Source organism: Arachis hypogaea, chromosome 20 (genome assembly GCF_003086295.3).
Source record: "Arachis hypogaea cultivar Tifrunner chromosome 20, arahy.Tifrunner.gnm2.J5K5, whole genome shotgun sequence".
In the NCBI taxonomy this organism is placed as follows: Eukaryota; Viridiplantae; Streptophyta; class Magnoliopsida; order Fabales; family Fabaceae; genus Arachis; species Arachis hypogaea.
In genome coordinates this window covers 14,045,023-14,117,111 of record NC_092055.1, presented here as the reverse complement: position 1 = coordinate 14,117,111, position 72,089 = coordinate 14,045,023, and the positions used below count along the sequence as shown (strand labels likewise).

The following is a 72,089-nucleotide window of genomic DNA, read 5'->3' as shown; positions in this document are numbered from 1 at the left end:
GTCGATGAAGATGACGATTGTGAATCTATTGGAAAGAATGAGATGCCAGCACGTGATGATTGTTGGGACGAGAGCCAAGATGCTTATGCATGGGAGATAAACTGATATTATTATTAACAACAATGCTAGGGAACCAAGAGGGTATCAGCCAAAAACCAGCTAAATGCCTCTGGGTGAATCCAAAACCTCTACGTGGATGGTGCTTATGCTAGGCATTAGGATGTTTCTTTTCTTTGTAAATTGGATGGTTCTAAATCTATTTTCTGGTTTATCATGTTTTAGGCATTTAGAGAAAGAAGAAGGGTGAAGAGACGGAAGCTAATTGAATTAGTTTCCGTGATTCACGTTGCAATGATACTGAACGTATCTCTTCCTAATTTGAATGTGGTAAAATATTTAATAACCAATATTTTAAATCATAAATAAATAAAATTAATTACTATATCTATAATTAATTAAGTTGTTCCATTCTTCGCTGATTTAGAGTTGGTTTCATATACTTTTCCTATTATTAATTTCTTGAATCAATTTTCTTTCATTTTAGTTTATAATTATTTTGAAGTAGTGCCCCGTAGATTTTTTTTTACTCCTTTCAAAATATTGAGTTTTTAGATTGTAACATTATTTTTGTTGATATTTATGAATAAAAAATTAATTTATCTGGATTTACAATGGTGAATCATGATGAATGGAGTAACCACGATTAATAAAAAGAAGAAAAAGAAAGAAAGAAAGACAGGAGTATGAAGATCAAGATAAGTCAGTAATCCAGGAGGATGAGTACAGGAGGACGGAGAGGTTGACGCAGAAACCGGCTTTGATGGTTGAGAAGCATGAATTTCGGAGTCAACGGAACCCAGAACACACACCAGAGTCAACAGTAAAGATAGCAGAGTTACGGGTAGATGGAGCGCATGGTAGTTACAGCGGCATACTGGTGGTGTCCAACTGAAATGGATGTATTTTGGGTGGGATCTGTGTTTAACCTGGCCCAGGACCCAAAAATATTTACTAATAGTAATATATAATCCAAATATTTTTTTTAATTTCATATAAATCATAGAGCATTAGAACTTCATGCACCACAATATTTTTTCTACCGAAGAAGTCTTTCCAAATATATATATATATGGAAAAGTATAGGTAGACAATAATACTAAACAATGTGAATAATATATATATCGGATGTTTATTTTATTAGGTGTACGAATGGTTATTTTAATATTAAGATTTAGGTGGGTAATTTGGAGGTGTAGTGTGTTTTTATTTGATTGGTAGTTGTTCATGTTGTTCAAGATAGTCATTATTTACCTAACACTCCCTGGGTTTTGCTAGGTGCACAATGACTTTTATAAACAATGTGAACAATAGGTTCTAGAATTGATCCAATAAAATAAAAAAAATACTTCATCCTCAAATTACCTCATAAATTTAAACATTATAATAACCATCTGCACACTTAATAAATTGAACATCCAGCTATTATTAACTGTACATGAGTAAATCGAATCAAAAGAAATAACCATCTAATTAAAAATAATAATACCTATTGAATTAAACATATCTATTATTTACATTGTTTAATATTTTTATTGTCTACCTATACTTTTCCATATATAAAACAAAATTTTGCTTTTGTTAAATACCTAATAGCCACGGAAAATTTGAAGGTCCACAAAGTTTTTTCACCAACATGGATGAATTCTTTTAATTTTACACATTGACCTCCAAATGATTTATCGTATTTATATAAAGCATTACTTTTTTACGTATTTATTTTAGTATAAACATCCTTCGTTACACAGCGTCTTTTTTGTCTTTAAGTTGTTGGATATAATTTTTTTTTAACACAAATGTTAGTTCAGACAGAATTAAACGGGTTCAACCAAAATTAAAAACCAAATGTAATTATTGCAAGCAATATTTAATAAGTTATTTATTTAATTAACGTTTAAGGACAATGACTATATATTTAGTTAGTTAGTTATTTAATTTTTAAAATGTAAGTGCAATTTAATTTTAAATATTTAAGTTGGTATATCTTTAATTTTACTGAAAATAATTTTTATAAAATTTTAATAATAGATTATTACAGATATTCAATTAAGTATTAATAATAAAACCTTTCACTTGACTTATTACGGACTATGAACATATCAATTAAAAATTGTGTATGAAGTCAAAATTATGTTTCAAGAATCAGAAATTGAAAGTTTTTAATATATATAACAATTGTTTGGGGTCAATTCGAAAATCCAAATAATTTCAAAATAAAAGAGAGATAATTTTTTTAAAATGACTTAACCCAATAAACACCGTTAAGATTGTGTACATAAGAAACATTTGTCTGTTTCTTAAGAATTTCACTAATGTTGGTAAAAATTCTCACGTGATCATTGAATCATTCATCTTTAACAACGTGTACTCAAAATGTGAAAAAACCTTTTTTTTTATAAAGATGTTAGTTCGATAATCACCAAAAAAAATGTTAGTTCTATATTAATCTTCTATATTCCAATAACGGAAAAGTTATCCATCCATGTATTTTTTACATGGTTGTTAACCAAGTAATTTCTTCCACACGCGCGTCTCCCACTCCTCACTCGTTTGTCATACACGCGCTACATATAACGTGCTGCAACCTAAAGTTTTGCTCAACGTAAACCTTCTACTGCAATGTAAACCTCCTTCTTCTTCTGCAGTGCCTTCGTCGTTCTCCTCTGGTCGCGTTCATCTTCTAGTTTTTCTTATTTCGATTTGGTTGCATTTATCTTCTTCCTATTCTTCTTCATTTTCTTCTTCGATCTGCACTTCTGAATCGAAACAATAAATGACTCAACTTTAAATCAGGAGAGCGATTTGGATTACTCTTCTGAAACGAATCAAACTGACAAAGTTTGTATTATTCAATTTTGAATCGAATTGAATGGAATGCAATTGCTAATTTGAATTGAATTGAATTGATAATATGTAAATTGTAGGCAGAGTTATTTAAATTTGATTTTATATAATGGATTATGTTTCGTTCACTCAGTACTATACAATTGTTTCACCATGAGTACTGTGTTCGGTTCATTCTGCAGAAAGCTGTTTCAATTTGATTTTATATAATGGATTATGTTTCGTTCACTCAGTACTATACAATTGTATTGTGTTCGGTTCACCATGAGTACTATGTTCGGTTCACCATGAGTACTGTGTTTGGTTCACCATGAGTATTGTATTCGGTTCATTCTGCACTATTCAAAACTCTTCTTCCTCACCTTCTACTGCTTCTTCACTAGAGAGAGAAGGAGAAAAAGACAAAAAAAATACAGCAGCAACAACAACAAAAGAATGACGATGGGGTTTTAGGTTTTAGGGTTTAGTGTTTATGGGTTCAGGGGTTCAGTGTGTTTCAAACTTTCGGTTCATCCCGTGTATTAATTTCGGTTCACTGTGTTCATGGTTGATGGTTTAGGGTTTAGGGGTCTAGGGTTTAAGGTTCAGGGTTCAGGGTTTTTTAGGGTTTACGGTAGGGTTTAGGGTTTAGCATTCAGGGTTCAGAGTTTAGTGTTCAGAGTTCGGGTTCAGGGTTTAGGGTTTAGGGTTTAGGATTTAGCATTCAGGGTTCAGAGTTCAGAGTTCAGGGTTCGGGTTCAAGGTTTAGGGTTTAGGGTTTAGGTTTTAGGTTTTAGGGTGTATGGTTTAGGGTTTAGGATTTAAGTTTTAGAGGTTTAGGGATTTAAGGTTTATGGGTTCAGGATTCAGTGTTCAGGGTTCTGGTTTTAGTGTTTAGGGTTTAGGGTTCAGTGTTTAGGGGTTCATAATTTTTTGGTAAACAGGAGAGCGATTTGGATTACTCTTCTGAAACGAATCAAACTGACAAAGTTTGGATTATTCAATTTTGAATCGAATTGAATGGAATGCAATTGCTAATTTGAATTGAATTAAATGGACGGAGGTGTACCGAATTGAATTAAATTGAATTGATAATATGTAAATTGTAGGTAGAGTTATTTGAATTTGATTTTATATAATGGATTATGTTTCGTTCACTCAGTACTCTACAATTGTTTCACCATGAGTACTGTGTTCGGTTCATTCTGCAGAAAGCTGTTTGAATTTGATTTTATATAATGGATTATGTTTCGTTCACTCAGTACAATACAATTGTATTGTGTTCGGTTCACCATGAGTACTATGTTCGGTTCACCATGAGTATTGTGTTCGGTTTACCATGAGTACTGTGTTCGGTTCATTTTGCACTATTCAAAAGTCTTCTTCCTCACCTTCTACTGCTTCTTCACTAGAGAGAGAAGGAGGAAAAGACAAAAAAATACAGCAGCAACAACAACAAAAGAATGACGATAAGGAGAAAACACGTGAAGAAGAAGGAATGCGAAAAAGGAGGAGAAGGAGGAACGCGAAGAAGAAGGCGAAGAAGCGCGGGAGAAGAAGAAGAAGCGTGGGGGAGAAGAAGCATTGGGCAAGAGCGATTTCGTGTGTGTTGGGTACGTGTATTTCATTTCATTTAATGGTATTGGATTTTTTTGGTGTTGGGCCAACTTGGTTACATGGTTACATGGATGTGTAGCATCCCATTCCAATAATGAAGTAATTTATTAAAATTTTTAATTCATTTTTTAAAAATTATTTTTAAGTCAATTTTTTTATAACAGAAAAAAAAACTAAGAAAAAAAATCCTAATCTAAAAAGAAAGGCATATTTTTATTTTTAATATTAGATTAACAATGATGTTTTTTTGAATTGTAAACTGCTGTAGTATTTTTCTAAAATGTGAAATGATTTAATTTAGAGAATAGAAATCGGACCGTCTAATTTTTAAAAAAGACAGAAAGCTAGCCGTATCTTCGCCACGATTTTGCCCTCTGTTTTGGCCGAGCCTCCTCTGCGGCATTGCCGTGCTTCCTCCGCCGTTCAGCCATCATAGGAGCTCCCTATCCATTGAGTGTTCCAGGATTTGACCTCCGGAAGAAGTGTGTTCGAGTCTCAGAATTTAGTGAAGTGATTTCTTTTCCTTGTTCTCTTATTCTTTCCTGTATTTAGGTTCTTGTCAGGTCTTTATTAATGTTGTTCGTTGGACTTAGCTATTTTAAATGTTGTTGTGGTGATGTTCCGAGTTCATAATATTGTTATTGTTAATTTGGTAATCAATAGAACTTTTGTTGAGGCGCTGTTCTTCGACTGTGTGAGTGTTAGGTTGCTGTATTTTTGTGGAGTTGTTAATCTAAATAATGATTTTGATCTTAGTTCATATGTGTTGATCCTGATGTTTCGGTAATTTGATCAATTGTTCTTGAGGTGCTGTTCTGTGGCCTGTGTGTATTAGGTTGCTGTGTTTTTTTCCAGTTATTAAGTTGAATAATTATTCGGATCCGACTTTACGGTTTTCATCTTGTAAATTTGTTCATATGACCAGTTAATGTTGCTGGGTTGCTCTTTTGATCTGGTGATTGTTAATATGTGGAATTGTTGTGATTTTCTGTTCTATTTTTGACAACGTTGGTGTAATGAGAGAATAGCTGAAAATGTTCCAATTTCTTTTTCTCTGGACTAGTCAATGTTTTGTTGGAGAGCGAGGGAGGTGACGGGGCGAGAGTGTTCCCGTTGAGGCTGCAGTGTGAAGGTGGTTTGGCAATGGTGGGAGATTGAAAAGTTAAGGTTTTGAGGTTTGAGTTTCTGAAGAGAAGGAAGGGATGGGAGGGTCTGTATGGAGAGGTCGCTGAGTAGGGTAGGAGTGGTGCTGCTACTGCTTTCTTGAGAGGTTGTGGAAGAATTGAAAATTTGAAATCATATCTATAATAATGCAAATTTAAGATTATGTATCTAATTATTTTTTGTTTTTTTTTTAATTTGTCTCTCCAAATCCTACATTCTAAATCTTACTATATTTGACTTAGTAAATAAGATTTTAAATCTAAAACAATCTAATAAGATAAGATAGCATAAGATAAACATTTATGATTTTGTTGTATGAAATCATTATATATATAACCATAACATTAGAGTAAAAATAAAAGATCCTAAAGCTGCAATTTTTTTTCATTGTCAACTTAGTTTATTAATTAATAATAAACTTTCATGGCTAAGAGATCAACCTCCTATTCAATAGAATTCACATGTTCTAAAAAATCATCTTTATGGCCTATAACCGAAGAAAATTCATTTTATAATCGCTTCCATATAAACTTTTGTTGTACCAATCAAATGATCCAACATAGAAAATTCACTAAGAAATCAACTTCTAAACCACATATTGATGATGAATTCTCTTCTTTTACTTCCACTACTATCAACCAAACCTTTTTGGTTTCGTGGAATAAAATTCCTAGTTATTTGCAACCCGCCACTGATGATGTCAAAGAGAAATTCAAGTACTTGCAAGAAACCTTTTCTTCAATGTTCTTGTCAACTGAGTTATTAGATGAAATTATGCCTTCCATATGCAAATTTGCCAGGGAGACCATGAAAATGTCTAGGTGTAACCGCTACGCAGGAATTTGGCCATTTGATGTGAAGCTTCGAGTCACCACATCTATTGTTGTCAACGAAGGTGATGATTGTGCATCTGTTGGAGAGAATGAGATGCCAGCACATAATGATTGTTGGGATGAGAGTGAAGATGCTTATGCATGGGAGATAAACTGATACTATTATTAATTTCTTGAATCAATTTTCTTTCGTTTTAGTTTTTAATTATTTTGAAGTAGTGCACTGTAGATTTGTTTTTTTTTACTCCTTTCAAAACATTGAATTTTTAGATTGTAACATTATTTTTGTTGATATTTATGAATAAAAAATTAGTTTGTATAAACCTCTTTTTGACGTATTTATTTTTGTTTAAACCTCCTTCGATGCACAGCGTCTTTTTTGCCTTTGAAGTGTTGGATATAATGTTTTTTTAAAGCAAATGTTAGTTTCAGAATGTAGAAGTGTAATTTTTATTTAACTAAAGATAGGTAGACTCAAACCCGCGACTTTTTTTAGGTGAGTATAGAGAGATTATGGGTGTGTTTAGCAAACACCACAAAAAGCACGTTCAATCTTCTTGGACGCTGTAATATTTGTTTGCCTAATTTTTTTCCTTTCAACGCGAACATGATTCTGGGTTTGAACATCGTTTATCAGAATTGACATTCTACCAATTTTGTCATTCAATCTCAATTATAATAAGAGATACCAAAAACAATAAGAGTCCGTTTGGGAAGTAGCAGAATGTACTTTTTTTTAACTTTTGGATTATGAAAAGTTACAATCTGTGTGTTTGGCATCATTTTAAAAAAAGCTTCGAAAAGTTAATTTATAGCTTTTTGAAGAAGTAGAAATATATGACTTATTTTTCGATAAGTCATTCTACCACTTCCTTAAAAAAAAATAATTTCAAAACAAAAAAATCAACTTTCCTTCTTGACTCTGTGAAAAATACTGACCCTTCACCACCATTTTTACGCAAGTATGCTAGAAGCACTGACCTTCCACCATCATTCCACCATCATTCTCACGCAATGTTTCAAACCTCACCATTTTCACGTAATGATTCATCTTATGGAAGTATTGATCCTCCACCACCATTTTTAGACAATATTGCATTTGAACAACCTACTGCATATATTCCTTCTAAGTATTTTTTTTTTTATCATTTTATCACTCTATTTTTTATTATTAAATTTGTATTTAACTGTAGTATGAAATTTCAGTTTTAATTTTATTTTTTCACATGTGATTTTATAGTTTGCTATTATTTTCATAGTTAATTATAACAAGTTCTTGACCTCAATAAAGGAGAAGGGAGTTCTAATAGGAGTAAAAAAAATAAAAAACAACAACAAAATATACATTGACACACATTTTATATTTATTTTTTATTTTCATCTACCATATCATACACAATATTAGTGATTAGGTTATGTAAAATCAACATTCAATATTGGAAAGTATTTCTTATCATCGTTATTTTAATATTCTTTTTTTCTGTAAAAAAATTTATTTTTTGAGTTTTTATCCAAACACTAGAACTTTAAAATAAGTACTTTTATAACTAAAAATCCAAACACAAAATAACTTATTTATAAACTGCTATTAATAAAAGTCCTTATACTTTAATCTCTTTTTTCAAAAGAACTTATTTAAGTTATTTACCCAAACTGGGCCTAATTAGAGTTCTTGAATTTTTTTTATACCTCTACGAGTATAAAAATATTATGCCATTTGAGTTATAACCATGATTCTAAAAATTGGACTAGACCGGCCGGTCAAACCAGTTCAATCGAAAACTAACAATACAAACGATTCGGTCTGATACTTATAACCGTTGAAGAGAAAACCACTTAAAAACCGTCGAACCGGCAGATTATTGCCCGGTTGGATCGGACTGATAACCGGCCAGTTCGAATAAAACGACGCCGTTTTATTTATTTGGGAAAAAAAAACAAAACAAAAGTAGAACCATTCGTGAACCAAAACCCCCCCTCTTCCCAGCCCTTCATCGCCGCCGCCGTCCCCAGGTCCTCAGCGCCCTGCTGCTTCCTCTTCCCTGTGTCATTTTCATCTTCGCTGGCACGTCGTTTTCATCTTCGCTGGCACGTCGTTTTCATCTTCCTCTTCCCCAGGTAGCTCGGCACGTCGTTTTCATCTTCGCTGGCTTCTCGGCACGGGACCCAGGTTAGTGGCCCTGCTTTCAATTCTTCGCCTCCGCTTCTTTCTTTTAATTTCTGAATGTTCGGTCTTCTTCTTCGTTTGAAGTTCTGAAATTGTTGTTCAATTTTTGTTCCATTTTTCTTTTAATGTTTTGTAAATTGTAATTGTCTGCTGATGGATCTTTCTTGTATTTGCTGGTTGCTGATGGCTGTAAATTTTTTTCCAAATTTACTGATGGCTAGATGGCTCTGTTAGTCTGTTGCTTTCAATTCTTCACTCTGTTACTGATGGCTCGATGGCTCTGTTAGTTGCTGATAGCTCTTAATTTTTTTGTTCAAATTTACTGATGGCTTTGTTTGTAGTTGCTGGTTTTGCTGGGTGAAGGTTTAGTGTTTTGGAATGTTTTATAATGTGCTAATGTTTGTAATTGCTGGCTTTGTTTGTAATTGCTGGGTGAAGGTTTAGTGTTTTGTGATTATTGGTTAATGTTTTAGTTTAGTGTTCTCTCTTTTCTAGATTTCCCTTCTCCCTGTATTTCTGCATATTGCTGAATTGGTAATCAATAAATTTGCCTTTTTGCTGTAAATCGGTACTTTACTAGGATTTTTTAAATTTGTTTCTGTAACTTGAATTTGTTGCTGAATTTGTTACTTCCCAGTCACAGAATCAGAACAGAATGCTCAGTCAGTGCTTGATTGATTGGCTTTGCTCACTGATTGTATTTGATGTTAAATTTTAAATTGATAACTTTTAAATTTTAAATTTGCACTGCCCATGTTACTGATTCACTGTTCTTTCAGTGCTTTTTGTTGTTGTTAATAATTATGATGAGCTTTGTTAAAATTTGCACTGCCTATATTACTGAGTGTTCCTTCAGTGCTCGTTGTTGTTGTTAATCATTGTGGTGAACTTTGTTAAAATTTGCACTGCCTATGTTATTGATTCACGGATTCATCCCTCTCGTCATTATTATCATAGTTTTTGATTGCGGATGGCGGCTCATGGTGGTGAGCCAAAAATCCGCCATAAAACAATGGCGGATGGCATTGCTGAAAATGGCGGAAATGGCGGATTACCTAAAAAATGCAAATATATATATACAAAAAAACATGCAGAAAAATTACAAATATAATAAACTATAAAATCTAATCCATATAATCATTTTTGTAGTCATAAGACATCCAATTAATGCAGCAAATATAATAGAAAATTCAGCAAATAAACATAAGACATAGAACATAAAAACTAAAAACTTAAAAGAAAGAGCAAAGCCATTGTCTCATCATGTCTTTAAACTAAAGAATGATGAAATAAACCATCTAAATTCTAGCTCTCATTAACTTGGTTCCCCCTTTGGAGCTGCAGGTTGTTTTCTTTTTCTATTTTGTTGTCTTCTCCTAGTATTTGCCGTCATTTCCCCCCATTGCTTCAATTCTGCAGGACTAAAAAGCCTTTGAAGAAACAGAGCCAAAATCGGGAAGGGTAAAAAAAAAAAAGAAACTATCAATCAGGGGTCTTGGATTTTTAGTCTGCATAGTGCAGTAGTGGCTACTGTATGGTGTGACTCTTGGTTGTGATTGAAACATGTGATGATACACCTTTAGCATCACAACTTCCCCATGGATGGTGTGCGCATGGCGGCACCATTATTTTCTGTTATTGAATAGAGTCCGTAATTTTGACGATATTAAACATTGAATCAAGGGGAAGCATTTCACTGTTTATGCTTCTATTGTTTGCGGTTACCCTTACTCTTTCTACAAATGTATGATAATATTCACATGTGAATTTACATGTTTGCCTCGGTCAATCACAATTCTTTTAGAATCCTTCACCTAGATATATTATGTTTTGATTCTTTGAATCATTGGATATATCTTTTGAATTTTGCAAATTTGTTTGCTTTCTTCATAGCATATGTTTAGAACTTGCTGAACAAGTGACATTAGTGACAAGTTCTTTTGCAACAGATTTCGTGGGTTCTTTTGGAAGGCGGCAAGAATAGGTAACAGTCTCCTATTTGATTTACTACTGTGTGAAGTTTCATTTTAATCTTGCATGTGCGCTTTCAAATATCTAGTTGTTTTCTTTGTTTATGCTATGGAAATGACTGGAGCAGAACGAAGGGTAGGGAAGAAGCCATATCTGCATTTGGTTTACCATGGAATTTTATCGTTTTACTTTTCCCTTTGGTTCTGTAATTTTTTTTTTTTTGCTTTGCTCCATGTGCTTGATGCTCTAAAGATTTTTCCATTTGTCAATTTATCAATATCATGTACTGCAATTCTTTAAATCAATCAGTTTATTAACCCTAGTCCAATCCTGACTTATCAAACCATAGTTAGTTGTACCGCACCTGCTTACCTTTAAACAAGAAGGATATGGATTCTTAGTGAGTGTTTATGACTTACCTTTCTTGGTTGAAAATCTAGGGATATAATAATTCATTATGATTTTATGATGGATGCAAATAGAGAAGGTTTGGATTTTAGTTGTAATCTCATTTTATTTCTGTGCTAATATTCATCTTTTACAACCTCAACCACTTCTATAGATATTTATGTATCTTTTCTATAAATCCTAGTTATTTTAGAGCATTCCTCCTTCAAAATGCATTTTAATGTCCTGTGATCTTCACAAGCAATGGCGGAACTTGAAACAAAATTTTGAGGGGCCACATAGAAGATAATTGTCAAAATATTTTTGATATGGACCCCATTTAAGATAAGCTCGTCTAATTTCATCTCTCTGGTTTGGGTGATATTATCAAATTTAAAGCCGTTTTTCAGGGTCTCGTTCCAGAAAAATGAAAAATTAAGGTCAAACTCATCAGATGTAACCTTTTGAACTTTTGAAGGTTGTATTTCACTTTTTTGTGATTTATTAAAGTAGAAGAACTATCCACAGGTGTTGATATTGTAAAAATTATATGTTCTCATTCTTAAATATTAGCCTTCCTCTTAAAAAATGCATCAATTCTTTTTTTTTATTATTATTTTATATAAAATTTGAATATATATCCTGTAAAATATGTAAGAAGAAGTTAGAAGGACAAATATTAAAATTTATAATATTTATTGAATTTTTTTTATCAATTTATACAAATACAATAATATTAATACTTATTGAATATTCTATTATTTTTTATCATATAAAAAATTAAATTAAATAAATAGTAAAATATAAAATAATATTAAATTAAATAAATAAAAAATATCTAATTTTTTATATTTGAACTTAAAGATAGAGAGAGTGTTACTTATTGAACTTAATGAGTACTTTAAGTCATAGTAAAGTATTTAAACTAATTGAATTATCTTTTATCTTTTAAACAAGTACTACTAATTTTTTTATAAAAAGTTTGGGAGCATGCCCCCCTTGTCTGAACTAAGCTCCGCCACTGTTCACAAGGCTAAATTATGGTGGAATCCTTGAGTCCTAACTTTACCATTGTGGGGATGTATTAAGGAATATAATTTTATGTTAGATATTTATTTTGCCCAGAAAGCTCTAACATGAGATGCTACAAAGTAAGTGAGCATAAAAATATATTTGATTGGATGATAATCAGTGATTTTATCTTCTTGAGTTATTGCTGAAACAGGGGAACGATTAAGCCTGTGGGTATCCGTAGGTTGCTTTATGATGGGTGTTTCAATAATCTTCTTCTGAGCTATGATGACATGTCATCATGTCATGTTTTTCTATGTTTTTTCATACAAGAAATTGATAATTAGTGTTTAAATATTGCATTCTTTTGTACTTAAATGGTATATTTCCTTGATCTTTTAATTTTATAGGAAATCAGAAGAAAAAGAAGCAAAAAGAGCAAAAAAATAAGCTAAAAAGAAGAAAAGAATTTTAGGGCACACTTTGAAGTTGGAACACACTTTGGAGCCTTAGGCCACGCTTTTTAAAGCGTGGTCCATGACCAAATCAAGGAAGCTTCACAATCAGCACTCACAAAGCTCAGTTCACTAAGTGAACTTAGCTTTGCCGTACAAGAAACTTAGCTTGGAAGCAAGAATTTTCGCTAAGTTAAAACTTGGGCGTTTACAGCATCACCATGCCTCCTTCAAAGGGCTATAACTTGAGCTACAGACGTCCAATTGATGTGCTTTCAGTTGCGTTGGAAAGCTGACATTCAGAGCTTTCCAACAATATATGATAGTTTATATTTGGCATGAAATTAAGGTACAAATGAAAGGCATCTTTAAGGACCAAAAACAAGCAAAAATAGAACAAAGTGGCTTCACCAAGATTCGAAGGGGGAGACACAAGGAAAACAAGGAAAGCAAGAAAAGAGCGCTCAGTTCACTTTCCCAACTGAGCTTTATCGGGCTCCCACTCATGAAAATACAAGAAAAAGGCTCACAAAAGTGCTTCCACCAAGGTTCGAACTTGGAAACATGAACCAACTGAGCACTACTCTTCCCCCATCCCTCACACTTTGGCGCAACAAGAAGCACACCAAGGAGATGCCATGCGCACCTTGACACGGACAAAGGAGCTGTGACACGCACAATGGGGCACACCAAGGCAAGACATAGAGCTCAGTTCAATTTTCCAACTGAGCTCTATTGAAGATCAACTTGAACAAGGCTGGGCGCATCAAATTGGGCAACACAAAAGCACATTGGGCGCTCAGTTTGGTATTTGAACTGAGCCATCCCCTGGGAGTGTGATCCATGGTCCAAAAATCGAATTAATTCAATCCTGCACCAAAATTTAAAAGCCCATGGACATCACTTCAAGGCACAAGAACAAGTTAGCTTAGGAATTTATTTTTAATTGTAATTTGTTTAGAATTTCATTTTTCATTTTCATTTTCATTTTGTGAAAAGCCTATAAAAAGGCTAGCTCTACTAGAGAGCAGAGGGGGGTCAGCTCCATTAGAGAGCTCTCTCTTAGTTTTCATTCTTGTCTTGAATCTTGGGTTGAGAATTGAAGAAATTCTGTTTCAATCTCACCTTGAGAATTCTCTCTGTTTTCTTCTTCTGCAAACTTTCAAGTGAATTATGATTTGAATCAAAGTTCTCTTCATTATTTTCATCTTTAATTTTCCTGCATCTTGTTCTCTGTTGGATCAAGGAAGGGAGTGAGATCTAGACTTGTTTTCTAGTCTCTTTGATCCCCTGAGATCTTCACTTGTCTTTTTAGATTTCACAATTGAATTGAGTTTTCTTGCTGGTTTACTTTTCTGCTACAATTTCCTTCTCTGCAATTTTTACTTTCTGTTCCTAATGCTCTCAATTTATTTCCCTGCACTTTTGTTCATCTACACTTTACATTTGAGTTGCTGTGATTTGAATTTACTTTTCCTGCACTTTAAATTTCCTGTTACTTGTTCTCAAGATATCTTCAATTGCTTGCTTTACTGCTTTCTTTTAATTTCCAGCACCCAACCCCCTTTTACTTTTCATGCAATTTAATTCTTCTGCAATTGTTTTACGTTTTGCTTACTGCTTCCTTTAAATTCCCTGCACCCAATCCCCTTTACATTCACTGCAATTTACATTTCTTGTTGTTTAAGTTTCTGCAATTTACATTTCTTGCTCTTTAAGTTTCTGATTTACTTTCTGCACTTTAATTTTTCTTGTCATTTACTTTCTGCTGCATCAATTATCACTTACCAATGTTAGCTTGACTAAACTAATCACCCACTAAAGTTGCTTGATCCATCAATCCCTGTGGGATCAACCTCACTCATGTGAGTTATTATTACTTGATGCGACCCGGTACACTTGCCGGTGAGTTTTGTGTTGGATCGTTTTCCACACATCAAGTTTTTGGCGCCGTTGCCGGGGATTGATTTAGATTAACAATGATTAAGTGGGTGAAAAGTCTAGATTAAGCATTTTTTTTTGTTTTTGTTCTTGAAACCAAGGTGTTTGTGTTTTCGCCTCACTAAGAAATTCTCATCTCTGATATGAGTAATTTCAATTTTCATTGATGTTTACAAAATACAAATGGAGTTCAACTCATCTTATGGTCAAACAAAATTTTATGGGATATTACCCACCATCATCAATCTCTAATGATGGCTGGGAATGTCACCAAGAGAATACACATTCTGAGCACTCCAATTCATGGAGATTTGCTTCAGAGACACAAGATGAGTAAGAGAATCATATGGGATACTTCCCACCACCACAAAATGATTCAAGTCATTATTCTAATGGTGGCTGGGAGTATCACCAAGGAATGAAAGAGCATCCACCCTCACGTCCTAGTTTCTCATTTGAAAGTTCTTCATCACTTGATTATCCCTCAACACAAAGTTTCCTCCAAAATCCATACATGTCATCCCATCAATCACACAACTCATTCCACACCCCTCAACACAACTTCACCACAACACATCCATGTCAACAAAATTACTCTCAACCTTCATCTCTTGAACCAGCAGATGAGGATTACCTTCAAGCCATTGAAATACATAAAAAACTCGTGGAAAGATACACACAACCCCAATCCTGGAAAGAAATCATCCTCAAGAAGATGAATGGGCCCTTAGAGCAAACAAGGGGGAACTTAGAACCATCAAACAGTGAGGATGAAGACCAATTTGTGAGTGAGGAAGTGGAAAAATAAGAACAAAAGGTCCCTGTTGAAAGTTAAATTACAATAAAGGATGAGGGACATGAGCCAAGGATTTTACAATCACAAAAGCTACTTGAGATGACAATGAAACATAAAGATTCCCTCCAAAAGGAATTAATGAAAAATCATGAAGAAAAAATGGAGGAAGATACTCAAGAGAATTCACACTCAAGTGAAGTAAAGAAGAAAGAGGAAAGGCTCAGGGAACCACCAATACAAGAGGCTCTTGATGAAAAGAAGACTCCAACAATCACACAACCACCAAGACTTGGATTCAAGGAAGTGAAGGCAATTAACAAAAGCACCAAGAAGAGGATTGTGACCAAGCTACCAAGGATAATATTCATGAAGAATAAAGGGTCAACCACAAGCAATCCAACCCCTGGACCATTAGCAAGCAAGCTCAATCAAGCCATGTACAAAAGAAAGCTTGCTGAGAGGAAACCAAGAAAGGGGACAATAGCTGAAACCTCTCCCCCTTGAGGTCATTCCTCTTTACAAATTGGAAGAAGAGGAAGAAAGTGAAGAACAGGTAGACCGTAGGTATAATTTCTCTTCTCTGCTTTGTTTTCTTTCTTTGCTTTGTTTAAATTCAATAAATAGGCATATGGTTACATTCTAAGTTTGGTGTTGCCTTGCAACAAATTGTTTTCAATCTTTTTGGATGATTGCATCAAATCAAAAATGAAAGTGACACACCAAGATTCTAAGTTTGGTGTGCCACTTATTTTCTATGCAATTCATTCAAGCAACACTACTTGTCTGCATAATCATAATGCCTCTACAGTTTTATTTTTCTCTTTTGATTTAACACTTTTTCATTCTACTTGCTTTAGTCATTTTTCTATCTTTAATTGCTTTCATTTAATTTACTGTTTAACTGTTCTTGTTAATACTTCACCAAGACATTCTTATTCATGACAGATTCTTCACTTGGTGATTGTATTTAACATGTAACAGTTTTTCTTTTTTCATTTAGTTTTAATTCAAATAAATTGACATAGGATTGCATTCTAAGTTTGGTGTTACTATGCAACAAAAATTTGGTTCCCATATCTACTAGATACTTGCATCAATTTCAAGTGAAAGTGTCAAACTAAGTTTGGTGTGCCACTTATCTTTTATGCAATGTATTGTGCACACCTTCTTATCTATGCAATCAAAATGTCTTTGTCTCTTGTGCCTTGATTGTTATCTTTAATTCTGCTTGCTTAAAACACATGTGCTACTAACATTTCATTGTATAAGACATTCATGATCCATCTTAGCCCCATAGCCATTGTTCTAATTGTTGCTTGAGGATGAACAAGCATTCTGAGTTTGGCAAGGGAAAGGGAAGAATGGGAGGAAAATGACAACAATAGAGAAGATGAATTACAAGGTTGTAAAGTTCCTTTTCCTCTCCTTTGTTTCTAGCGCTTTAAATTGCATGATTGTCTTTATATTCTCTGTTTACATGTGTGTATGAAATAAGCATAGCTTGAATATTAATTTGTAACATGTTGCCATGCCATTATGACTACCAACTTGAGTTTTATGAGTTCAAAAGCAATAAAGCATCATGATCATAAACAAACAAGGAATTAAAGAAGAGTTTAGCATGTGCATATAAGTTTTGGAAAGCTAGTATGATTAATTGTTTCTCAATTGCACTGGATTTTATTTCATTGAAGTTTTCATCTAGTACATTTTGTGAAATCTTTTGAAATCATGAAAACCTTGAAAAAGCAAATACAAATAAAGCAAGAAAGAAAAAGGGAAAGAATGAGAAAGCTGAAGGCTCTGAGTACCAATGACAATTTCATTATTAAGTACTTGTGGTGTTTATGTATCAAGCCAAATGCTTAAAAACAAAATACTTAGAAGTAAAGGCTAGGCTCAAGTGCAAAAGTACTCCCTCAAAGCTCAAGGTTCTGAGCATCAATGATTAGAGAGTCAAGAAAAGAAAAGAAAAATGAGCTTAATGAAGTCCTCTAATTCAAATGCTTGTGGTGCTTATGTATCAAGTGGTAATACTTGAAAACAAAGCATTTAGAATCGTAGCTTTGTTATCAACTCATGGGGCAAAGCACCCAAAAGGAGAAGCTAATAAGAAAATCAAAAGCTTGTTTCAAGGAAGAAATATAAGAAAAGATTTCATAAAATAAGCTAGATAGAAGCATCAATCATTTACATTTCTTTTGTGATTGTAGCATGCATAGAAAACTAGCCTACCATGAACATTGAGTTGCTATTCTTCTTACCTTGGATTGTCAATCTTTATTGCATGATTCTTTTCTTGCTTGGGGACAAGCAAGATTTAAGTTTGGTGTTGTGATGACATGTCATCATGTCATGTTTTTCTATACTTTTTCATACAAGAAATTGATAATTAGTGCTTAAATATTGCATTCTTTTGTGCTTAAATGGTATATTTCCTTGATCTTTTGATTTTATAAATTTTGTAGGAAATCAGAAGAAAAAGAAGCAAAAAGAGCAAAAAAATAAGCTAAAAAGAAGAAAAGAGTTTTGGGGCACACTTTGAAGTTGGAACACACTTTGGAGCCTTAGGCCACGCTTTTAAAAGCGTGGCCCATGACCAAATCAAGGAAGCTTCACAATCAGCACTCACAAAGCTCAGTTCACTAAGTGAACTTAGCTTTGCCGTACAAGAAACTTAGCTTGGAAGCAAGAATTTTCGCTAAGTTAAAACTTGGGCGTTTACAGCATGACCATGCCTCCTTCAAAGGGCTATAACTTGAGCTACAGACGTTTAATTGATGTGCTTCCAGTTGCGTTGGAAAGATGACATTCAGAGCTTTCCAACGATATATGATAGTCCATATTTGGCATGAAATTGAGGCACAAATGAAAGGCATCTTTAAGGACAAAAAACAAGCAAAAATAGAACAAAGTGGCTTCACCAAGATTCGAAGGGGGAGACATAAGGAAAACAAGGAAAGCAAGGAAAGAGCGCTCAGTTCACTTTCCCAACTGAGCTTTATCGGGCTCCCACTCATGAAAATGCAAGAAAAAGGCTCACAAAAGTGCTTCCACTAAGGTTCGAACTTGGAAACATGAAGTCCAAAGCAAGGCGCTACAAATGGGGAGCTCAGTTGGTTTTCCCAACTGAGCACTACTCTTCCCCCATCCCTCACACTTTGGCGCAACAAGAAGCACACCAAGGAGATGCCATGCGCACCTTGACACGGACAAAGGAGCTGTGACACGCACAATGGGGCACACCAAGGCAAGATATAGAGCTCAGTTCAATTTTCCAACTGAGCTCTATTGAAGATCAACTTGAACAAGGCTGGGCGCATCAAATTGGGCAACACAAAAGCACATTGGGCGCTCAGTTTGGTATTTGAACTGAGCCATCCCCTGGGAGTGTGACCCATGGTCCAAAAATCAAATTAATTCAATCCTGTACCAAAATTTAAAAGCCCATGGACATCACTTCAAGGCACAAGAACAAGTTGGCTTAGGAATTTATTTTTAATTGTAATTTGTTTAGAATTTCATTTTTCATTTTCATTTTCATTTTGTGAAAAGCCTATAAAAAGGCTGGCTCTACTAGAGAGCAGAGGGAGGTCAGCTCCATTAGAGAGCTCTCTCTTAGTTTTCATTCTTGTCTTGAATCTTGGGTTGAGAATTGAAGAAATTCTGTTTCAATCTCACCTTGAGAATTCTCTCTGTTTTCTTCTTCTGCAAACTTTCAAGTGAATTGTGATTTGAATCAAAGTTCTCTTCATTGTTTTCATCTTTAATTTTCCTGCATCTTGTTCTCTATTGGATCAAGGAAGGGAGTGGGATCTAGACTTGTTTTCTAGTCTCTTTGATCCCCTGAGATCTTCACTTGTCTTTTTAGATTTCACAATTGAATTGAGTTTTCTTGCTGTTTTACTTTTCTGCTACAATTTCCTTCTCTGCAATTTTTACTTTCTGTTCCTAATGCTCTCAATTTATTTTCCTGCACTTTTGTTCATCTACACTTTACATTTGAGTTGCTGTGATTTGAATTTACTTTTCCTGCACTTTAAATTTCCTGTTACTTGTTCTCAAGATATCTTCAATTGCTTGCTTTACTGCTTTCTTTTAATTTCCAGCACCTAGCCCCCTTTTTACTTTTCATGCAATTTAATTCTTCTGCAATTGTTTTACGTTTTGCTTACTGCTTCCTTTAAATTCCCTGCACTCAATCCCCTTTACATTCACTACAATTTACATTTCTTGTTGTTTAAGTTTCTGCAATTTACATTTCTTGCTCTTTAAGTTTCTAATTTACTTTCTGCACTTTAATTTTTCTTGTCATTTACTTTCTGCTGCATCAATTATCACTTACCAATGTTAGCTTGACTAAATTAATCACCCACTAAAGTTGCTTGATCCATCAATCCCTGTGGGATCGACCTCACTCATGTGAGTTATTATTATTTGATGCGACCCGGTACACTTGCCGGTGAGTTTTATGTTGGATCGTTTTCCACACATTAAGCTACATTGTACCTCTAGTCAGTGGTGGGTTTTCTCTTTTAAACATACAAATATCGGTGGTCACGAAATTGATATTATTGCTTAATGTGTAATTTTATTCCCCATAAAAGTTTTTAAGAGTTCCCTAAACCATATAGTGACTTGTAAGGCTGTGTTGTTTTCTGTATAATAATCATAATTCGACCGCGGTAATCTTTTTGTAACTCTGATTGGCGTATTCCCTGACATGTTAATTGTTCAATGTTTAACTTGTTAAAGAAATTGAATCTTAATCTGATGGATGCTGACTTCGTGATCATTGATATTTTACCATTATCTTTGTATTTCTCTATATATAGCTTCTCAAGAACACCCTTATGTGTTGTAGACTTTTTGCTTTCTATTTTAGGGAAATTATAGATTTGTAATCTTTTGCTAAAATTACATGTTTTGATTTTTTCCTTCTTCCATGCCTTCACACCCTCCTTTCATATAAATATTATTGATCATGTTAGCATTTATGAAAATGTGTGTGTGGATTATGGGGTTGATGTTGAGGAAAGAAGCAGACACAATAGACATAATTTAGTTAATTAATACTTTATTAGAATCTAGCGTAATATTGGGCATCGGTTCTTTATTAAGTTGAATATTTCTAATAATATTTCATGAATTTGCAGGGTCATCCATTCTATGCTCTAATGCTGTTCTATATGCTAAATGATTTGCAGGACCTGGAATTAGTTTGTACTTACATATTTTTACATGAGAGCCCTATGAACTTATTCCTTGTTTCAAGCTCATTTATTAATGTACCCAATTCATTTATTAATATCTTTGTCTGTTTTCTCCAGAGCCATAAATTTATCATTGTGGAATGTCCATTTTATTTTTCTCCTAAACCTAGTTGAACTTCTTTCTTCCACTGGTTTTCTATAAACTTCGATATGTGAAAAACTAAGCCAACAGCATTTCAATTACTCTCTCTCTCTGATAATATCAGTGGTTTTCGTAATATGGTACATTTTGCGGGATGATCATTTAAGTTGGTTGGAAAGAAGGAAGAAAGTGAAAAGTTAGAGAAACGTAGGGAAAGACAAGTGAATCTTTATTCTTCCAAGATACGTGGGACGAAAGGGAAATTTTGGAATTTTTTAATAAATAAAAAAATATTTTCAAAAACAAAAGATAACAATTTTATTATTTAAAACTCAAAAAGTTAGAATTTTAAAATCTTATCAATGTTATAAAATTGTTGTTGTGAAATAATGGAGGTATTTGGATAACTTTTTCTAAAAATAAAAACTAAATATAAAAAACAAAGCATGATCAGGAGTAGCTTCTAGCCTGCTTTTGTCTTGTTAAAAGGCAAAATTAATTATTTTCTTTGTAAAAAATTTACATTTTAAGACTGAAATTTTCTTAATATGCAACTAAAATATTTAACATTTAAGAGCATGTGAAAGTAATTCTAAAATTGATATTAGGATGCATCAGTATTTAGTAATAATGTAAAAATAAGTTAATTATAGGACATTTTACTTCAATCATTTGCTTCTTCACAAAAACCAAATCTTCTGAACATAACTATATTGCAAATTTGTGTTTCATTTCATATATAGTCTTTTTATTTTTATTTATTTATTTTTCTGCACCATCAGTTTTTGATATATTATGTAGTTGATCAGTAATAATCCTGTAAAACAACGAATAAAGTTTGTGTTATGTTCAAACTGATATATTTTTAAGGAGTTCTTAAAATGAGCTAGTTCTCTATTCCATTTAAAACATTAAATTTTTAGATTGCAACATTATTTTTGTTGATATTTATGAATAAAAAATTAATTTATATAAACCTCTTTATTTCGTTTTTTAATTTGAATATGGAAGCAAAGGAAGTGTTGGACTCGCGTATGGGGAGTAGGGGTGTTTCACCTTGTTGTGGGATTAGAGGAAGTAGATTACCCAGAACAAGAAAAATGGAGGGTCCGAATTCCACGTTTCAGATTTCAAATTCCATCAGCTGCAAATCGGATCATGTCATTTGTGAAACAAAATTTCATGACCAAAGAATTCGCATAGTCCGAGTTATGTACTCTGGGTTTTTTTCAATTGTGTACTGAATTTTTTTCAACTTTTTGAACACAAATCGAAATTGTGTACTCCCACAATTTTAAAAAACACAAAAAATTACCATGTTAAAGTATATTACTCATTTTGCTTCCATATTAAAATTTTTTAGTCTCTTTATTTTGATTGGTATATCTTTAATTTCACGGAAAATTAGTAAAACCTAACCCTAAATTAAAACACTCAGATCACACCACACACACTCTCCACTCTCCAGAGGACTGCACTCACCCACGCTCACGCCCGTAACCTCAAAACTCTCCACTCTTCGCCGGTGACGGACAACTTCACAGTCGCAACGCCGTTCAGCATCATAGTTCGCAGCCACACACTTCCCCTGCTCCTCGGTTTTGTCGTCGCCCTCGTGCTCCGTTCGTCTCCATCGTCCCTCCATTTCCAACTTCGTGTCTCACTGTCGTGTCTGGTGTTCGGATTTTTCGTCCTCCCTTAGTCTCGAGTCTCAGGTAATTCTTCTAATTATTTGTTGATTTTGATTTCTTTTTGTTCTGACCTTGACTTTTTTTATTTTGGTTTTGTCTTGTTGATTCTAAATTTCTAATTTTTGTGTTCCGATTATGATTTATGGCTGTTATTCTAATTTTGGTGTTCTGATTTATGATTTTTAATTTGTTATTGATTGTTGTTTGGAACATTTTTATTTTAATATTTGACATCTCAGGTTTATAGGCAAATCTTTATCTCCTACTTTTAATGCATTACAAGTGAAAATTATTAACTTAAATAATATCTATAATAATGCAAATTTAAGATGATGTATCTAATCTTTTTTTTTTTAATTTGTCTTTTCAAATCCTAAATTCTAAATCTTACCATATTTGACTTAGTAAATAAGATTTTAAATCTAAAATAATTTAATAAGATAAGATAATAAGATAAGATAAATGCTTATGATTATGCTGTATAAAATCATTATATATTACCATAAGTCCATAACATTAGAGTAAAAATAAAAGATCCTAAAGCTGCAATTTTTCTTCACCTCAATTTAGTTTATTAGTTAATAGTAAGTTTTCATGGCTAAGAGATCAACTTCCTATTCAATAGAATTCACATGTTCTGAAAAACCATCTTTATGGCTTATAACTGAAGAAAAATCATTCCATAATAGCTTCCGTATTAATTTTTCTTGTACCAATCAAATGATCCAACAAAAAAAAATTGTCACGAAACCAACCTCTAAGCCACATATTGATGATGAATTCTCTTCTTTTACTGTCACTACTGTCAACCAAACTTTTTTTGTTCCTTGGTATAAAGTTCCTAGTCATTTGCAACCCACCACTGATGATGATAAAGAAAAATTCAAATACTTGCAAGAAACCTTCTCTTCAATGTTCTTATCATCAGAGCTATTAGATAAAATTATGCCTTCCATATGTGAATTTGCGAGGGAGATCATGAAAATGTCTAAATCTGACCGTTATGCAGGAATTTGGCCATTTGAAGTGAACCTTCGCGTCACCACATCCATTGTTGATGTCACCACATCCATTGTTGATGAAGATGACGATTGTGAATCTGTTGGAGAGAATGAGATGCCAAAAGATGATGATTGTTCGGATGAGAGCCAAGATGCATGCATATGCATGGGAGAGATAAACTGATACTATTATTAATTTTTTGAATTAATTTTTCGTTCGTTTTAGTTTATAACTATTTTGAAGTAGTGCTCCAAAGATTTTTTTTTCACTCTTTTCAAAACATTGAGTTTTTAGATTGTAACATTATTTTTGTTGATATTTATGAATAAAAAAATAATTTGTCTGAATTTACAATAGTGAATATGATAAATAGAATAATCACAATTAATAAAAAGAAAGAAAGAAAGAAAGAAAGAAAGGAATATGAAAATCAAAACAAGCCAGCAACCCGGAAAGATGAATGCTGGAGCACGGAGAGGATCGCGGCTATGGAAACCGAATTTGATGGCTGAAATGCGCGAATTTCAATAAAACAAAGTCGGAAGCATTGGATGGCAGCAGAACCGCAAAGAAACAGAAGCAAATAAAACTCTTTGCTATGATAGATGTTTTGATAATTAAATCCAATGGTTGCTAAATCTTTTTAGAAGGCGATTTAGACCTAAAAAAGCCTTTGAAGAAAACAAGAAACTATACAGTCCATAGGAAACAGGGGTCTTGTATTTAAGTCTGCATAGTGCAGTAGTGGCTCCTATATGATGTGACTTCTTTTGTGATTGAAACATGAGATGATACACCTTTAGCATCACAGCTTCCCCATGGATGGTGTGCACATGACGGCACCGTTCCAATCAAGGGAAAGCATTTCACTGTTTATGCTTCTATTATCTGCAGTTAGCCTTACTCTTTCTATAAATGTTTCATAATATTCACATGTGAATTTACATGTTTGGCCAATCACAATTCTTTTAGGATGCTTCACCTAGTTATATTTATTATGTGTTGTAGACTTTTGCCTTATAGGGGTAAAAATGTAAATAAATTGAATGTTCTTAATGAATATTTTTATATAAATGAAAACAGCTAGTATCAATTTACATATGTTGGTGGTAAATCGAATCACTCTCACTCGATTTAGTAGAATTTCATGCGAATCGAATGGGTGTTATGCATATAGTTTGTCAATTCTAATTAATCAAATGTGCTCAATTCGATCTACTTAGTAATGCGAACTACACTATAAATCGAACATGATTGCTTCGATTTACTACCATTCTACCAAAAGATATAAATGGATGTAGGCTAATTCGATTTACTAGGGTGTAAATATAAGTTAGAATGTGAATTCCATAGCATAAATCAAATCCATACAATTATTTTGATACACCAACAATTATATCTATATGGAGCCAATGCTAAATCGAATTCAATTAATTCGATAATACTAGTCTATGAAAAAAAAATTTGCATTTTATAAAATTTAAAATTTTTTATTATGTAATTGATTAGTAACAAGTACATTACAAATTTTTATAGTACTCATCATAACAATGTTTAATTTAAAAATTATTATTAAAATTTTAGTTGTACTTATTACAAAATAAATAATTACAATAATTTTTTTATAAAATTTCTTTAAAAGATGTCACGAGTACAAAAAAAATTTTCTTGAACCAATTTACATAGATTGGACTCACAAATTTTTATAGTACTCATAAAATTTTCTAAGAAATGTTCACATTTTACAAAATTATTTACAACAACAATAATAATAATAATAAGGAGGTTTAAAGATATTTTATTATATTAGGTTAAAAAATTAAATTATTTAAATAAATAATTCAGTGTTTAGAAGTCCAGCATTAGAATAATTTTTTGAAAAGTATTTATCATATCATAAATTTATAATTATATAAATATGTGAAGGATTTATTTTTTAAATTACGTTTCTAAATTGACTGGCTTTTAATATTATTAGATTGTCTTATTTTTAAATCGGTCAATTCATTTTATATTTATATATTGTTATAATTTTTAAAAGTTTTATTATAATTATTCATATTTTGTAACGAGTACAACTAAAATTTTAATAACAATTTTTAAATTAAACATTGTTATCATGTAACTATATAAAAATTTATAATGTATTCGTTACTAACCTATTACATAATAAAATTTTTTAGATTTTATAAAATTCAATTTTTTTCATAGACTCGTATTATCGAACTAATTGAATTTGATTTAGCATTAACTCCATATAGATATAATTGTTGGTGTATCAAAATAATTGCATGGATTCGATTTATGCTATAGAATTTACGTTCAACTGGTATTTATATACGCTTTGCACCCTAATAAATCGAATTAGCCTACATCTATTTATATTTTTTGGTAAAATAGTAGTAAATCGAAATAGCCAAATTCAATTTATAGTGTAATTCGTATTACTAAGTAAATCGAATTGAGTTACTAAGATAGACAAAATACATGCATAAATCGAATGAAATCTATTCCATTTGTATGAAATCTTTTGATTTATATAAAAATCTTTATAAGGGACATTTACGTAACATTTTTTTATTTGGGGGATCTAGGTAATATCAAGCTTCAATTGGTTTATTTACATTTCTTTCTATTTGTATTGCTAAAATTACATATTTGAATTTTTTTCCTTCTTCCATGCCTTCACACCCTCCTTTCATATAAATATTATTGATCATTGTTAGCATTTATGAAAATGTGTGTGTGGATTATGGGGTTGATGTTGAGGAGAGAAGCAGACACAATAGACATAATTTAGTTTATTAATATTTTAATAGAATCTAGCATAATATTGTGCATCGGTTCTTTATTAAGTTGAATATTTCTAGTAATATTTTATGAATTTGCAGCGTCATCCATTCTATGCTCTAATGCTGTTTTATATGCGAAATGATTTGCAGGACCTGGAATTAGTTTGTACTTACATATTTTTATGACAGCCCTATGGACTTGTTCCCTATCAACTTGTTCTTAGTTTCAAGCTCATTTATTAATGTACCCGATTCATTTATTAATATTTTTGTCTATTTTTTCCAGAGCCATACATTTTTCATTGTGGAATGGGCATTTTATTTTTCTCCTAAACCTAGTTGAACGTCCTTCCCCCACTTATTCTATAAACTTCGATAGTTTGATATGTGAAAAACTAAGCCAACAATGTTTCAATTATTCTTTCTTTCTGATAATATTTGAAAACTAAGGAAAATTTTGGAATTTTTTAATAAATAAAAAAATATTTTTAAAAACAAAATATAACAACTTTATTATTTAAAACTAAAAAAGTTAGAATTTCAAAACTATATTTAATTTAAAATAGCTTATCAATGTTCTAGAATTGTTGTTGTGAAATAATATTGGTATTTGGATAAATCTTTCTAAAAATAAAAATTAAATATAAAAAGCAAAAGCATGATCTGAAGTAGTTTCTAACCTGCTTTTGTCCTATTGAAAGAAAAAATTAATTATTTTCTTTGCAAAAAATTTATATTTTAAGATTAAAATTTTCTTAGTATGCAACCAAGATATTTAACATTTAAAAGCGTGTGAAAGTAATTCTAAAATTGATATTAGGGACTTAAGGTGCATCAGTATTCAATAATAATGCAAAGATAAGTTAATTATAGGACATTTTACTTCAATCATTTGCTTCTTCACAAAAATTAGATCTTCTTAGCACAACTATATTGCAAGTTTGTGTTTCATATAGTCTTTTTTTTATTTATTTATTTTTCTGCACCATTAGTTTTTGATATATTATACGGTTGATCACTAGTAATCCAAGAATACACCAAATAAACTGTGTTCTAGTCAATCTGAAACATTTTACGGAGCTCCTAAAATGGGTTAACTCTCTGTTCCATTTAATATTTGACATCTCAGGAGCAAATCTTTATCTCCAACTTTTAATAAATTACAAAGTGAAAATTATTAACCGAAACCATACGTATAATAATGCAAATTTAAGATTATGTATCTAATTTTTATTTTTAAATTTGTTCCTCCAAATTCTAGATTCTAAATATTACCATATTTGACTTAATAAATAAGATTTTCAATTTAATACAATCTAATAAGATAAAGATAAGATAAATGCTTATGATTTTGCGGTATAAATCAAGGGCGCGCTACACATCCATGTAACCATGTAATGTAATCAAGTTGGCCCAAGTCCAAATAGAGTCACGCGCATTAATGACGAGTGAAAATACGCGCCCGAAAACCTTTCATTACTTCGCGCTCATTATGAAAAAATGTTACTTCTTCCTCAACACGAAACCGCTCATTCTCTTCGAATCTCTCTCAAAATCACTCAAACTTCAGTGACGTTCTTTGCGAAAACCACTACTGAAGAAGAATTGCGAGAAGATTTGGCAAGGAACAACCAGAAACGAATGAAAACAGCAACAGAGATTCGCCTTCCTCCTCCTCCTCATTCTCCCCCTTCTTTTTCGTGTTCCTTCTTCTTCACGTGTTTTTTCCATATCTTCATTCTTTTAGTGTTATTGCTGCTATATTTTTTTTGTCTTTTCCTCTTTCTCTCCCTAGTGAAGAAGCAGTAGAAGGTGAGGAGGAAGAGTTTTGAATTGTGCAAAATAGAAATGAACTGAAATGTCCAACTCCACTGAACCAAACATCATTCATGTGCTGAATAAAATGTCATAAATATTTAATCATCAAGAAAAATATTTCTACATGCACAAGGACTCAATTGAACACACAAACAATCAAGTAAATCAAAATGAGCAACTCCACTTAATCAAGCAACATTCATGTGCTGAATAAAACGTCATAAACATTCAATCATCAAGAATAACATTTTTCCATGCAAAAGAAGTTAACTAAACACATAACAATCAGGTGATCCGAAATGGTCAACACCACTGAACCAAACACCAATCATGTGCTGAATAAACGTGATAAGCATTCAATCAGTAAGAAAAATATTTCTGCATGCACAAGGACTCAACTGAACACATTAACAATTAAGTGAATCAAAATGAGTAACTCCACTTAACCGAGCAAAATGTTGGTGTTGTTGGTGATGATTATAACGAAAGAAGAAGAAAAACCTACGTGTGCGAATTTAAAAGAAGAAGGAGTAGGAGGAAGAGGAGGAGAAATACTATTCTTGTTTATTGAAAGTTGATCACAATTTATTCACCATATGAATATTGTTCGGTTCGGTAGTCTTTGTGATTTTGATTCACCAGATGAATATTGTTCGGTTCGATGGCCTCCTTTTACTTTGTTTAGTGTTTAAGATTATTGTGATAGTATGCAACAATCATTTTCTAGCTGTCTCAACATAATAACTTCATTCAACTGATTTGAAGTTGAATCATTTATTGTTTCCATTATTATTACGTTGAATTCAATGCAGATCAATAATGAAGAATGCAAGCAGAGAAGAAAAATGCAAACAGAAGAGAACGACGAATTTTATTAGGTTGAAGAAGAAGAACGTGAGAAGAGAACAAGGTTTACGTTGAGAAAGGTTTATCATGCAGGAGAAGGTTTACGTTATATACGTTATATGAGGCGCGTGTATAACAAACGCGTAAGGGGATTGGGGAGGTGCGCTTGATTGAAGTTACTTGGATAGCTTGAATAAAAAAATTACATGGATGTAGAGCTTTTCCCATAAAATCATTATATATATAACCATAACATTAGAGTAAAAATAAAAGATCCTAAAGCTGCAATTTTTCTTCACGTCAACTTAGTTTATTCATTACTAGTAAGCTTTCATGGTTAGAAGATCAACCTCCTATTCAATAGAACTCACATGTTCTAAAAAACCATCTTTATGGCCTATAACAGAAGAAAATTCATTTTATAATCACTTCCATATAAACTTTTGTTGTACCAATTAAATGATCCAACATAGAAAATTCACCAAGAAATCAATCTCTAAACCACATTGATGATGAATTCTCTTCTTTTACTTCCATTACTGTCAACCAAACCTTTTTGGTTCCTTGGTATAAAATTCCTAGTCATTTGCAACCTGTCACTGATGATGATAAAGAAAAATTCAAATACTTGCAAGAAATCTTCTCTTCAATGTTCTTGTCAAGTGAGCTATTAGATGAAATTATGCCTTTTATATGCCAATTTGCCAAGGAGATCATGAAAATGTCTAAATCTGTTTAACCTGACCTAGGACCCAAAAATATTTACTAATAGTAATACGTAATCAAAATAATTTTTTTTAAATTTCATATAAATCATAGAGCATTAGAACTTCATGCACCACAATATTTTTTCTACCGAAGAAGTCTCTCCATATATATATATATATATATATATATATGGTTTTGCTAGGTACACAATGAATTTTGTAAATAATGTAAACAATGAATTTTAAAATTGACTTAATAAAATTAAAAAAAAAATGTTTCATCCCCAAATTACCTCATAAATCTTAACATTAGGATAACCATAGGCATACTTAGTAAATTGAACATCTAACTATTATTAACTGTACATGAGTAAATTGAATCAAAAGAAATAACAATCTAATTAAAAATAATGAACATAATCATTTGCATACCTATTGAATTAAACATCCGACATATTTATTATTCACATTGTTTACTATTTTCATTGTTTACCTATACTTTTCCATATATAAAACAAAACTTTGCTTTTGTTAAATACGTATCTGAATAGCAAAAAATTTGAAGGTCCACAAAGTTTTTTCACCAACATGGATGAAATCTTTTAATTTTACACATTGACCCAAATGGTTTATTGTATTTGTATAAAGCATTACTTTTTTACGTATTCATTTTAGTATAAACATCCTTCGTTACACAGCGTCTTTTTTGCCTTTAAGGTGTTGGATTGTTAGCTGATATAGGTGCCAGCTCAGCTTAGATATTTATAATAAAGAAGTTAGTTAAAGACTAGTTTAGTTACTAGAGTTAGAATTCTAATAGGACTAACCGTGGTTGACTTAGTGGTTTAGCAAAATATTACTAATTGTATATAAACTACACTGTAGCTTCATTACAAGTTTTTGTGACTCTTCATTATCTTCAGCAAGAAATCTTTTATTTCGTGAACTTCTTCTCTCTGCCACTCTTCTCTCACAACATTGATCCTCCTTGCAACCTCCTCTCTGCTTCACACTTTATCATGGTGCGGTGAGTGTGGAGGTTGCGAAAGTGACGAGAATCCGAGTTAGCAAAGAGAGAAGAAAGAGATTGTTGTTGAAGCTTCCCGATTCGGCCCAACTATGGCGAATGAGGAAAGTTTGGAGAATCCAAGTTCGAACATGGAAGACGTGTTCTCTTTGAGTGAAATTCAGAATCTTGCAAGACTTCTGAATCAATTTTCCAATTTTCAAAGTTTCCAGAACAGATCTGATCATTCATCCTCAAGCAATGCGAACGTGATGTTGGATCCAAGCAGCCCTTATTATCTACATCCAGGTGAGAATCCTGGAATCTCAATTGTGAATGTGACTCTTAATGCTTCGAATTATCATTCTTGGACTAGAGCAATGAGACTTGCACTCAAGTCAAAGAATAAATTATCGTTTATTGACGAATCTCTCCCCAAACCTGAAGAATCAGACATGAACTTTCTTACTTGGGAAAAATGTAATACATATGTGATAGCTTGGCTAAACTTGTCATTAAGTAGTGAAATCTCTCAAAGTGTGATTTGGAATGAGAATGCATGTGATATGTGGAATGACTTAGAGCATAGGTATCACCAAGGAGATATTTTTAGGGTTGCCGAATTAGAAGAAGAAATGTATGCTGCTAGGTAAGGGGACCTTTCTGTGACTGCCTATTTTACAAAATTAAGAACTATTTGGGAGGAATTAGAAACATTTCAACCGATTCCGAAGTGTCTATGTGGTCCAGAATGCATTTGTGGTCTGTGAATAGTAAGAAAATACAGGAAAGTGAGGTAATTGGTGAGATTGTTGAGAGTTCTTAATGAAGAATATAGCAATGTCAGATCTCAATTGATGCTTATGAAGCCTTTACCTGACATCAACACAACATTTTCACTCTTAAACCAACAAGAGAGGCAGTTGCACTCGCCTGAGATCAATGATGCAAGAGCCCTAATGAGTTCCTCGGATTAAATTGAGAGTGAACGAGGACAACAACAATACTCAAATGCAAATAGCTTTAGAGGAGGTAGATGTCGTTTTGGAAGAGGTAGATCTGGTAGAAGAGGAAGAGGACCTCCTAAACTCTGCTCATATTGTCATAAAACTGGACACTTAGTGGACAGCTGCTACAAGAAGTATGGACCTCCTCCACACATGAGGCAGATGCAGAGGACAATAAACTGTGCAGCCACCTTATCTAGAAAGGACAGTGAAAAATCCAGTGAGGCACTGCAAACTTTAACTCAGAAAGGAGATAGTAAGACATCACATCTTCTTTTATCTCAAGAGCAAAAAGACACACTGCTTGCACTTCTCCAACAAGACAATACTCTACAGCCTAATCAAATCACCAACCCAAATCCCTCACTACAACCAGGTTTTCCAACATACACTTTAACAATGAGCTCTCAAATTTCACATATTTTGTTCACTAAAACTTTTTCACCACATACTTGGGTCATTGACAGTGGTGCAACCGATCATGTGTCATTCTCTTTAGCTAATTTTTACAGTTACCAACATATTAAACCTATTCTTGTTAAACTGCCAAATGGACATCAAACAATTACTAATATTGCTGGGACAGTAATATTTTCAAATAAGTTGTATCTCACAGGAGTGTTGTACATTCCATGCTTTACTTTCAATTTGTTATCAGTTTCTAAAGCTGCTAAACAATTGAAATGTCATTTTTCAATTTCTGACACTACTTGTGAGGTACAGGACAGGAGTACTTGGAAGATAATTGGGTATGCTAATGAGAATGGAGGCTTATACACATTGACTATTCCTGCATTAACACCACAGTCATCAAATAGCACTGCATTAACATCATCTCATCCTAAGCACACAAGCACAGTTGCTGGACACATCACTCACACTACTAGCGGCTCATCCACATTGCATATAGCTGATAGTGTAAAAGACATTACAACTTTATGGCATTTCAGACTTGGACATATTCCTATAGATAGAATGCATGTAATAAAGAGGAATTACCCTCTCATAGAATATACAAAAAATATGAAACCATGTGATTTTTGCCACTTTGCCAAGCAAAAGAATCTGCCTTTTGTAAATAGTAGAGGTAAGTATGGTTTTGGTCCCAAAAGTTTAGCGCCAGAATTGAAATCGTCCCTCTTGTAATTTTTTATTTAAAATCGTCCTTAATGTTGCATTTCATTTTAAAATCGTTCTTTCTAATAAAATTTTTTTAAATGACAAAAATACCCTTTTTTTTCCACCATTTCATTCTTCTTGTTCTTCTTCTTCCATTAACAAATTCTTCAATTCTAGATTCAAAACAATTTCAGAATAAAAATTCTTCTTCCATTAACAAAACTCAAAATTTCAAAATTTTAGATATAGTTAACAAAATTCTATTACAAGAATTAAAAATACCCAAATTTATCTTCAATTACAAAAATGAGAAACAGATTAGGAAACAAGAACAGATTAGGAAAATAAGAAACAAGAACAAAATAGGAAACAAGAACAGATTAGAAAAATCCAGAACAAGAACAAGAACAAATTAGGAAAATCCAGACCAACATCAAATTCAATAGCAACAACCAGATGCAGAAGAACAACAACCATGGATCTTGTATACAATTAACCATTAACAAAAATTCAATAACCTAAGCTAATTCAATAACAACAACAACAATTCAGCAGCAACTTTCAGCAATTCAATAACCTAAAATCAACTAACAGAAAATTAAAATCCAGCTAAACTAACCCAGAATCAAATCAAGGGGCTGGAGGGAGGGTAACAGGTAGTGGTGGCTCTGATTCCTTCTGCGACAGGGACTGAGGGAGGGAAAGCAGGGAGGCTCGCTGGCGGTGGTGAAACAGAGGAGACTCCACGTTGCTGCGTGGTGGTGAAGCAGGGGAGGCTCCACGTTGCTGCGCCATGGTGAAGCAGGAGAGGCTCACCGGTAGTGAGCTCTGGTTCGAGGAGATCTGAGACAGGGAAGAAGAGAAGGAGGGGAGAGGGTCTCGGTTGATCTGGACAAGAGAGAGGCAGCGGCTGTAGCGGTGGGACGGCGAGACTGCGGCTTCCCTTTCCCCTTCATCGTCATCATCATCAGAGTTCTGGAGGAGGCGGCGGCGACGACGAGGTCACGGCGTTCGAGGAGATCTGAGGCAGGGAAGAAGAGAAGGAGGGGAGAGGGTCGCGGTTGATCTGGACAAGAGAGAGGCAACGATTGCAGCGGCGAGACGGCGAGACTGTGGCGGCGGGACGGCGGTTTCCCTTCCCCCTTCATCGTCATCATCATCAGAGTTCTGGAGGAGGCGGCGACGATGGAGGCTCGCCGACGCCGTCCCCCTCCCCCCTTCCCTTCTCCTCCCCTCCCCTCCCCCTTCGTATACCCTTTTCTTCCACCCCCCAACACGTTTTCTTCCCCTTCCCCCCAACACGCGTTTTCTCTTTTTTTTTTAATTTTATAATTTTTATTATTAAAATAGGAATAGTGGTAGTTTAGGAATAAAACAAAAAAATTTATTAAAAAGGACGATTTTAATACGAAAAAAATATTAAGGACAATTTTATATCGAAAATTAGATGAGGGACGGTTTCGATTCTGGCACTAAACTTTTGGGACCAAAATCATACTTACCCCTAAATAGTACTACAAAATCTAATAAAATTTTTGATTTAGTGCACCTTGATGTTTGGGGCCCAATGACCACTCCTTTAACTGTTGGACATAAATATTTTCTAACTGTCGTTGATGATAAGAGCAAGTTCACTTGGCTCTATTTTATGAAACTCAAGTCTGAAGTCCAAACCTTGATAAAACAATTTGTGGCCTATGTGAAAACCCAATTTATCACAACAGTAAAGTGTTTTAGAACAGATAACGGGACTGAATTTAACTTGCACGAATTTTTCAATGATAATGGCATCATACATCAAAAATCATGTGTGGAAACACCCCAACAAAATGGGGTGGTTGAGAGAAAGCATCAGCACCTCTTGGGCATGGCTAGAGCTTTATTATTTCACTCTTCAATTCCAAAATGCTTCTGGACATATGCAGTTGGGCACGCTGCCCATCTCATAAATAGAATACCCAGCTCAAATCTAATGAACAAATCTCCTTATGAAATTTTATTTGAAAAATCTCCAAGTATAATGGAAATGAAGGTCTTCAGGTGTCTAGCCTATGCCACTACACTAACCACTTATAGAAAGAAATTTGACAAAAGAGGAAGAAAATGTGTTTTCTTAGGCTATAAGCATAACACATAAGGTTTTGTTTTGCATGACTTACATACACGGGAATTGTTTATATCTAGACATGTTCAATTCTATGAGAATGTATTTCCTTTTCATATTAATGCTACTCCTGATTATTGTCAAGCATTGAACTCATCTAATGACAATGACACAAATAAGAAAATTTTTAATATGCATCAATATGATGATTCTTTGAATTGTGAACTGTATCATGCATCCAAGTATCATGGTGATCCCTTACACATCACACCATCTCATGAGCATTTTGAGGAAGTCATCCCTCACCCTCCAAAATTGCATAATACCCCTGCATCATTTAATGATAACAATGCATCCCTTGATCATCAAAACACTGCATCATCATCTTCCATGACTCAACATCTAGCTCCTAGAAAATCATCTAGAATTAAGAACCCCCTGCATACTTACAGGATTACAAATGCTCTACCATTCTAGCTACATTAGCATATTCATCTGCCAATAAGTATCCTTTTTCAAAATATGTTTCTTACAATAGGCTATTCCCAAAATTTAAAAATTTCTCACTAGCCATAGCAGCCATCTCAGAACCCAAAACCTTTGATGAAGCTGTGAAACTGAATTGTTGGCAAAATGCAATCAATGACGAGCTTCGAGCTCTTGAGAATAATAGAACATGGACTATTAGTAGCTTACCTCCTAGGAAGAATATTATCGATTCAAAATGGGTCTTTAAGGTGAAGTTTAATGCCGATGGAACTGTAGAAAGACACAAAGCACGATTGGTTGCAAAGAGGTTTACCCAAACAGCCGGTTTTGACTATTTCCACACATTTAGTCCAGTGGTATGCATGACTACTCTGAGAGTTCTATTGTCCATTGCTGTCCCAAAGAGATAGTTTCTACAACAATTGGACATTAATACTGCTTTTCTCCATGAGGATCTACCTGAAGAGGTCTACATGAAGGTTCCTCAGGGTTTGCAAGCACCTCGTGGTTCGGTTTGTAAACTGAACAAGTCGCTATATGGTTTGAAGCAAGCGAGCCGACAGTGGAACACCAAGCTTGTTTCAGTCCTTGCAGAATCTGGGTACACACAATCAAAGTCTGACTATTCATTGTTCACCAAGTGAACAACTTCAGGTTTTACTACGATTCTAGCATATGTAGACGATCTCGTGTTGGCAGGGGATGATGCTAAAGAAATTGAGAGCATCAAATCTGTTCTGGATGCCAGATTCAGTATCAAAGATTTAGGAAAGCTCAAATATTTCCTAGGTATGGAGGTTGCTTATAACAAACATGGACTTGCCTTATATCAAAAGAAGTACACTACGGATCTCTTGGAGGAATTTGGGTTACTAGAGGCAAAACCAGCTTCGACGCCGATGGACTATTCCATTCACCTTTCTAAGACTTCAGGGGAATCCCTATCTGAACCTACTTTGTATAGAAAACTCATTGGTAAGTTGCAATACCATACCAACACAAGACTCGACATAGCCTTTGCGGTTGGAAAATTAAGTCAATATTTGGAGTCTCCCACCAATGAAAACTACAAAGCAACTCTACGAATTTTGAGATACTTAAAAAATACTCCTTCTACTGGTCTATTCTTCCCTATTGCTACAGATTTTAAACTCTTAGGTTTTGCAGACGCTGATTGGGCAACATGCCCCGATACCCGACGGTCAGTTTCTGGATACTGTTTCTTTTTGGGCACAACATTGATTTCATGGAAGAGTAGTAAGCAACTGACAGTATCAAGGTCCTCATCTGAAGCCGAATACCGAGCCTTAGCAAATGCAACATGTGAAGGCTTCTGGTTACTTCGACTACTGCAAGTGTTTGGAGTTAATCATGAAGAACCTCTCACCCTCTATAGTGATAGCCAATCTGCCTTGGCTATGGCAGCCAACCCTGTTCTGCACGAGCGTACGAAACACATAAAAGTGGACTGCCATATAGTTCGTGACAAAGCTCATGAGGGTATCATCAAACTGTCTTCCTGTGACCTCTAACAATCAAACAACTGATCTATTTACTAAAACACTAGCTCCGGGGCCTTTCAATTCATGCTGTTCCAAACTAGGATTGTTGGACATTCACACTCCTAACACTCCTAGTTTGAGGGGGATGTTAGCTGATATAGGTGCCAGCTCAGCTTAGATATAATAAAGAAGTTAGTTAGAGACTAGTTTAGTTACTAGAGTTAGAATTCTAATAGGACTAACCGTGGTTGACTTAGTGGTTTAGCAAAATATTACTAATTGTATATAAACTACTCTGTAGCTTCATTACAAGTTTTTGTGACTCTCCATTATCTTCAGCAAGAAATCTTTTACTTCGTGAACTTCTTCTCTCTGCCACTCTTCTCTCACAACATTAATCCTCCTTGCAACCTCCTCTCTACTTCATACTTTATCATGGATATAATTTTTTTTAACGCAAATATTAGTTCAGGTAGAATCAAACAGGTTCAACGAGAATTAAAAACCAAATGTAATTATTGCAAGCAATATTTAGTAAATTATTTATTTAATTAACTTTTAAGTACAATGACTATATATTTAGTTAGTTAGTTATTTAATTTTTAGAATGTAAAAAGTGCAATTTAATTTTAGATATTTAAATTGGTATATCTTTAATTTTACTGAAAATAATTTTTATTAAATTTTAATAATAAATTATTAAAGATATTTAATTAAATATTAATAATAAAACCTTTCACTTGACTTATTACGGACTATGAACATATTAATTAAAGATTATGTATGAAGTCAAAATTATGTTTCAAGAATCAGAAATTGAAAGTTTTTAATATATATAACAATTGTTTGGGGTCAATTCGAAAATCCAAATAATTTCAAAATAAAAGAGATAATTTTTTTTAAATGACTTAACCCAATAAACACCGTTAAGATTGCGTACATAAGAAACATTTGTCCGTTTCTTAAGAATTTAACTAATATTGATAAAAAATCTCACGTCATCATTGAATCACTCATCTTTAACAACATGTACTCAAAATGTGAAAAACTTTTTTTTGTCAAGATGTTAGTTCTATAATCACTAAAAAAATGTTAGTTCTATATTCATCTTCTATATTCCATTATTCCAATAATAAAGTAATTTATTAAAATTTTTAATTCATTTTTTTAATTATTTTTAAGTCAATTTTTTTATAACAAAAAAATCAAAGAAAAAAAATCCTAATCTAAAAAGAAAGACATATTTTTATTTTTAATATTAAATTAACAATAATATTTATAAATTTCTATGATATTTTTTTAAGACGTAAAATAATTTAATTTAAAAAATAAAAATCCAAACGCATGATTTTTGTAGTCGAATTTTTTAATTTATGTTTAAAATATTAAAAAAAATTGGAGTACCTCTTTTCATATCTAAATGTTTTAGTCAAAGAGGAGAGGCAAGAAGGGATACCTTCCATCACAAAAAAAAAAAAACCTAGCCTCTATTGAGGTTTTCTTCCTCGTGCTGTGACACTGCGGCCGTCTAACTGCCGTCGTCGAAGCTGAACCAGCCCTCTTCATCCACTGCCATAACATCAGTGTTGTTGAATGTCGTCTCTGTCGTCACGTGGCGTTCGATGTGTTCGGCGGCCGTCGGTGCTTCTGGTTCCCTGGCATGGGACTTCGTATGTGTTCGCAGCCGTCACGGTCTGTAGCGTTACCGCCGTTCCCGTCGCCGTTGCACCGTGTCTGGTCGCCAAGTTTTCCCTTCAGTTTTGAGCTTCGTCGTATCTTCCCCTTATTTGCGCCAGCTAGCCGTATCTTCGCCACGATTTTGCCCTCTGTTTTGGTTGAGCCTCCTCTGCGGCATTGCCGTACTTCCTCCGCCGTTCAGCCATGATAGGAGCTCCCTATCCATTGATTGTTCCAGGATTTGACCTCCAGAAGAAGTGTGTTCGAGTCTCAGAATTTAGTGAAGTGATTTCTTTTCCTTGTTCTCTTGTTCTTTCCTGTATTTAGGTTCTTGTCAGGTCTTTATTGATGTTGTTCGTTGGACTTAGCTATTTTAAATGTTGTTGTGGTGATGTTCTGAGTTCATGATATTGTTATTGTTAATTTGGTAATTCAAAGACAGAACACTAAAAGTGCAGAAGAATAGAGAGAGCAAAAGACAATGACCAATGAGTGAAAAGAATGTTATATTCTTCTTGCATTACAAATAAAAATGGTAGCTATATATATACAATAGGACTGAAACTACAGCTCATTATTGAGTGGTAAAACTTGGGTAATTCTATGATTGGCAACATCTTTTACAGCAAGGCAAAAAAGATGTTTCTGGAATTATGGTGGTACAGTTTCTGATAAGGTTGAAATTGTGCTGTTGAGTTGTAGGTTGGTTTTGGGTGATTCTTTCTTTTTGTCTTGTACTGGCTTTGTGGTGTGGTTTGTTAGCCCCCCGCAAGCTGATGATTGAAAGATATCTTTCAATCCCAGCTTGGATATGTTGACAGTGAAAAGGCGGGGTGGTAGTGCTTTGGTGAAGACATCCACAAGTTGGTTGGAGGAGGAAACGGGAAGGAGGTGCAAAAGTCCAGCTTGAACTTTTTCGCGAACTAAGTGGCAATCCACTTCGAGATGTTTAGTTCTCTCATGGAAGACAGGGTTGGCAGCGATGTGGAGGGCGCTTTGATTATCACAGTATAGCGCGGGTGGGCGGATGCAGTTGATGTTGAGAGCCTGAAACAAGTTGAGTAGCCATAGTAATTCCTTGGTAGTTGTAGAGAGAGCTCGATACTCAGCTTCGGCTGAGGAACAAGATATTGTGTCCTGTTTCTTGATTTTTCAGGATATGAGAGATTTTCCAAGGAAGAAACAATATCCAGTGGTAGATCGGCGAGTGTCGGGGCAGCGTCCCAAATCGGCATCACTAAAACCAGAGATTTGGAGCGGGGAGTCCCTTGGAAAAAAGATGCCTTTGCCTGGCAATCCTTTTAAGTATTTGAGAATGCGGATGGCTGCATTAAAGTGAATTTTGCTTGGGTTATGGACAAATTGGCTCAATTGTTGAGTAGCAAAGGTAATGTCAGGCCTGGTTGTGGTGAGGTAAATGAGGCGGCCAATGAGCCGTCGGTAGGCAGTGATATCATCAAGGGGTTCTCCGGTGTTTTGGCTGAGGCGAATGGAGTCATCCATTGGGGTAGACGAGGATTTGGCAACGGTAAGGCCAGCATCAATGATAATGTCCAAACAGTATTTTCGTTGGCAAAGGTAGAGGCCAGCAGCTGAATGCGCTACCTCAATGCCAAGAAAATATTTAAGTGTGCCAAGATCCTTAATTTTGAACTTAGAATCTAAGGCAGCCTTAATGGATTCAATCTCAGAAACAGAGCTACCAGTGACGACTATATCATCGACATAGACAAGGAGGGCAGTAAATGCTTTACCAGATTCTTTGAAAAACAGGCTGTAATCCGTCAGGGTCTGCTGGTATCCACACGAGAGTAAAAAGGAGCTGAGCTTCTCATACCATTGTCTTCCTGATTGTTTAAGGCCATACAAAGACTTCCTTAAATGACAACACTGACCAGGCTTGGAAGGTGTTAAACCAGGTGGCAAGCTCATGTACACAGTTTCAAGGAGGTCACCATGGAGGTAGGCGTTGTGGACGTCTAACTGGTGCAGTGTCCAATTATTGATGGAGGCCAGAGCAAGGAGGACTCGAATGGTGGTGATCTTTACCACCGGAGAAAAGATTTCGAGGTAATCCACCCCTTCAATTTGTGCATATCCTTTTGCCACCAGTCGCACTTTGTGGCATTCAATGCTGCCATCGGGCTGGCGTTTGATGCGATAGACCTAGCGACAACCTATGGGCTTCACATCAGCGGGAGTGTCGACAATGTCCCAAGTCTGATTTTGTTCTAGGGCCAAAATTTCAGCTCGCATGGCGTCACGCCAACATGGCTGAGTTTTGGCATCTGCAAATGTTCGTGGCTCGGCTTCTGTGGAGACAGAGAAGAGGAAGCGTCGGTGATGGGGTGAGACTCGTGTATACGAGAGTGAGTGTGAGATTGGATGCTGGCATCTTGAAGATGGTTGGTGCGGCGTTGTGAGAGAGAGATTGCAATAGTAGTCTGCCAAGTTGCGCGGTGGGGCATGGGTTCTATTGGAGCGGCGGGGTGCAACAGAAATGGGTAGTGTGGTTGGGGTTGTGGGAAGAGTGGACGAGGTGGTTTGGGCTGAGAAAGTGATAGAAGAAGGAATTAGACTTGTGTTTGTGTGGGGGAGGGGAGTTCCATCGTTGTTGGTTTGAGCCGTTGTGGGTGTTTGAATTGTGCTTGATGAAGGTTGGGATGTTGCTAAGTGTGGTGGTTGTGGATTGGGTTCTTCAAAGATGGTGGGTGATTGGGGAAGGATGTTGGGAGGGTTGGAGGGGTTTTGGTCAGGTTTAGTTTGTTTGTGAAAAGGGAGGCATGACTCAATGAATTGGACATTTCTAGAGATAAAAATCTCACGGGTGTCTAAGTCTAGTATGATGAAGCCTTTTGTGCCGGTTTTGAAACCTATGAAAACACCTCTTCTAGCACGGGGATCAAACTTTGAACGGTGGTTGGTGAGGGTGGAGGCATAGCATAAGCATCCAAAAACTTTGAGTGAGTGAAAATCAGGTGGTTTGTGGAAGAGAAGTTGAAATGGAGTTTTGTTTTGAATGATTGGTGAGGGAACTCTGTTTATTAAGAAGACAGCATGGTTTACAGCATAGGACCAAAAGGATGGGGGGAGGTTTGATTGGAACATTAAAGCTCTAGCGACATTGAGTATGTGTTGGTGTTTGCGTTCTACCCTTCCGTTTTGTTGTGGTGTTTCGACACAAGACTTTTGGTGGTGAATGCCTTTTTTGGCATAAAAATCATTAAGGAATTCAGGGCCATTGTCGGATCTAATGGTTTTGACATTGGTGTCAAATTGATTTTTGACTAAGGCGATGAAGTTCTGAATTTTTGTGCCAACTTCTCCTTTTGATTTTAGTAAGATTATCCAAGTAAATATACTAAAATCATCAATAATAGTTAAAAAATATTTGTGCCCATGTATTGATATTTTGGAAAAAGGCCCCCAAATGTCTAAATGTATTAATTCAAAAGGTTTGGATGCATTATTTGTACTCAAAGGAAAAGACAATCGCTTTTGTTTTGCCATATGACAGACATCACAAGATTCATTGACATGTGGATTAATAAAAGGAAATTGATGGTGGAGTTCTCTTAATCTTTGGTCCGAGAGGTGGCCTAGCCTACAATGCCATACATTGCTATCTGTGATTGGGGTTGGGATGAAGTTGTTAACATTGGCTAAGTTGGTGGAACTATTGGTCCTAATGGGTTTTTGTGGTTGCAACTTTTCGGCTAGGTAGTACAATCCATCTCTCAATTCAGCCGAACCAATCATCTTCAAGGATTTCGCATCCTGTATTTGGCAGAAAAATTCAGAGAAGAGTAATTGACATGAGAGAGTTGTGATTAGTTTAGAGATAGATAAAATATTGAAGGTGAAACTAGGAATATATAAAACGTTGTGCAAAGTTAGGTGTGGTGAGAAATTTATTAACCCACAATAGTGTGTAGTGATAATGGAATTATTTGGAAGGTAAACATGTATCGGTTTGATCTTGTGGTGCATTTGAAAATATGATAATGAAGAACAGATATGGTCAGTAGCTCCTGAATCTAGTATCCATTTGCCATTGTTGTGTGAGCTTATAGAAGGTGTGTTAGGTGATAAATGGGATGAGAAATGAAAAGAACAATATGCAGTGTTTGTATGTGTAACAGTGATACCAGACTTGGCCTCAGATGGCCTATGTTGACTTTGTGGTGTGGGTTTGTCTGCAAACTGCTGCCCATGAACATTGTGGAGAATAGCTAAGAGAGATTGGTATTGGGCTTGTGACAAACTAGGCCCAGAAGTTGGGTAGGTCTCTTCTTTGCTTCATCCGGTTTTGCTGAGTTGTTGTTGATATGAGGAATTAGGGTTGGCGGCAGCGGCATTGGTGTAGGAGGCGGTGGAGTTGCTGCGATCATTGAACCGAGGACGGCCGGGGTAGCGTGGGTGGCCAGGTGGATAGCCGTGCTTGCCGTAGCACTCGTCGACGGTGTGGCCGGTTCCCCCACAGTAGACGTATACTTTTTCGGCTCCACTGCATCCACCATTGGTGATGCGTCCGCGGCCGCGCCCGGGATTTAGGCGTCGTTGTGGCGTGATAACGGCGTTGGTGAGGAAGATCGGCTCGTCGAGAACACTACCGCCTCCTTGGAGTTGGCGCTCGTGTTGAATCACCATGTTGAAGACTTTGCTTTCTGGTGGAAGGGGGTCAATGAGCAAGATTTGGGATCGAACGACAGTGAAGTGGTCGTCTAGGCCTTTGAGGAACCGAATGATGAAGTTTTGGTCGTGGTAAGACCGAGCCGGGCATATGCAGGGTTTGACGGGGCGGTACGTGTCGTGCTCTTCCCATAGTGCTCGGAGGGCGGTGTGGTATTGAGTGACGGAGAGAGATCCTTGCTTGAGGCCATAAATTTGTTCTTATAGCTCAGCAACACGGAGCAAGTCTCCTTGTGAGAATCTGTTGCGAAGATCTTCCCAAATTGCTTCTGCATAGTCGAAATAAATGACGCTCTGAGCAATGGGCGCTGAGAGGGAATTGAAAATCCAGGAGGAGACCAATGTGTTGCATCTACGGCAGGAAGGGAAGAGCGGGTCATCGGTGGTTGGAGTTGGGATGGTTCCATCCAAAAAACCTATCTTGTTCTTTGAGATAAGTGCAATGGAGAAAGCACGAGACCATTGATGGTAGTTGTCGCCGGTGAGTGGCGGAGAGACGAGGACAGTAGAGGGTGTTTCACTTGGGTGAATATAGTATGGACTGGATGGTGATTGGGTAACATCAATTTTTTCTTGGTTGTTCTGAGACATGGTGTGGATGTGCAGCAGGCCCCTATTGGAGCTCTGATACCATCAAAGACGGAACACTAAAAGTGCAGAAAAATAGAGAGAGCAAAAGACAATGACCAATGAGTGAAAAGAATGTTATATTCTTCTTGCATTACAAATAAAAATGGTAGCTATATATATACAATAGGGCTGAAACTACAGCTCATTATTGAGTGGTGAAACTTGGGTAATTCTATGATTGGCAACATCTTTTACAGCAAGGCAAAAAAGATGTTTCTAGAATTATGGTGGTACAGTTTCTGATAAGGTTGGAATTGTGCTGCTGAGTTGTAGGTTGATTTTGGGTGATTCTTTCTTTTTTTCTTGTACTGGCTTTGTGGTGTGGTTTGTTAGTAATCAATAGAATTTTTGTTGAGGCGCTGTTATTCGACTGTGTGAGTGTTAGGTTGCTATATTTTTGTGGAGTTGTTAATCTAAATAATGATTTTGATCTTAGTTCATGTGTGTATCACCTAATGATTCGGTAATTTGATCAATTGTTCTTGAGGTGCTGTTCTGTGGCCTGTGTTTATTAGGTTGCTGTGTTTTTTACCAGTTATTAAGTTGAATAATTATTCGGATCCGACTTTACTTTTCATCTTGTTAATTTGTTCATATGACCAGATAATGTTGTTGGGTTGCTCTTTTTGATCTGGTGATTGTTAATATGTGGAATTGTTGTGATTTTCTGTTCTATTTTTGACAACGTTGGTGTAATGAGAGAATAGCTGAAAATGTTCCAATTTCTTTCCCTCTGGGCTAGTCAATGTTTCGTTGGAGAGCGAGGGAGGTGACGGGGCGAGAGTGTTCCCGTTGAGGCTGCAGTGTGAAGGTGGGGTTTGGCAATGGTGGGAGACTGAAAAGTTAAGGTTTTGAGGTGTGAGTTTCTGAAGAGAAGGAAGGGATGGGAGGGTCTGTATGGAGAGGTCGCTGAGTAGGGTAGGAGTGGTGCTGTTACTGCTTTCTTGAGAGGTTGTGGAAGAATTGAAAATTTGAAATCATATCTATAATAATGCAAATTTAAGATTATGTATCTAATCTGTTTTTTTTTTTTTTAATTTGTCTCTCCAAATCCTAGATTCTAAATCTTACCATATTTGACTTAGTAAATAAGATTTTAAATCTAAAACAATCTAATAAGATAAGATAACATAAGATAAACATTTATGATTTTGTTGTATGAAATCATTATATATATAACCATAATATTAGAGTAAAAACAAAAGATCCTAAAGCTACAATTTTTCTTCATTGTCAACTTAGTTTATTAATTAATAGTAAGCTTTCATGGCTAAGGTATCAACCTCCTATTGTAACACCCTACCATACAGAGTCTTATGCTTAAGTCATAATTCAGAGATGGCAAGGTATTACGACCTCTATAACATAAATTTAGTACGTATAGTAGTATGAATGATTGATTATAACTAGGAGCCTTTGTAGAAAAAGGGGTAAACAAAAACCGTAACTCGAAAGCGCAACACTCTGATCGATAAACGTAACGAACCGGGATAAGCTAACGCGAGGTTATATATATATACAAAGGAGTGTCAAAAACAGGAATATCAAGACTCGAAATCCGGCTGCGAAGATAACCGGTCCGAGCATAGCAATATATACATGTAATAAAATAAGGAAACCCAAAGGGGCATAAATACAGAAACATATTCTCCAAAACCTCCTATAAGAGGAGTCATCACAGTTTGTAGTATTTAATGGAGATAAAAGTATCTAAACAAGATATATAAACCAAAACAGAGCCCCGAGAATAAGGATCTTCGCTAATCCAGAAGTCTCCAGCATGCCTCAACGAGAAGCCTCGCGTCCTGCATCTGAAAACCACAAAATCCGCATGGGTGAGAACCAGAGGTCCCAGCACGGTAATAGCTTCCACATATATAATACATAATAATAGAGGAAAGCCGAAGGCAATCCTAGAACTTCCTCCAGATAATATCAAAGCTTATAAACGAGCTAAACCATAAGTGGCAACTGACTAAAGATTCTTCAGTCTAACTAATACTTTCCTTTCCAATTCCTTCAGACCTCCCAACCACCAGCAGGAGTATAATATATCAAACACAGTTATATCAGATAAGAGATTTACAAATAGGAACAGGTAAGGCATTTAGACAATTAGCAAGTAATATGCAGTCAAATAGGCAATCTCAAACAATTCATATAGTATGCATATGATGAATGCCTGTCCCTAGTGGCTGATGATATCATCTGTCGGTTATAGAGCCAACCCGACAAGTCTTGGTAGCTAACCATTGGACTGTCCCTCTGTCGCGCATCCCCAACTCGAGTTATACTCATCATAAACTTGATCATAATCATGATCCATATCCATCACCCTCACTGGTGAATATTTACGGGGGCGAGCTCATCCGGGTCTTTCACAGTGCCCGACCACACTTACGACCTAGGGTTAACAGAGCTTCGAGTCTCAACCTAGAGCACGTGGTGGCTAGCCACTGCTTCCTCCCAGGGAAACCCTCATCTCTGATGGTAGAAGTGCAAACATTCACAATTCATTCAACAGCATATATGCATTTATACTTAGCCATAAACATGGCTCCACCGTCACACGGCATAATCCAGCCATCCGGCTCACGGTTAAATCCATAACCAGCCAATTCATTAACAATTATGGCCCTTCGGCCCATGGCATAACAAGCATTTCCACCGCCATCCTCCGCATCTCACATAATCATTTTTTATCCTCATTGATCATTCATTTTTCCCTTGCTTCACTCGCAAGTTACCATATTCGCTAGCCCCTCTTCTCATGCTAGGCACATCATAATGATTTAAGACATAAATGGTGAGATCGGAGGTTTAGAAGTATGAAATTTGGCTTTTAAAACTCAAAAATCAAGTTTGGGATGAAAACAGGGCCACGCGTACGCGCACTCCATGCGCACGCGTGGATGGCCTTAAAACTCATCGACGCGCAAGCGTTATACGCGCGGACGCGCGGATTGAAAATTAGCCAACGACGCGCACGCGTCAGCCACGCGTACGCGTGGGTGTTCTTGCGCCCCAGGCACAAAACTGGCACAACTCTGGCACAACTCTCGGGAAAATGGCTGGGCATTTAGTACAGCGCATCGACGCGCCCGCGCACACCACGCGCACGCGTGGATGGTACTTTCTCGAAGAACAGCGCGTACGCGCCAAGTGCGCCTACGCGCGGAGGGTCACTCTGCTAAAAATTTTCTAAGTTAAAAGCTGCAGAATTTACAGATTCAACCCCCAATCTTCCGACGGACATAACTTTCTCATTTTAAATCGTTTTTCACCCGTTCTTCGAACGGCATGGACATCCCAGATCCAATTTCATTTTAAATAGATTTGGCACAAATCAGAGATTCGTAGTCCAAGTTATGTCCCGTCAAAGTATGCCCAAAAACCATGTTTTTATACAAAACCATAAAGTGCCATTTTCAAAACAAGCCACTTTCAACTCTTTTCAAAATCAATCAAAACATGCCAATTTCATCCCTTTTCTTTGAAATCAATCAAAATATACCAAAAATCAATATCAAGCCATCCTCAACTCACACATTGACACTTTACCAAGGTTCCCAAAACCACATCCAACCATTTTAACACTTCTCAATCAAATGGCTAAAGGACAAACACAATATCATGTCATACATCCTTCCTCATCCCAATTTCCAATAATACCATTTCCAATCAACCATCATTATACATAATCAACATCATACTCGCCATCAATATGGTACCACCCATCAATTCAACCTCATTCATTCATCAAGCATATATCACAACATGCATTTTCTCATATATCACACAATCAAGGCATCAATATTCATAATCACATATATGATCACATCATATATCTCAACCATTTAACAACATCAACCATTCAATGCCTATCTTAGGGCCTCTAGCCTAAGTATTTCCTACCACATTACATATTAGATACGGGAAACCGAAACCATACCTTAGCCGATTTTCCAAGCTCAACCGGAGCATTTCCGAACCACTTGTCTACAAGCTCTCAAGGTCTCAACACCTCCAAGAACAGATTTTATCACACAAAACCCTCTCCCAAGCTTTCCAAACTCACCAATCAAGCTCCAATATTCACATATACACAACCTAAGCCACAATCATCATACCCATACACAACATCTCAATACCCAAACATCATAGAACAACAAATTACACTAGGGTTAAGAATCTTACCACACCCAAGGTCCAAGGAGACAAGATTAACCTTCTCGTTCAAGAGAGTTGGGTCCTATAACATCAAAGAGCCCAAAATCTCAACATTTTTGCTCATGAAACTCGAAATCAAGGCTGGAAATTCGAAGAGTAAAACGTGGCTTACCTCAAGATTGATTGTATAGGTTTTGTAGAGCTCTCCGCGGTGAACGCGTGGCCGCAAACGGTGCGACAATCGGAGCTCTAGATCAAAAGTTATGGTGGTTTGAAGATCAACCAAGGGAGAGAACTTGAGAGAGTGTTCTTCCCTCCATGACATCCATTTCAGCGTGTGTTTGTGTGTTGTGAGGAGAGAAAGTGCTGAAAACTAGGGTTTTGGTTTAGTTTAGTTAGGCCAAGGGCCCACTTTGTGTCCGGTTGGACCAGTTTGGCCCGTTCGGTCCAATCTTGGTCCGATTTCTATAAAATTGGTACCGAAATTCTCGTCTCAATCTCCTCTATCATATTAAGCCATAAAAATAACATTTTTGGCTTTCTAGAATAAATTCTCATTTATGGGTTAATTAGCCGTTAATTAACCGGGTCTTACATCCTACCCACCTAATTGGAAATTTTGCCCACAAAATTCAAATCCAATTACCTGAGAATAGGTGCGGATAATCCGTTCGCATCTCCGACTCAAGTTCCCAGGTGTGTTCCTCAACACCGCCTCGACTCCAAGCCACTTTGACTAATGAAACCTCTTTTCCACGCAACCGTTTGATACTAGTATCGTCAATTCTAACTGGAGCCGCTGGAAGCGTCAAATCTTCTCTTAACTGAACCGACTCAGGTTCTAATACATGGCTAGCATCAGGAGTGTACTTCTGAAGCTGTCACACGTTAAACACATCGTGCAGGTTCGAAAGATGAGGTGGTAGAGCCATCTGATACGCTACCGGTCCAATCCTCTCCAAGATCTGAAATGGACCAATGTATCGAGGATTCAACTTCTTCGCTTTAATCGCCCTACCTACTCCTATGGTTGGAGTAACCTTCAGGAAACATGATCTCCTTCTTCAAATTCCAAGGGCTTCCGCCTCTGATCGGCGTAACTCTTCTGGCGACTCTGCGCCGTAAGCATCCTATCTCGGATTTTCTTAACTTGTTCAGTGGTCTCAGCTATCATTTCCGGCCCCAACAAGCCTTTCTCCCCAGCTTCATACCAACATAGCGGAGATTGACATTTCCTCCTATACAATGCCTCATACGGAGCCATTTCGATGCTCGCATGGTAACTATTATTGTATGCAAACTCCTCTAACGGCATATACCGATCCCAACTCGCCGGTTGATCCAAAACACAAGCTCTCAACATATCCTCTAGTGTTTGGATCGTCCTCTCGGATTGACCATCTGTTTGAGGATGGTACGCTGTACTCAAGCTTAATCGGGTTCCAAAAGCTTTCTGAAATGCACCCCAGAACCTCGAAGTGAAACGAGGATCTCTATTAGAGATTATAGTAGCAGGTACACCATGGAGTCTCACAATCTCCTTTATGTATAACCGAGCTAGCTCCTCAAGGGTGTAAGTCATCCGAATGGGCAAAAAGTGAGCTGACTTCGTCAGTCGGTCCACAATCACCCAGATAGCATCAAAACTAGTCCTAGTCCTTGGCAATCCCGACACAAAGTCCATTGCAATACTTTCCCACTTCCATTGCGGAACCTCTAAAGGTTGCAACATCCTAGATGGTCCTTGATGTTCAATCTTTACCTTTTGGCAAGTTAAGCACTTTGAAACATATTCCGCCACATCATTCTTCATACCCGGCCACCAAAACATCGCCTTTAAATCATGGTACATCTTAGTACTTCCCGGGTGAATGGAGAATCCGCTTTTGTGTGCCTCCTTTAAGATATCTTGCCTCAAAGTGCCAACATCCGGCACAATGATCCTACCCTTGAATCTCCATAACCCATCTTTTTCTTCCGACACTCTCCACTGTTTTCCTTGCTCGATAGCCGGTAACACCTTCCATAATGCTTCATCATTTTCATGAGCCTTTAGGAGCTCGGACTTAAAATCACTCGAGATTTCTAATCGGCTCAAACACAAGGTTCCAGATACTTCTCGAGCACCAATTTTTAGACTCTCGAATCACTTGAGCAACTTCTCCTCCTGAAGCATCATCCAAGTCGCATATAACGACTTCCGACTTAACGCATCCGCCACTACATTTGCCTTTCCCGGATGGTAATTCAACTAAAAGTCGTAGTCCTTCAATAATTTCATCCACCTCATTTGCCTCATATTAAGCTCTTTCTGATCAAAGAGATATTTCAAGCTCTTGTGATCGGAGAAGACTTGGAACTTAATCCCATAGAGATAATGCCTCCACGCCTTCAAGGCAAACACGACCGCAGCGAGTTCTAAATCGTGCGTAGGGTAACTAACTTCATGAGGTCTCAATTGTCGTGAGGCATACGCCACCACATTATGATGCTGCATCAGCACGCATCCTAGACCCTTTAGTGAGGCATCACAGTACACCTCAAATGGTTCGTTCGGCTCAGGTAACACCAACACAGGTGCAGTGGTCAACTTTTTCTTCAATATCTGAAAGCTCTCCTCGCACTCAGGAGTCCAAACAAACGGAGTCTCTTTGCGGGTTAACTTTGTCAACGGCAAAGCTAATTGCGAAAAGTCCTTGATGAACCTTCGATAATAGCCAGCTAAACCCAGAAAACTCCTTATCTCAGTTACTGTGGTTGGTTGCCTCCAATCCATCACAGCTTCCACCTTAGTTGGATCTATGGCTATTCCCTTCTTACTCACCACGTGACCCAAAAACTTTACCTCATCCTTCCAAAACTCACACTTAGACAGTTTCGCATAGAGTTTCTTCTCCTTTAGAATTTGCAACACGGTCCTCAACTGTTCCGCATGCTCTTCTTCTTGGAGTAAATTAGTATGTCGTCAATGAAGACAACAACGAATTTATCCAAAAATGGACGGAACACTCTATTCATGTAATCCATGAATACTGCAGGAGCGTTCGTCAACCCAAAGGACACCACAGTGTACTCGTAATGACCATAACGAGTCCTGAAAGCGGTCTTAGGGATATCTTCACCCCTCACCCTTATCTGGTGATAACCGGATCGCAAATCGATCTTGGAGAAAACCCCAGCTCTTTGTAACTGATCCATGAGATCATCAATCCTTGGCAATGGGTACTTATTCTTTATGGTGACCTTGTTTAGCTGCCTGTAATCCACACAGAGTCGCATACTCCCATCCTTCTTCTTTACCAGTAACACTGGAGCACCCCACGGGGAAACACTTGGTCGGATAAAGTTCTTACCCAACAATTCCTCTAGCTAAGACTTTAGCTCGGCCATCTCTAACGGTGACATTCTATAAGGAGCGCTTGAGATTGGTCCCACCCCAGGCACCAATTCAATAGCAAACTCGACCTCTCGATTAGGTGAAAATTCCTCAATATCATCGGGAAACACTTCCGGAAACTCACACACTACCGGAATCTGATCCAACATTTGGTCATCACCCGAAACACCCGCGGTTAACAACAGGATACCCTGACATTCGATTCCGGAACAGTTCACCATCATCGAATTAAGTAGTAACTATTCACCACAACCGGCCCGTCTGTATCTTCCGGCATAAAGTACACCGACTTTGTAGAACAATCAAGCAGGACATGGTTCTCAGATAACCAGTCCAATCCCAAGATAAGATCAAGACCGATCATCGGTAAGCAGATTAAATTATGGACAAAATCACGCTGCTTGAACCTAAACGAAACTTTCGGGCATCCTAACCTAGTTACCATGGCTTCATGGGTAGCATTATATACTTTTAGGTCATAACCTAAGGTTACGATCTTCAATCCTAACTCATGGGCTTTCTCAAATGCAATGAATGAATGCGATGCTCCCGAATCAAATAAAGTATTTAAAGTTTGACCAGCCATTTCACAGTTACCTCGAATGAGTATCTCGGATCCCTCTGCACCCCTAGCTAAGGTGGTGAACACCCGACCGGTATGTTGTGCTTTCCCAGCAGCTTGCTTCTGCTGCTCTGGACAACTTGCGGCTCTATGCCCCGCCTTTCTACAATTGTAGAACAAACCCCATCCGGCCTTGCATGGTACTCCCGGATGGTGACTTCCATACCTAGTACAAGCTTGATCATTCTGAGGTTGCTTCCCAAACCTTTTTCCTTGGGAGTAGTTGTTGTTGGGCCTCCCCTCTTGAAAGGCGGACCTCTAGGTGCAAAACTCTTCCCTCGGTTATGTAGAAATGATCCTTTATGACTTCCTTTCTCAATGGCTGCCATCTTCACACACTCTTCAGCAACCCTACACTTGTTCACCAACTCGGAGAAAGTCCTAATCTCCATTGGCCCCACCGAACTGAAAATATCGCTCCAGAGTCCTCCTTCGTACTTAACACACTTCCATTCCTCATATTCCACCGGACTCCCTTGACACATACGAGAGAATCTGAACAGCTCCTCAAACTTGTCAGTATACTCAGATACGAACATAGTACCCTGCTTCAGCTGCAACAATTCAAGCTCCTTGGCCGTCCTGGCAGAAGTCGGAAAGTACTTCTTATAGAACTTCTCTTGGAAGACATCCCAGGTGATATAATCATCACCCTGCTGCAGGAAGCGTCGGATTCCTTGCCACCAATGCGACGCTTCCCCAGTGAGCAAATAGGTAACAAACTCTACACGCTGCCCTTCAGGTACCACCTGCGCTTGCAGTGCTCGTTCCATGGCCTGAAACCATGTATCGGCCTCAGTCAGGCTAGTGGTTCCCTTGAACTTAAGTGGATTAACCTTCAAAAAGTTTGCCAGTGTCATCGGGTCCTGAACTCCACCTCCGTCATTATCATGGTTGTTCATCTGTTGACCAAGAGCCTCAACAATGGCTTGCATAGCAGCAGCCACGTTCTCCAATGCAGTCATAAAGTTTACCGGGTCATTAGGGTTAATCTTCGGTGCACGAGCATTCGTATGACCGCTCCTACGACCTCTACCGCGTCCACGAGGCGCCATCTAGTTTCTATACACACCAAACAATCGATATTAAGTTGATCAGTCTCAATATCGGAAGTCTAGTGCTTCAAAGTCCCAAATGCATGCTCATGAATGTTTATGCCAATTATATCAAGCAGATATACTAATAGCACATAACACACATACAGAGAATGCACAGAAGCATAGTCAGTCCATCCCTCAGGCTCTACAGGAACGAACTGCTCTGATACCATAATGTAACACCCTACCATACAGAGTCTTATGCTTAAGTCATAATTCAGAGATGGCAAGGTATTACGACCTCTATAACATAAATTTAGTACGTATAGTAGTATGAATAATTGATTATAACTAGGAGCCTTTGTAGAAAAAAGGGGTAAACAAAAACCGTAACTCGAAAGCGCAACACTCCGATCGATAAACATAACAAACCGGGATAAGCTAACGCGAGGTTATATATATATATACAAAGGAGTGTCAAAAACAGGAATATCAAGACTCAAAATCCGGCTGCGAAGATAACCGGTCCGAGCATAGCAATATATACATGTAATAAAATAAGGAAACCCCAAAGGAAACCCAAAGGGGCACAAATACAGAAACCTATTCTCCAAAACCTCCTATAAGAGGAGTCATCACAGTTTGTATTATTTAATGGATATAAAAGTATCTAAACAAGATATATAAACCAAAACAGAGCCCCGAGAACAAGGATCTTCGCTAATCCAGAAGTCTCCAGCATGCCTCAACGAGAAGCCTCGCGTCCTGCATCTGAAAACCACAAAATCCGCACGGGTGAGAACCAGAGGTCCCAGCACGGTAACAGCTTCCACATATATAATACATAATAATAGAGGAAAGCCGAAGGCAATCCTAGAACTTCCTCCAGATAATATCAAAGCTTATAAACGAGCTAAACCATAAGTGGCAACTGACTAAAGATTCTTCAGTCTAACTAATACTTTCCTTTCCAATTTCTTCAGACCTCCCAACCACCAGCAGGAGTATAATATAGCAAACACAGTTATATTAGACAAGAGATTTACAAATAGGAACAGGTAAGGCATTTAGACAATTAGCAAGTAATATGCAGTCAAATAGGCAATCTCAAACAATTCATATAGTATGCATATGATGAATGCCTGTCCCTAGTGGCTGATGATATCATCTGTCGGTTATAGAGCCAACCCGACAAGTCTTGGTAGCTAACCATTGGACTGTCCCTCTGTCGCGCATCCCCAACTCGAGTTATACTCATCATAAACTTGATCATAATCATGATCCATATCCATCACCCTCACTGGTGAATATTTACGGGGGCGAGCTCATCCGGGCCTTTCACAGTGCCCGACCACACTTACGACCTAGGGTTAACAGAGCTTCGAGTCTCAACCTGGAGCACGTGGTGGCTAGCCACTGCTTCCTCCCAGGGAAACCCTCATCTCTGATGGTGGAAGTGCAAATATTCACAATTCATTCAACAGCATATATGCATTTATACTTAGCCATAAACATGGCTCCACCGTCACACGGCATAATCCAGCCATCCGGCTCACGGTTAAATCCATAACCAGCCAATTCATTAACAATTATGGCTCTTCGGCCCATGGCATAACAAGCATTTCCACCGCCATCCTCCGCATCTCACATAATCATTTTTGATCCTCATTGATCATTCATTTTTCCCTTACTTCACTCACAAGTTACCATATTCGCTAGCCCCTCTTCTCATGCTAGGAACATCATAATGATTTAAGACATAAATGGTGAGATCGGAGGCTTAGAAGTATGAAATTTGGCTTTTAAAACTCAAAAATCAAGTTTGGGATGAAAACAAGGCCACGCGTACACGCACTCCACGCGCACGCGTGGATGGCCTTAAAACCCATCGACGCGCAAGCGTCATACGCGCGGACGCGGGGATTGAAAATTAGCCAACGACGCACACGCGTCAGCCACGCGTACGCGTGGGTGTTCTTGCGCCCCAGGCACAAAACTGGCACAACTCTGGCACAACTCTCGGGAAAATGGTTGGGCATTTGGTACAGCGCATCGACGCGCCCGCGCACACCACGCGCACACGTGGATGGTACTTTCTCAAAGAACGGCGCGTACGCGCCAAGTGCGCCTACGCGCGGAGGGTCATTCTGCTAAAAATTTTCTAAGTTAAAAGCTGCAGAATTTACAGATTCAACCCCCAATCTTCCGACGGACATAACTTTCTCATTTTAAATCGTTTTTCACCCGTTCTTCGAACGGCATAGACATCCCGGATCCAATTTCATTTCTAAATAGATTTGGCACAAATCAGAGATCCGTAGTCCAAGTTATGTCCCGTCAAAGTATGCCCAAAAACCATGTTTTTATACAAAACCATAAAGTGCCATTTTCAAAACAAGCCACTTTCAACTCTTTTCAAAATCAATCAAAACATGCCAATTTAATCACTTTTCTTTGAAATCAATCAAAATGTACCAAAAATCAATATCAAGCCATCCTCAACTCACACATTGACACTTTACCAAGGTTCCCAAAACCACATCCAACCATTTTAACACTTCTCAATCAAATGGCTAAAGGACAAACACAATATCATGTCATACATCCTTCCTCATCCCAATTTCCAATAATACCATTTTCAATCAACCATCATTATACATAATCAACATCATACTCACCATCAACATGGTACCACCCATCAATTCAACCTCATTCATTCATCAAGCATATATCACAACATGCATTTTCTCATATATCACACAATCAAGGCATCAATATTCATAATCACATATATGATCACATCATATATCTCAACCATTTAACAATATCAACCATTCAATGCCTATCTTAGGGCCTCTAGCCTAAGTATTTCCTACCACATTACATATTAGATACGGGAAACCGAAACCATACCTTAGCCGATTTTCCAAGCTCAACCGGAGCACTTCCAAACCACTTGTCCACAAGCTCTCAAGGTCTCAACACCTCCAAGAATAGATTTTATCACACAAAATCCTCTCCCAAGCTTTCCAAAATCACCAATCAAGCTCCAATATTCACATATACACAACCTAAGCCACAATCATCATACCCATACACAATATCTCAATACCCAAACATCATAGAACAACAAATTACAGTAGAGTTGAGAATCTTACCACACCCAAGGTCCAAGGAGACAAGATTAACCTTCTCCTTCAAGAGAGTTGGGCCCTATAACATCAAAGAGCCCAAAATCTCAACATTTTTGCTCATGAAACTCGAAATCAAGGCTGAAAATTAGAAGAGAAAAACGTGGCTTACCTCAAGATTGATTGTATGGGTTTTGTAGAGCTCTCCGCAGTGAACGCGTGGCCACAAACGGTGCGACAATCGGAGCTCTAGATCAAAAGTTATGGTGGTTTGAAGATCAACCAAGGGAGAGAACTTGAGAGAGTGTTCTTCCCTCCATGGCCTCCATTTTCAGCGTGTGTTTGTGTGTTGTGAGGAGAGAGAGTGCTAAAAACTAGGGTTTTGGTTTAGTTTAGTTGGGCCAAGGGCCCACTTTGGGTCCGGTTGGATCGGTTTGGCCCGTTCGGTCCAATCTTGGTCCGATTTCTATAAAATTGGTACCGAAATTCTCGTCTCAATCTCCTCTATCATATTAAGCCATAAAAATAACATTTTTGGCTTTCTAGAATAAATTCTCATTTATGGGTTAATTAGCCGATAATTAACCGGATCTTACACCTATTCAATAGAATTCACATGTTCTAAAAAACTATCTTTATGGCCTATAGCCGAAGAAAATTCATTTTATAATCGCTTCCATATAAACTTTTGTTGTATCAATTAAATGATCTAACATAGAAAATTCACTAAGAAATCAAGTTCTAAACCACATATTGATGATGAATTCTCTTCTTTTACTTCCACTACTATCAACCAAACCTTTTTGGTTTCCTGGAATAAAATTCTTAGTTATTTGCAACCCACCAATGATGATGTCAAAGAGAAATTCAAATACTTGCAAGAAACCTTCTTTTCAATGTTTTTGTCAACTGAGTTATTAGATGAAATTATGCCTTCCATATGCGAATTTGCCAGGGAGATCATGAAAATGTCTAGATGTAACCGCTATGCAGGAATTTGGCCATTTGATGTGAAGCTTCGAGTCACCACATCTATTGTTGTCGATGAAGGTGACGACTGTAAATTTGTTGGAGAGAATGAGATGCCAGCACATAATGATTGTTGGGATGAGAGTGAAGATGCTTATGCATAGGAAATAAACTGATACTATTATTAATTTCTTGAATCAATTTTCTTTCGTTTTAGTTTTTAATTATTTTGAAGTAGTGCCCGTAGATTTTTTTTTTACTCCTTTTAAAACATTGATTTTTTAGATTGTAACATTATTTTTGTTGATATTTATGAATAAAGAATTAGTTTGTATAAACCTCTTTTTTACATATTTATTTTAGTATAAATCTCCTTCACTGCACAGCGTCTTTTTTGCCTTTGAGGTGTTGGATATAATGTTTTTTTAACGCAAACGTTAGTTTCATAATGTAGAAGTGTAATTTTTATTTAACTAAAGATAGGTAGACTCGAACCTGCGATTTTTTTAGGTGAGTATAGAGAGATTATGTGTGTGTTTAGCAAACACGTTGAAAGCACAAAAAATACGTTCAATCTTCTTGAACGCTGTAATTTTTGTTTGCCTAATTTTTTTCCTTTAAACGCAAACATGATTCTGGGTTTGAACTTCCATTCATTAGAATGGACATTCTACTAATTTTGCCATTCAATCTCAATTATAATAAGAGATACCAAAAACAATAATTAGAGTTCTTGATTTTTTTTATACCTCTTAAATGAGTATGAAAATATTAAGCCATTTGAACTATAACCATGGTTTTAAAAATCGGACCAGACTGGCTAGTCGAACCGGTTTAACCAGGAACCAGTATTAAAAACGATCTGGTCCGATATTTATAACCGTTGGAGAAAAAACCGCTTGAAAACCGTCAAACCGGCCGATTATTGGCCGGTTGGATCGGATTGATAATCGGCCGGTTCGAATAAAACGGCGCCGTTTTGTTTATTTGGGAAAAAAAAAAAAAAAAGCAGAACTGCAGAACCATTCGTGAACCCAAACTCCCCCCTCCCCCCTCTTCTTCCCCCAATCATTCGGGCACTCCCTGGAGACCTCTGAAGCCAAGGAAAACCCTAGCCCTTCATCGCCGCCGCCGTCCCCAGGTCCTCAGCGCCGCCGCTGCTTTCTCTTCCCCGTGTCGTTTTTATCTTCGCTGGCACGTAGTTTTCATCTTCCTCTTCCCCCAGGTTGCTCGGCACGTCGTTTTCATCTTCGCTGGCTTCTCGGCACGGAATCCAGGTTAGTGGCCCTGCTTTCAATTCTTCGCCTTCGCTTCTTCCTTTTAATTTCTGAATGTTCGGTCTTCTTCTTCGTTTGAAGTTCTGAAATTGGTGTTCAATTTTTGTTCCATTTTTCTTGTAATGTTTTGTAAATTGTAATTGTCTGTGCTGATGGATCTGTCTTGTATTTGCTGGTTGCTGATGGCTGTAAATTTTTTTTTTCAAATTTATTGATGGCTCGATGGCTCTGTTAGTCTGTTGCTTTCAATTCTTTGCTCTGTTACTGATGGCTCTGTTACTGATGGCTCGATGGCTCTGTTAGTTGCTGATGGCTCTTAATTTTTTTGTTCAAATTTACTGATGGCTTTGTTTGTAGTTGCTGGTTTTGCTGGGTGAAGGTTTAGTGTTTTGGAATGTTTTATAATGTGCTAATGTTTGTAATTGCGGGCTTTGTTTGTAATTGCTGGGTGAAGGTTTAGTGTTTTGTGACTATTGGTTAATGTTTTGGTTTAGTGTTCTCTCTTTTCCAGATTTCCCTTTGCTGAATTGGTAATCAATAAATTTGTCTTTTTGCTGTGTAAATCGGGACTTTACTAGGATTTGTTAAATTTGTTGCTGAATTTGTTACTTCCCAGTCACAGAATCAGAACAGAATGCTCAGTCAGTGCTTGATTGCTTGGCTTTGCTCACTGATTGTATTTGATGATAAATTTTAAATTGATAACTTTTAAATTTTAAATTTGCACTGCCCATGTTAATGATTCACTGTTCTTTCAGTGCTTTTTGTTGTTAATCATTGTGATGAGCTTTGTTAAAATTTGCACTGCCTATATTACTGAGTGTTCCTTCATTGCTTTTTGTTGTTGTTAATCATTGTGGTGAACTTTGTTAAAATTTGCACTGCCTATGTTATTGATTCACGGATTCATCCCTCTCGTCATTATCATTGGCATGAACTCCGAACCAAAACCCCAACTCTCTGGATAAAATTGTAACGAAAGCTTATTGGGACTTTTTCTTCTACTTAAGGTATGAATCAGAATGATGAGGCCAAGTTGTGAATACACAAGTGTCAACAGACTATAATATATATTGAGTTTGTGACATTAGAAGGGTGTAATAATAACAATAATGGAGTCATGTTATTTGAATATTGAGGTTTAACATTTAAACTCTCAGCTTCTCAGCCCTGTTTGATTCTTCATCTCAGGCAATTGAATCGAATCAACCAGGCCATCCTTTTCTTTTTCTTTTAGTTGATTCTTAATTTTTCTAATATATGTAGCTTTTTGAATCAAGTGGATCAGATTATGTAGTTTTCTTGATTTGGGATATTTTCAGAGACGCATTAGAAGAGCTATTTTATTATTATGTTTGCTATAATAATATTCACATGTTCTGTATGCTTGTGATTGTTTCGGTGTTTACATTTTCTTTCCAAGTCACTTGCTGTGGTTGTTCTTTGAGTTAAGGCTTTGTATGTGTGTGTGAAAATATGTGATAATGTTGAATGCTGTTGCATCTAATAGGAGTTCTTGGAGTACCCTCATCTTTGGTCCTTTATAATTTATTTATTATTTTATTCTAAAACGGTTTTTTCGGTTGAATCACTGGTTGGACTAGTTGGACCAATGAACCAGTGAACCAGTGACTAAAGAGGTTTGATGACCGGTTCGGTTTTCATAACCTTGGCTATAACTCATTGGCATGTAAAAGTATAATTTAATTTTAGGTATTTAGGTTGGTATACCTTTAATTCCACAGAAAATCAGTAAAACCTAACCCCAAACTAAATCACTCGCATCACACCACACACTCTCTCCACTCTCCAAAGGGCCGCACTCACCCACCCTCATGCCCGTAACCTCAAAACTCTCCACTCTTTGCCGGCGACGGACAACTTCACAGTCGCATCGCCGTCCAGCATCATAGTTCTCAGCCACACACTTCCTCTGCTCCTCGGTTTTGTCGTCGCCGTCGTGCTCCGTTCGTCTCCATCCAACCTCTATCCGTAGTCCCTCCGTTTCCAGCTTCGTGTCTCACCGTCATGTCTGTTGTTCGGTTTTTTCGTCCTGCTCTAGTCTCGAGTCTCAGGTAATTCTTCTAATTATTTATTGATTTTGATTTCTTTTTGTTCTGACCTTATTTTTTTTATTTTGGTTTTGTCTTGTTAATTCTAAATTTCTAATTTTTGTGTTCGGATTCTGATTTATGGCTGTTATTCTAATTTTTGTGTTCTGATTTATGATTTTTAATTTGTTACTGATTGTTGGTTGGGACATTTTTAATTTGTTCTTGATTTTTTTTTTGTTCGGATTCTTGATTTTTAATTCTGATTTTCTTGGTCGTTGTTCTTGATTCTTGATTTGTTATGCATTTGAATTGTGGTCGTGAACATAATGAATATTTCATCGATCTCTTGGATAACTGCATAAGCAAAGTGACATGATCTGTTTTGATCACATGGTAGTATCTCGTTGCAAACTATGTAGAATAGTTGGTGATTACTTTGTTGGACCACCTTAAATTAAGTGTGCTGGGTAATGGGAAGGTTTGGCAAATTGAGAATTTATGAATAGGAATTAGCAAATAGTAGTTGTGTTGTATTTTTAAACATTCTAGAAACAAAATTGTCAAATTGTTGACCAAATATTTGTCTTTTCATATTTTTTACTCTCTGATGTTTAATTGATGTTTGTGGTGGCTTTCATGCAGGGAAGAACAAAAGAAACTTAATGCGTCTTTGGTGAATTAGAAGGTGGAATTGGTAATTTTTATTATTGTGCTGTGTAACCTTTTATTACTTCATGAAATTGAACTTGTTATTTTGTTAATTATATGTTGGTACTTGGTATTATTTTGCATATTATTAGTTGAAAATAGCTTAGGACAAGTTTTTAGTATACTAGATATGATTAGAAATTTAGGACATGTTATTTTTTTTTAATTAGCGGCAAAAACCGAAAAATCAAACCAAACAAGTTGGCTTCACAAAAACAAATCGAATATTTTATATATAATTAGTTCGAATGATTTTTTTTCTCAAAAAACCGAACCTAACCGCAAACTGAACACCTCTAATCTACACCTGGTTTTCACCCGGATCAGGGTTTAGGGTTTTAGGTTATACTTATATGCCTCAATGCCACCATTCTTCTTTTCTCACTCTTTCCTCTCACCACCGTGAAGCAGCTCCATCGAGAAAGATGCTGTGGAGGGCATTGTCCTTGCGGAAACCCTCTGCCACTTGTTTCTTCCAATTGAATCAGCAGAGAGGAATGCATGATAGGAACAAGAAGGCGATGGCGTTCATCGCAAAAGGTTGGAACGCGTTGAAGGAGGTCGATAGGGTAATTGATTACTGCGAGCTCAATGATACACGCCTCATCCCTCTGCTTCTTAGAGCAAAGGAGAATTTTGAGCTTGCTTTGGAGGCTGACAACACCAACACGCATGCTAGGTATTGGTTATCCAGATTGCACATGAAGTATCATGTTCCTGGCGCTAATAAAGCCGTTGGAGCTGCTTTATTGGTCGAAGCTGCTGACATGGGTGATGCTGATGCACAATTTGCATTGGGTTGTCAATTGAGAATTGAGGTGCGTCACTGACTCACTGAAATGCTAGGTTATTAATTTGTATTGTATCATTTGTGGATTCAAGTTTTCTATTATGTGATTTTTATTTTTTTGTTAGCTAGTGAGGTTTAGGGAATGGGATCACTGGTTTCTTGTTTATTTTACTTGCCTGGTTTTGATGTTAAGAATTAGATTGACACATAATGATGATTGCTGATATATTACTTTTCTGTCGCAGAATGACTACGTCCAATCAGATCAACAAGCTTTTTATTATTTGCAGAAAGCTGTTGATCAGGTATGTTTCCCTTACCTATATTGAAGGTTTTTGGTTTCCCTGTTTTATGAATTCCTGACAAAACCTTACTTGTGCTTATTGTGTTGTGTTCTAGTTGCATCCAGGTGCTCTTTACCTTTTGGGTGCTGTATATTTGACGGGCGATTGCGTGAAGCAAGATATTGCTTCAGCATTGTGGTGTTTTCATAGGGCTTCAGAGAAGGTAATATGAGATACTAGACTTGTATTGCTTGTTAAACTATCTTGATTTTAGTTTCCTTATATGTCTGGTTAGTCCCGGTTTTGGTCAGCGCAACATTGTCTACACCCTTTGTAATCTAGAAGAGTCTAAGCATAACCTAATTGATTTATTTCATTATTGTTTCATTCAGGAGTCTGAGAAGTTCAGATTTTTTAGTTTCTTGATTATAGAATATTTTGTGCTGGTTTCTTATTTTTAATCTTTATGTGTACACAGGGCCATGCCGGAGCAGCTATAGCATTTGGATCTCTTCTTCTTAAAGGTCAGTGTGCCTGCTTGTGTTCCTTTCCTTATTTTGTTGTATTATATTGTTGGGTGTTTCAGTTCTTTTCATCCCCATCCCAATCATTTGGTTATGCCTTGCTTACCAAGATCTTTTTATGGTTAAAAATCGAGCAGTTTTAAAAGTAGGTTTCTCTATTGCGCATGATTGCAGAAAGCAAAGGGGATGGTCTAAACATAAATTAGATTGGATTTGATATGGTGGCTTGCTTACGCTTTTTTATCACGTAGTTTTTCACTATGATACTAATAAAGTATTCTGCCTCAGGTGTTAAGGTTCCAGAAACAATAACAAAATTCAGTTCGAAGAGAGGTTCTGCTACTCGCAAAGCTGGGAAGGGGAAAGAAAGTCTTGCAATTGATCCGGTAGAGATGGCACGAGAAAAGTTCCAGATAGCGGCAAAGGCAGGATGTGATCTTGGATTCAAATGGCTTGCTAGGTTAGAGGAGGAAGAGAGGCGATTACTTACTGAAGGGTATTCGGATTCAAATAATGTGTCCAGTTAGTTTTTTGCAGCTGAGCTGATCCAATGTGATTTATTATAGAGATTGAGTATTCTCAAAGAAAGAAATGGAAAATAATTGGATGTACTTGTGTTTTCTCTTTGTATATATTCATAATCTTATTTTAAGACTAAGACTAACCGAACAATTTTGGAGTTCACTTGTACTTTTTTTTAATATTTCTTGTAAATTGTAACTATGGAAATAAAACACGATGAGTCTCTAAGATATCTACATTACACTTTGTTTTTTGTGTGATAATTTTGCATATATTTGAAACCCTAAATATGTCCGAGTTAAATTGTGAATAACTTCCATCTTTATGATGTAAGCGACCAAATTCATAAATTATAAGGGATAATTTGTTGCTAAGTATTTTCATGAATCTATTTGTCATCAGTCATCGTGTGCATTTTTCAAATATTTATTTGATTTAATAATAATAATAATAATCTTTCTTCATTGGTTGGTACTACTGTACAAGTTACTAACTTGGCCGTTGGCAAGATTAAACATACCTTGTTAGCAAAATTTATTTCTTTTACTTTTAGGCAAACATGCCATAATAGGATTTTATAATTTATATATAATTTTGAGAGTCTAAAGCACCTTAATTGGGCTAACGAGTTATAGTTTAAACGACATAATTTCTTCATACTCATCTAAAGGTCAGTATCCGTGCTGTGTAATCCCGTTTGATGCTTCTATTTTTTCTTAAAAAAATTGTGAAACCAAAATCTTTTATTCTTCCGCAATTATTATCATGTTACCCATAAATTAAAATTAAAGAAATAAAAACATGGAAATCTCTTTAATTCTTGACCTTTCTTTTAAGAGTAAAGTATCATTTATGTCCCCAACGTTTGGGGTAAGTCTCAAACCTATCCCTAACGTTTTAAACGTCCTATTTGTGTCCCAAACGTTTCTAAATCGAATCAATGTTGTCCTACCGTCCAAATGACTAACATTTGGTTAACGGCGTTGCATACGTGAAGGTTATTGTACACGGTGGCAGGGCGTTTTTATGTGACCGTTATTGAATTAAAAATAAAAGAAAAAAGAAACAGATAAACAGCAAAGAATGATCCTCTTGGAAACTCTAATTCTGCAAATCTTCTCTCCTCTTTGATGCTACACCTTCTGCGAAGCTCGACTTCTCTGGTTGAAAAAGGATGGAGGCTGATGCATGCCAATCTGAAGCGACACACGGCAGCAAGCAGGCGACACGAAATAGAAACCAGGCACGTCGTAGGAGGACAACTTGCTACTGTGGGGAACGGCCTGTGCTCGCCACCTCATCGACGGCAGAAAATTCCGGGCGGAGGTTCTGGGGTTGCGTTAACTTTGGGGTGAGTTTTAGCCATGCGTTTCTTGTTGTTGAGTTATATGTTTTGACAATCTGTGGGTGTGACTCGGTTGTGTCATATTTGGTATAGATTGGAGAAGAATGCGGCTATTTTGTATGGGCAGAACCAGAGGAAGAGCCCCCACAAGTTTCAAGGTTAAGGATGAAGGTCAGAAATTTGAAGAGCAAAATGGAGAAGGTTGAGTTCAGGTTCATGGTTGCAGTGGGAGTTGCTTTAGTTGGATGGACAGTTGCCCTAATATTGGTTTGTGAGAAAACAAGCAGCACCAAATTTGGGAGACTTTTACTACAATGATGTTGAGATAGTGAGATTTAGGAGAATATCATTAGATCCCAACTTGTGCTCTGTATTTTTGCCTAGAAATAGCACTGATGTTGACATGGTTGGTTTTTTGTTGAACTGAATGAAATTGTAATGAAATGATGTTTTGATGATTTAAGTTTGGCAAAATGCTATGTTGTGCTTGTGTAAAAAAGTGCAGTGATATATTGTGCAGCTGCAATGTTATATTATGCATTCTATTTAAAGTGTTATATTTTGCATTGTTATATTTTGCAGCTGAAATAAAGTGTTACATTTTGCATTCTGCTTAAATGAAGCAAGTCATGATCATGACAACAATCTGAACTGTAATATATTACTTAATCACTAACCATTAAGATTGTCATTAGCAACAAGCACAATAGGTTCACAGTAAAATAACAAAATAGGAGCTACACTATTTGCTCCACAACATCTGTATGAGATAATTAGCAACAAGCACAATAGGTTCACAGCAAAATAACAAAATAGGAGCTACATTATTTGCTCCACAGCAACTGTATGAGATAACAAAAGGGAGTCTTTAAACTAGTTTTGACAAATTATAATGATACTAAAGAGAAAACATGAAACTGCACACATCATCATCATCACATCTTCTTCCATGCTTTTGGAGGTGTCCTAGCCATAAACTTCAGTTGGGATATGCTGACGTGCTTGGATGGGGTTGGCAGCACTCTGAGATTGTTGTGCTTGGCAGCATCCTTGAGTTGTTGTCCAGAATTATTGTTTGACGGAGTCATCTTAGCCTTCTTTGACCTAGCCTGAGATTGCTGGGAACTGATATCATTGGAAGGTGATTTTCTCTTTGGCCTTGATGTGTTGGTCTTCTTAGCTGCAGCTTGTGATTGCCTAGAAGCCTGGCTGGAGATAGTACTAGACACAGTGCTTGAGATAGTGCTAGAAATGACTCTTGTAGCTCTTCTTGTAGACCCAGCAACTTTGTTTGCCTAGTTAACAGCCACAATACGACATTATAATCTTTGAATGCAATCAGGCAAAATGAAGCCAAAACCAGAAAAAACAACTATTGTACTTACCGAAGTAGTGGCAGCTACTTTCCGCTTCTTTGGACAGGTCCGTTTGTTGTGGCTTCTAGCAAAACAATAGGAGCACTTCTGAGTCTGCCCATCGCGAGACACTCCTCCCCTAGTTGAATTCTCATCTACAGCTTTATTCCGTTTCAGTTTAGGCCTTCCAATGGGTTTTCTGTAGACTGGTGGCAAAACGTCATCAAACTGTGTCTTCACCCACAGGTTGGGGCCATTTACTGGATACACCACATGTTGGTAGCAGTCAGAGTAAGTTTCCTTCTTGTAACAGTTTGCAACAAAGTTGTCCACATTGAAGCACATCTTCCTAATGCAGGTCATGGCATGGGCACAGGGGATTCCGGACAACTGAAACTTCCTGCACGAACACTCGTGATTCTTCAAGTCAACCACGAACTTCTCTTTGCCTCCATGGATGCTAGTTACCTCATATTTGTCACGACCAGCATAGGTGCTCACCCACTTACCACTTGCATCAGCTTGTTTTTCAACCTTAGTCCTGATACCGGGCAACACCTCTCTTTGGTATTCAATTATCCGATCCCTATTATCAGCCCAACGCCTCATTATGTATACTCTGATGTCTTCAAGCATACTGACTATAGGCTTCTCCCGGGCGTCCACAATCACAGAGTTAAATACTTCACACATGTTGTTAACCAAGGTATCACACTTAGACCAAGTCCCAAACTTATGCCGGCACCAATATTTGGTTGGAATCTCCATAAGGTGGTTGTAGGCTCCATTATCAACCTTTTGGATTTTAGCCATGTTTCTCTCCCACTCTTGTAAATAAGTGGCTTTTGCAGCATTCTACATGGGAATCTCTTCCTGGAATTGCTATAAAGATGTCTAACACAGAATCTATGATCCACTCCGGGAATGAGCTCATCGAAGGTTGGAACTAAGCCCTAAATCCATAGTAAATCAGTTTTACTTGAAGTAGTAATTAAATCAGCATGATATGTGATAATGACAATTAACCAAGTACATACAGTTCAAATCACAGAATCTATTATCAGCATGATATGTGATAATGACAATTAACCAAGTACATACATTTCAATTAATCACAGAATCTATTATCAGCATGATATGTGATAATGACAATTACAATTAATCAGTTTTTACTTGAAGTAGTATGGACATGCACAATTCATACTACAAGTCATACATTTCAATCACTAGGTTCACTATAGGCAACAACTCTAACACTAAACTAGGATCAATAACGTAGCTATCAGCAAGTCTAACACTAAAACTGATTATATGAATGAAGTGAGTAGAGAAATAAGTACCTTTTGTTGGTCAGACATGAAGGTGCATCTCATTAGCTTGTCACTACCAAAGTCATCACACAGATTCGTGAGAAACCAAGTCCATGTGTCCTTAGTCTCTGCTTCAACTACTGCGTAGGCTATCGGCAGTATCTGGTCGTTCGGGTCCCAGCCAATAGCCGTGAGAAGGTGACCTCCATATGGTGTCTTGATGAAGCACCCATCAAGGCAAATTATTGGTTGCAAACCATAAAACTCTTCTTGCATGCATCAAGGCACACATAGAGTCTTTGGAACTTTGGCCTTAAATCCACACCCGGTTTTGGTCTCTCAGAAGCAAACTCAGGTGGTCTCTCCACTTGCAACTTAACTGTAGAACCCGGGTTAGACCTCAGCAATTCATGACAATAGTCATACAGTCTCCGATACTGCTCTATGTACGTTCCTTGTAACTCATCAAGTGCAAACTGCTTAACCCGGGCAGCTTTAGACTTAGTTAGCTCTACATTCCACTTGCTGTATGCTTTGTTCATTAGCGTGGAGAGCTTTATTTTTGGATTCTCAGCGATCTTTTTTAGAAACACTTTGTCCAACCATTTTGCATGCATAATTCCAATTTTCAACTCTCTAGAACAGCTATGCTTGTTATGGCAGCTGGTTAATTGCCATGTTTGCTCATTCTTAATCTTCCCACAGTATGCAAACCAGTTACAACCCTCCACACAAGTGACCTTCACTCTCTGAAGATCAACCTTATCAAACCTCAAACCCCTCCCAGTGTGTACAGCATAGGCAGTGGCACAATCCTTGAACTCTTCTCTTGAGACATAAAGAGTTCCAACCTCCCACTTGTACTCACTCATGTCCTTTAGCTGCTTGTGCAATGGATACTTCTTTGCAACACTATTTCATTCTCATCATCATCAGTAATAGGCATATCTAGGAAATCTTCAGAATCATATCCTTCTTCCTCATCACCTAAACCTGCAACAACCTTCTCCTTACCTTTGGCACTCCCACTAGCTTTTGCTGCATCTGTTTGGGTTTCAGTTGATGCAGCCTCGAATCTATCCCCTACCCTGATGTTGACATCTACTAAGCCCTCTGCCCCTTCCTTATCATCATCACTATCACCAAACACAACTTCGGCAGCACTATCTTCTGAACCATCACCATTTTTGGAATCAGAACTCCATGAATCACAACTATCATCTTCACCACCCTTGGGTTCATAGTCCTCGTCCTCACTGCCATCACTACCCTCTCCTTCCTCATCTGATTCATCTTTGTTACCCACAATTTCTTCCTCCACATTTGGGCCAGAATTTTTCTCCACCTGTCCAACTGTTTGGGCCTCACTTGTAACCATTGGGCCTTGCCCATCAGATCCACCACCCTTCACTTGCATGTTACTTTCAGTACTCCCTAACAAGTGTACATCTTCAACCACCTCATGGATATCACTTGTTTTGTGAACTACAAACAGCTCCACCATATCCTCCCTAACCCCAATGTTAGCCATATTCATTGCATCTTTATCAGTTCGCAGCATCCTTAAGCCTTCTTCTGTATTCTGATCCTGTGATTTGTACCACATTGCAGCAATATCTTTCTTCAAATACCCTTGTCTGCTCACTATGTCATAAACCTCAATCAAGCTCCATTCATCTTCATTGCAGTAGTCTATGACAGTTGTCTCCCCACCCAAATACTTCAATTGCCCTTGTTGAAGTCCAAAGCTACCATGGTGGTAAACTTTGACACTAAAATAACTCATCCTAACCAACAGACCCTATTACAACAGGCAAATATAACGAAACAACATCAATCGCAGGCACACATTCAATCACCAGAAAACGTAAATTCATGCCCTAACTAACATAAGCAACGAACATTTTGCTGAGAATACAAAAAACCAACTAAACCCTAAAAATGCACGCAATCTCATACATTGCTGGCCATCTTTTCTTCGTAGAACTACTCAATAAAATCCCAAAAAACAAATTTTTTTTTCAAGTACATACCTCGTCGCACGATCAAACTCTGTCACCACAACAAAGGTGTAAGCTTTCATGCAAAACTCCCAAGAATGATCCGCCAACTACCTTGCAGCCCCTCCCTACGGTCAGCCTCGACGAAGAGAAAAAACGTGTGTGGTAACCAGAACTGGAATAAAAAACGTTGGGTAGAGGTGCTGTGATTCTTTGACGTTTCATATTTGCTATAGTGAACGGTATATTGGGCGCGAAGAGGCAGACGTGTGTATCTCAACCTTTGGGCTTACTCACTTAATGTCCACGTGTGTAATGCTGTTAACCAAATGTTAGTAATTTGGACGGTAGGACAATATTGATTCGATTTAGAAACGTTTGGGACACAAATAGGACGTTTAAAACGTTAGGGATAGGTTTGAGACTTACCCCAAACGTTGGGGACATAAATGATACTTTACTCTTCTTTTAAATATATCCAACCTTCTATGGCTATATGTATTCCCACATTTTTTTCTTTTTTTCAATATTCCAACCTTGACTACTAAGGCTTGTGTGTGTGTTTGTTTTCTTGTTAATTTCTTTCAATGGATTATATTTGATAACATAGAATGTTCTTAATTATCCTATCCTTCCTATCATCACATAAAACATTATCCACTTCGCATATTATATATCGAATTTATCAATATATGGAATAAGATTAAGTACCTTTAATCATAGGATACCAAACAAATAGCATATTCATTCCCATGTTAATTTTGAAGTCTAAAATTAGTACGCGTTGCATGTAAAGAGGTCCATATACACATATAAAGAAGATGCATCTTTTGAACAGGAGCGATAAAATAGCTTTTGAAAATGAATAATTTCTTCAAAAGCTCTTAAACAACTTTTTAAGAAGTTAAAAATATTTAAAAAATTATATCAAACAATATTAATGTGACTTTTCATAAGTCAAAAGCCTAACAAAAAAGAGTAGTTTTTAAAACTTTCTAAACGAGCTCATAATCTTAAATGTTAAAAACGTCGTCTGTGCTATCTTGAACAAAGCACTTATAGCAGTTCCAATGGTGTCTTGAACCACTCGGCCATCTCTCTCCCATGATGATTATGGCCCAGAAATCGAAACAATAGTAAATGATTCATATTCCATTTTTGGATAGGCGCCTATATAAAATAAATAATCAATTTGACCTATACGAAATATTTTTTTTATATAAAAAAAAGAAACCAAATTCTAAGCCGTAGGAACTAGTAGTAGCACTAGCATACAATTGCAACAAACACATTATTATTGAATAACAAAGAACAATCATAGCTAGAACACTGCATTGTACTACACTAAATTGATATATCTCTTCAATGGGATAAAATTTTCAATCCAAATGATTTGTTGAGCCATGCTTTCCAGCCACTACCACCATTGCTTTTCTGCGATATCAGCTCTGTGTTCGGTTCTGCCTTTGATGAACATACTTGCTTTTTGCACAACACAAAGTTCCTCACCCCATAAGATCCTATGGCTTCCAATGGATTCAGAGCTGTCAAAGCAGTTTCTATAAAAACCAATAAAAATAACCAGTCAACTTCAAAAATATCATGAATCAAACTTTACATCATTGTAATATTGTATCTCTATTCATATGCCTCTTTCTATTAGTTTAAATTTATAAAAGTAACAGTTTTATGATATGCAGACATAAATTAGAGTTTGATCTAAAAAAAATATCTATGCAAAAAAAATTCATGCAAACCTAAAAAGATGTTGCGTAAGAGTGCGTATTAGAATAAATATAACCATTTATATAACTCCTATCATCATCTTAAATTTTGAGAGAAGCGATTTCATGACTCTAACTAATACCTGTTGCGTTTAGGTAAGCATTGAAATAATAATGAATATAAAAAGCAGTAAGTTTTATTCAACTATATATATCCATACCGTCAAAGCATGCATTATAAAGGAGGAAGTTGGTAGGATCAAAACCAAGAATAGGAAGCCTGCCTTCATGAGCATAGGACTTGAGGGCAGTTTCAATGATCACAGAAATAGTGTCCTTTTCATTCACCACGAACCTTATTGGTTCTGCGTGTAACACTTTAACTTTTAGCATTTCATGATCGTACTAAAAGTTCAAGCGTTATCTATCTCTACTTCGTTAATTTCATACTATATTTATTTAATATTGAACCTTCGCGAATACAAATCAAACTTTTAATTAAGAAATTGAAAAGTATTTACTTTAAACTACTTAATCATATAATTATATTCACATAATATTAAATAGGAATAAGTACTTTTTTCGTCCCCAAGGTCTAGGGTCAAAATCAATTTCATCCTTAATCATTTTTTTTTATTAAAATCATCCTCAACGTTACAAAACGTTATAAAATCGTCTTTTTCTATTTTTTTGCACCAAATTACCTTTAACTATTAATAAAAATAATATTAAAAAAAAATAAAACCCCACCCCACCCACACCCAGCATCTCTTTGTCTCTCCCCCCACCCCAAACCCACCCCCAATTTCCCTTCCTCCTACTCTCTGACTCTCCACCCCAAATCGCATCCCATCCCATCATCATCATCATCATCATCATCATCATCATCATCATCATCATCATCATCAGTTCCCACTCCCTTACCCCCTCACCCCTTCACCATAACTCCCACCCCCTCACCCCACTCCATCACCCCCTCACCGTAACCCCCCACCCCTCATGCTGTCGTTTGGGCTATCTCGGAGGTGCACCCGCCGCTGCCCCAGCGTCCAACCCGCTGCCGCCCCTGCCTCTATTTTTGTTTTTGTTGTTGCTTCACCATTGTTGATTCACCCTTCTCTTTCTCTATTCTTCGTTCTTCCTATTTTTTTTTTTAATTTTTGAAGAACATATACATGATTGATGATGAATTGTTGCTAATTTTGTGATTA

At 36.6% G+C, this 72,089-nt stretch overlaps 4 protein-coding genes and 2 long non-coding RNA genes across 11 annotated transcripts; 4 read left to right on the top strand and 2 right to left on the bottom strand.

Moving 5' to 3' along the window:
• The first annotated feature begins 8,540 nt into the window (after positions 1–8,540).
• On the top strand, positions 8,541–10,960 carry LOC112785469 (uncharacterized). Its single transcript, XR_011878235.1, has 3 exons — positions 8,541–8,664; positions 10,611–10,645; positions 10,760–10,960. It is a non-coding gene; the product is annotated as an uncharacterized lncRNA (long non-coding RNA).
• An 11,029-nt stretch (positions 10,961–21,989) lies between these two features.
• On the top strand, positions 21,990–23,617 carry LOC112786764 (uncharacterized). The gene is made up of 2 exons (XR_003194315.3): positions 21,990–22,292; positions 23,278–23,617. It is a non-coding gene; the product is annotated as an uncharacterized lncRNA (long non-coding RNA).
• A 6,935-nt stretch (positions 23,618–30,552) lies between these two features.
• LOC140182959 (uncharacterized) lies at positions 30,553–33,365 on the top strand. The gene is made up of 3 exons (XM_072230941.1): positions 30,553–31,088; positions 31,569–32,533; positions 33,253–33,365. Exons 1-3 carry the CDS (start codon positions 30,553–30,555, stop codon positions 33,363–33,365), a joined length of 1,614 nt encoding a protein of 537 aa, XP_072087042.1.
• A 9,271-nt stretch (positions 33,366–42,636) lies between these two features.
• Positions 42,637–43,620, bottom strand: LOC140182958 (uncharacterized). Its single transcript, XM_072230940.1, has 2 exons — positions 43,369–43,620; positions 42,637–43,209 (listed from the first exon to the last, which is right to left on the bottom strand). The coding sequence occupies exons 1-2, from the start codon at positions 43,618–43,620 to the stop codon at positions 42,637–42,639; spliced, it is 825 nt and encodes a 274-aa protein (XP_072087041.1).
• A 14,375-nt stretch (positions 43,621–57,995) lies between these two features.
• LOC112783268 (uncharacterized) lies at positions 57,996–63,407 on the top strand. 6 transcript variants are annotated; one of them, XM_025826135.3, is made up of 7 exons: positions 57,996–58,262; positions 60,959–61,010; positions 61,436–61,842; positions 62,060–62,119; positions 62,214–62,321; positions 62,577–62,622; positions 62,911–63,407. In XM_025826135.3, exons 3-7 carry the CDS (start codon positions 61,450–61,452, stop codon positions 63,147–63,149), a joined length of 846 nt encoding a protein of 281 aa, XP_025681920.1. In that variant the 5' UTR covers positions 57,996–58,262; positions 60,959–61,010; positions 61,436–61,449; the 3' UTR covers positions 63,150–63,407. The 6 variants fall into 6 exon arrangements, with proteins under 6 accessions (XP_025681920.1, XP_025681923.1, XP_025681924.1 ...); XM_025826138.3 differs by having other exon boundaries at positions 57,996–60,337; positions 61,433–61,842; XM_025826139.3 differs by having other exon boundaries at positions 58,002–58,262; positions 61,433–61,842.
• A 3,549-nt stretch (positions 63,408–66,956) lies between these two features.
• Positions 66,957–68,026, bottom strand: LOC112785468 (uncharacterized). Its single transcript, XM_025828930.1, has 3 exons — positions 67,412–68,026; positions 67,185–67,370; positions 66,957–66,965 (listed from the first exon to the last, which is right to left on the bottom strand). The coding sequence occupies exons 1-3, from the start codon at positions 68,024–68,026 to the stop codon at positions 66,957–66,959; spliced, it is 810 nt and encodes a 269-aa protein (XP_025684715.1).
• Positions 68,027–72,089: the final 4,063 nt, after the last annotated feature.

Coding starts and splice junctions, on each gene's coding strand:
- LOC140182959 (XM_072230941.1), top strand. CDS start 30,553: ATGGCGAATGAGGAAAGTTTGGAGAATCCAAGTTCGAACATGGAAGAC. Junction 31,089..31,568: donor GAAGAAATGTATGCTGCTAG/GTAAGGGGACCT, acceptor CTTAGTGGACAG/CTGCTACAAGAAGTATGGAC. Junction 32,534..33,252: donor GCCTTTTGTAAATAGTAGAG/GTAAGTATGGTT, acceptor CTTCTGCGACAG/GGACTGAGGGAGGGAAAGCA.
- LOC140182958 (XM_072230940.1), bottom strand. CDS start 43,620: ATGTCTCAGAACAACCAAGAAAAAATTGATGTTACCCAATCACCATCC. Junction 43,210..43,368: donor GCCGTAGATGCAACACATTG/GTCTCCTCCTGG, acceptor TATGGCCTCAAG/CAAGGATCTCTCTCCGTCAC.
- LOC112783268 (XM_025826135.3), top strand. CDS start 61,450: ATGCTGTGGAGGGCATTGTCCTTGCGGAAACCCTCTGCCACTTGTTTC. Junction 61,843..62,059: donor GTTGTCAATTGAGAATTGAG/GTGCGTCACTGA, acceptor TTTCTGTCGCAG/AATGACTACGTCCAATCAGA. Junction 62,322..62,576: donor TTCATAGGGCTTCAGAGAAG/GTAATATGAGAT, acceptor ATGTGTACACAG/GGCCATGCCGGAGCAGCTAT.
- LOC112785468 (XM_025828930.1), bottom strand. CDS start 68,026: ATGAGTGAGTACAAGTGGGAGGTTGGAACTCTTTATGTCTCAAGAGAA. Junction 67,371..67,411: donor CATGCAAGAAGAGTTTTATG/GTTTGCAACCAA, acceptor TGCTTCATCAAG/ACACCATATGGAGGTCACCT.